This window comes from Bos taurus, chromosome 5 (genome assembly GCF_002263795.3).
Source record: "Bos taurus isolate L1 Dominette 01449 registration number 42190680 breed Hereford chromosome 5, ARS-UCD2.0, whole genome shotgun sequence".
In the NCBI taxonomy this organism is placed as follows: domain Eukaryota; kingdom Metazoa; phylum Chordata; class Mammalia; order Artiodactyla; family Bovidae; genus Bos; species Bos taurus.
Genome location: NC_037332.1, coordinates 58,811,280 through 58,883,368, shown reverse-complemented (window position 1 = coordinate 58,883,368; position 72,089 = coordinate 58,811,280). Strand labels below are relative to the sequence as shown.

Here is a 72,089-nt window from a genome sequence, read left to right as displayed (position 1 = left end):
CACAGGAGATTCTGTACTATGTAAGGTGGGTTTGAAAGGATTACTATAAATTCCTACAAAACTCATACCATGAGTATTACATCTGTTCAGGAATAAGGAAGAAGGTGATTTGAAAATGATTCAAATATTCTATCCTCTATGCTAGTCATATATATATATTTTATTTAATACAAGCTTCACAGTCTTTCTCAGAAAGGTTACTAATATTAATGAGGAGCAGAGAAATAAAGTGGCTATTGGTAGCAATGTTGATGTCTTGGCAAATATCTAACATGCCTCAAATGTGGTGATCAAATCCTAGCTGAAGATGAGACAGTGGATTGTTTGTGGAAAGTAGGGGAGCAATGATGGGTAGAGAAGGCAGATACACTGTGTTGGGAGAAGTGATCATGTACTCAAAGTGGAAGAATGAGGATAAGATTCACTTTCCTAGAATGCCTGTTGGGTACTTTACAGTCACACGGTTCTACTATATTTTCATTGCTGTTATTGCTATTGTTCTTATGTGGCTCTCTTGGTGCTAAATCTATGCACTACTACTTATCTTAGATGTAAGTTTTTACATAACACAACATCTAAATTCCGAATGTTTTCAGCTCAGTGGTTAGGGAATGTTTTCTCTATTGAACAAAGCCTTATAGGGGTTTTATTAAATGATAAGCATTTTTCAAAATGCTTCACATGTATTTGCTCATTTAATGATCAAAATAGTGTGTATTTATAGATGGGCATGAAGGGTCTGAGTGGCTTTCAGACCTAGTAAGTGAATTGGATTAAAACCTACATATCCTCACTCTTCTGTAATATTATTTAAATTTTACCCCCCAAAAAAGAAAAATTAAAACTCAATATTTCCAAAACATATACAAGTAAACATATTATTAACATTTACTTTCTTGAAGGGCAATTGTCTTACTTATTAATCATCATCATAATAATAACATAAAAGTAATATTTCAAATATAAAGGGAAATAGGTTGTATGAGAATAAAGTCCATAATGATGACACATAGTTATGCTGTAATATTATAAATTGTTGCGAGGGATTAAGATGATATCGACCTTAAGCTTACATGATTGACTATCTCATTTTCCCCTCTATCTCTAAAACCTGCAGTTGCCAGTGGCAGTGACTTTAGCATTTCTGACTTCCAGTGAGATAGTAAGAGTTGAAAAACCTGAAAGACTTCTTTGGTGGTCCAGTGGTTAAGACTTTGCCTTCCAATGAAGAGGGTGCTGTTTGGATTCCTGATGAGGAATCTCGGATCCCACATGCATCATGGCCAAAAAAAACCTCAACAGAAAAAAAAATACTCTAACAAATTCAAAGATTTTAAAATCTTTTAAAACAAATATTTTTAAAATGATTCACATATAAAAATCTTAAAAAAACGAAAAAACTCAGTGTTAACAAAACTTGATCTGCTGTTCTGTTGTTGTTTAGTCACTAAGTTGTGTTAAACCCCTTTGCAACCCTGTGGACTGAGCATTCCAGGCTCCTCTGTTCATTCCCAGGCAAGAATCCTGGAGTGGATTGCCATTTTCTTCTCCAGGGATCCTTCCAACCCAGGGATCAAACCTGCAGGTTTGATCATCACAGGCAGATACTTTACCTCTGAGCCACCAGAGAAGCCAAGGACAAAACAGTCATTTGTTATTTAAAAATTGCAACATCTTTTCCATTTTATTTCATTTTAATTTTTTATTTAATATTATTTTCACTTTACAATATTGTATTGGTTTTGCCATACATCAACATGCCTCTGCCATGGGTGTACATGTGTTCCCCATCCTGAACCCCCCTCCCACCTCCCTCCCCATACCATCCCTCTGCGTCATCCCAGTGCACCAGCCCCAAGCTTCCTGTATCCTACATCAAACCTGGACTGGCGATTCATTTCTTATATAATATTATACATGTTTTAATGCCATTCTCCCAAATCATCCCCCCTCCTTCTCCCACAGAGTTCAAAAGACTGTTCTATACATCTGTATTTCTTTTGCTGTCTTGCATATCGGGTTGTCATTACCATCTTTCTAAATTCCATATATATGCGTTGCTGCTGCTACTGCTGCTAAGTTGCTTCAGTCATGTCTGACTCAGTGCAACCCCACAGACAGCAGCCCACTAGGCTCCTCTGTCCCTGGAATTCTCCAGGCAAGGATACTGAAGTGTGTTGCCATTTCCTTCTCCAGTGCATGAAAGTGAAAAGTGAAAGTGAAGTCGCTCAGTTGTGCCTGATTCTTAGTGACCCTATGGACAGGAGCCTACCAGGCTCCTCCGTCCATGGGCTTTTCCAGGCAAGAGTACTGGAGTGGGGTGCCATTGCCTTCTTCGTATATATGCGTTAGTATACTGTATTGGTGTTTTTCTTTCTGGCTTACTTCACTCTGTATAATAGGCTCCAGTTTCATCCACCTCATTAGAACTGATTCAAATGTATTCTTTTTAATGGCTAAGTAATACTCCGTTGAGTATATGTACCACAGCTTTCTTATCCATTCATCTGCCAATGGACATCTAAATTGCTTCCATGTCCTGGCTATTATAAACAGTGTTGTGATGAACATTGGGGTACATGTGTCGCTTTCCCTTCTGGTTTCCTCAGTGTGTATGCCCAGCAGTGGGATTGCTGGGTCATAAGGCAGTTCTATTTACAGTTTTTTAAGGAATCTCCACACTGTTTTCCATAGTGGCTGTACTAGTTTGCATTCCCACCAACAGTGTAAGAGGGTTCCCTTTTCTCCACACCCTCTCCAGCATTTATTGCTTGTAGACTTTTGGATCACAGCCATTCTGACTGGTGTGAAATGTACCTCACTGTGGTTTTGATTTGCATTTCTCTGATAATGAGTGATGTTGAACATCTTTTCATGTATTTGTTAGCCATCTGTATATCTTCTTTGGAGAAATGTCTATTTAGTTCTTTGGCCCATTTTTTGATTGGGTCATTTATTTTTCTGGAATTGAGCTGTTGAAATTTCTTGTATATTTTTGAGATTAGTTGTTTGTCAGTTGCTTCATTGGCTGTTATTTTCTCCCATTCTGAAGGCTGTCTTTTCACCTTGCTTATAGTTTCCTTTGTTGTGCAGAAGATTTTAATTTTAATTAGATCCTATTTATCTTTTCCATTTTAAAGATTCTTAATATAATTAAGCTTTTAAGTTACACAGGAGGAAAACTGTGTAGGCATTGGAATATTAGCACAAAGATAATTCTCATGAAACCTGATGGGTATATTTCTGAAAGTCCATAGGTAGTATTTGGTGTCAGAAAAGTGTAGGAACAAATTCTTATAACAAATGCCCTATAAGCTTTGTGATATTTACAGTTTTAAACTTCCTTTAATCAAAGAGTGTTTTACTTATTAAACAGAGGAAACTTAAGGATCAATGTCATTATCAATTTGCCTTAAATTTCCCCTGAAGGTGAAATGACATACTAATTTCATCAAATCCGATGTCTACACTAAGATATTTGGTAATCCTCTCTTCTAGTGTTTTCCTTGTGCTTTCTCTTATAGGTCTCCTGGAAGGAGAAAAACAAACAAGCAACTGAAGAATGAGAAACCATACAGAAACAATAGAGTTTATCCTCCTAGGACTGTCAGATGACCCACAACTTCAGGTTGTGAGCATTGTCTTTCTGGTCATCACCTACATGTTCAGCATCACTGGGAACCTGACCATTATCACCCTGACCCTGCTGGATGCCCACCTCCAAACCCCCATGTATTTCTTCCTCAGAAATTTCTCCATCTTAGAAGTGTCATTATACCCAAGTCTCAGTATACCCAAGTTCCTGGCCATCATTGTTACAGGAGATAAAACCATTTCTTTTAATGATTGCATTGCTCAGTTATTTTTTCTCATTCTCTTGGGAGTCACTGAGTTTTACCTTCTGTCTGCCATGTCCTACGACCATTACATTGCCATCTGCAAACCCCTGCATTACATGACCATCATGAATCACAGAGTCTGCACACTGCTTGTCTTCTCTTCCTGGCTAGTTTCATTCTTAATCATATCCCCTGCACTCATGTTGCTCTTAAACCTTGATTCCTGTAGGTCTAATATTATTGACCATTTTACCTGTGATTATTTTCCTTTGCTTCAACTGTCTTGTTCAGAGACAAACTTTCTTGAAAAGATGGGGTTTTCCTGTGCTGTGTTTACTCTAATGTTCACTTTGGCATTGATAATTCTGTCCTATACATACATCATCAGAACAATTTTAAGAATTTCTTCTACTAGTCAGAGGACAAAGGCCTTTTTCCACATGTCCTTCCCACATGATTGTCATCTCCATCTCTATGGCAGCTGCTTTTTTATGTACATTAAACCCTCAGCACAGGACAGGGTGTCTTTGAGCAAGGGAGTGGCTCTGCTAAACACCTCAGTAGCCCCCATGCTGAACCCCTTCATTTACAGTCTACGGAATCAGCAAGTCAAACAAGCCTTCAAGGACATGGCAAGAAAGACTATTTTTCAGAAGCAAATGAAATGATGTGCTATAATAAATTAGAGACATTTTGCAGAGCAACATTAAAAAATATATAATCAATAATTTTAATAACTTATTCAAAACACAATGGCTTTCCTGTCAACCGTGTTTATTCTTTTTATTCCTAGAAGTTTAAAATCATGTGAAATGTCATGTATGAAACGAGATGCCAGTCCAGGTTCAGTGCAAGATGCTGGATGCTTGGGGCTGGTGTGCTGGGATGGCCCAGGGGAATGGTATAGGGAGGGGGGAGGGAGGAGGGTTCAGGATGGGGAGCACATGTATACCTGAAATTTTTTTAATTTTAAAAATAAAAAATAAATAAATAAATAAATGTTGATAACTAAAAAAAAATCATATTTGTTTATATATTTTTCATTCAATTTAAACAACTTTTCTTATATCTTTCTGACTCCCATTCTTATGAACATTTTGTTAGTTGCAACTTCTTAAATTAAAAATTGTTTAATATAAATTACTGTTTTGAGTTTGGATGTAATATTTAGTTTATTAAACACAGGAAATATAATCTTATGAATTTCATTTACAGTATATTTGACAGAAACTCTTTTTACCATTTTATAGTTTTTAAAGAATTTATCTGTTTATTATTTATTTTTTGACTGCACTGAATCTTCATTGCTACTCGTGGGCTTTCTCTTGTTGAGGCAAGATGGAGCTACTCTTTATTGCAGTGCAGGGTTTCTTATTGCAGTAGCTTCATTGTTGTGGAGCAAGGGCTCTGGGCATGCAGACTTCCATAACTGTGGTGCATGGCATCAGTAGTTGTAGCTGGTAGGCTCTAGAGTAATGGCTCATTAGTTGTGGCAGAGGGATGTAGCTGCTCCATGGTATGTGGGATCTTCCTGTCCCAGGGATTGTACTTGTGTCTCCTGATTGGCGGATGGATTCTTAGCCACTAGAGCCTCAGGGAAGTCCCTTCACTATTTATCTTGGGAAATGTTTTTAAATGCTGTATAGTTTATTGAAAAACGTGAATATTTTCATTTAAAGACAGATTATTTATGGCACACGTTAATAAGGTATGTCCTAATGATATCTTTACCACCCTTACGGTAGAAAGTGAAGAAGAACTAAAGAGCCTCTTGATAAAAGTGAAAGAGAAGAGTGAAAAAGTTGGCTTAAATCTCAACATTCAGAAAACAAAGATCATGGCATCTGGTCCTATCACTTCATGGGAAATAGATGGAGAAACAGTGGAAACAGTGCCTGACTTTATTTTTGGGGGCTCCAAAATCACTGCAGATAATGACTGCAGCCATGAAATTAAAAGACGCTTACTCCTTGGAAGGAAAGTTATGACCAACCTAGATGGCATATGAAAAAGCAGAGACATTACTTTGCCAAAAAAGGTCCGTCTAGTCAAAGTTATGGTTTTTCCAGTAGTCATGTATGGATGTGAGAGTTGGACTAAAAAGAAAGCTAAGGCCTGAAGAATTGATGCTTTTGAACTGTGGTGTTGGAGAAGACTCTTGAGAGTTCCTTGGACTGCAAAGAGATCCAGCTAGTCCATCCTAAAAGAAATCAGTCTTGAATGTTCATTGAAAGGACTGATGCTGAAACTGAAACTCCAATACTTTGGCCACCTGATGCGAAGAGCTGACTCATTTGAAAATCCCTGATGCTGGGAAAGATTGAAGGTGAAAGGAGAAGGGGATGACAGGATGAAATGGTTGGATGGCATCACCGACTCAATGGACATGAGTTTGAGTAATCTCCGGGAGTTGGTGGTGGACCAGGCCTGGCATGCTGCAGTCCATGGGGTCACAAATAGTCCGACACAACTGAGTGACTGAACTGAACTGAAGAGAATAATTTCTTCATTAATTAAAACCATAGACTTTTAACATTATTTACTTTTGTAACTATAGTGCTAGATAACTATTTATTCCAAATCCCATAGTAACCCAACAGACATCAGTAGACACATATATATGTAGTAGAATATGGTGAAGAAATAACCATTTTAGATATGTAGGATTAACTTCACTTTCTCCAATTTCACAGAAAGTAAGCTCCATTTTCTGATCTAGCTGAAATATATACAGAGCTCCTTCCCAAGTTCAGGACTAGTTTGAAACAGGGCATATACCTAAATTATTTAATCCCTAAAATATCTATTTGTTTATTTATACCTTAAACTATTTTTATAACAAAATCACTTGTTTTGTAGAAGCTAAAATCTTGATAACAAAGCAAAGTATCCCCTTTTTATAGAAAATTAGGATTTCATGTACTAAAATACTCTCCACTTATTGAGGCTTTAATAGGTGCCTAAAGTCTTTGGAAAGGTGGGTGTATGTGTGTAGGTGAAGTGATTACAGATACCAAAAAAAAGCTCCTCATTTACATAAACCACATTTTAGTAATCATATCAGATCAAATCAGTCACTCAGTCCTGTCTGACTCTTTGCGACCCTTTGCCATGAATCGCAGCACAGCCAGGCCTCCCTGTCCATCACCAACTCCCGGAGTTCACTCAGACTCATGTCCATCGAGTCAGTGATGCCATCAAGCCATCTCATCCTCTGTCGTCCCCTTCTCCGCCTGCCCCCAATCCCTCCCAGCATCAGAGTCTTTCCAATGAGTCAACTCTTTGCATGAGGTGGCCAAAGCACTGGAGTTTCAGCTTTAGCATCATTCCTTCCAAAGAAATCCCAGGGCTGATTTCCTTCAGAATGGACTGTTTGGATCTCCTTGCAGTCCAAGGGACTCTCAAGAGTCTTCTCCAACGCCACAGTTCAAAAGCATCAATTCTTCGGCGCTCAGCCTTCTTCACAGTCCAACTCTCATATCCATACATGACCACAGGAAAAACCACAGCCTTGACTAAACAAACCTTTGTTGGCAAAGTAATGTCTCTGCTTTTCAATATGCTATCTAGGTTGGTCATAACTTTCCTTCCAAGGAGTAAGAGTCTTTTAATTTCATGGCTGCAGCCACCATCTGCAGTGATTTTGGAGCCCCAAAAAATAAAGTCTGACACTGTTTCCACTGTTTCCCCATCTATTTCCCATGAACTGATGGGACCAGATGCCATGATCTTCGTTTTCTGAATGCTGAGCTTTAAGCCAACTTTTTCACTCTCCACTTTCACCTTCATCAAGAGGCTTTTTAGTTCCTCTTCACTTTCTGCCATAAGGGTGGTGTCATCTGCGTATCTGAGATTACTGATATTTCTCCTGGCAATCTTGATTCTAGCTTGTGTTTCTCCCAGCCCAGCATTTCTCATGATCTACTCTGCATATAAGTTAAATTAGCAGGGTGACAATATACAGCCTTGACGTAATCCTTTTCCTATTTGGAACCAGTCTGTTGTCCGATGTCCAGTTCTAACTGTTGCTTCCTGACCTGTATACAAATTTCTCAAGAGGCAGATCAGGTGGTCCAGTATTCCCATCTCTTTCAGAATTTTCCACAGTTTATTGTGATCCACACAGTCAAAGGCTTTGGCATAGTCAAGAAAGCAGAAATAGATGTTTTTCTGGAACTCTCTTGCTTTTTCCATGGTCCAGAGGATGTTGGCAATTTGATCTCTGGTTCCTCTGCCTTTTCTAAAACCAGCTTGAACATCAGGAAGTTCACGGTTCACATATTGCTGAAGCCTAGCTTGGAGAATTTTGAGCATCACTTTACTAGCGTGTGAGATGAGTGCAATTGTGTGGTATTTTGAGCATTCTTTGGCATTTCCTTTCTTTGGGATTGGAATGAAAACTGACTTTTTCCAGTTTTCATGGAATAAGGTTTGTGACATTGTACAGGAGACAGGGATCAAGACCATCTCCATGGAAAAGAAATGCAAAAAAAAAAAAAAACCAAAATAGCAGTCTGGGGAGGCCTTACAAATAGTTGTGAAAAGAAGAGAAGCAAAAAGCAAAGGAGAAACGGAAAGATATAAACATCTGAATGCAGAGTTCCAAAGAATAGCAAGAAGAAATAAGAAAGCCTTCCTCAGCGATCAACGCAAAGAAATAGAGGAAAACAACGGAATGGAAAGACTGGAGATCTCTTCAAGAAAATCAGAGATACCAAAGGAACATTTCATGCAAAGATGGGCTCGATAAAGGTCAGAAATGGTATGGACCTAATAGAAGCAGAAGATATTAAGAAAAGATGGCAAGAATACACAGGAAAACTGTACAAAAAAGATTTTCACGACCCAGATAATCATGATGGTGTATCACTGACCTAGAGCCAGACATCCTGGAATGTGAAATCAAGTGGGCCTTAGAAAGCACCACTACGAACAAAGCTAGTGGAGGTGATGGATTCCAGTTGAGCTATTCCAAATCCTGAAAGATGATGCTGTGAAAGTGCTGCACTCGGTATGCCAGCAAATTTGGAAAACTCAGCATTTTAGTAATAGAAAATACAAACCTAATTAGTGGTGCAACATTCTTAATAATCATTAGAGATACTCACACTTGAGAGATATACCACAAGTTCTCTTTTTTTAAAAAAGGGAGGGGTGAGGATGGGAGTGATGGAAAATTGAAGGGGATTCAAATATTAAAGGGAATTTAAGAGTGGGTTCTCCATTTCTTTCTATCCTATCTCCAATACAATTTGTATATTAAATAAGGTGAATATATGACAAACTTAAGGTTTCTATAACCTCTAAGCATATATTTCCCCATCAGTAAGTCAGGTGTAAGTTCAGGGGAGCCAGATATATATAACTTACTATAGAAATGCAGCCATGAAATTAAAAGACCTTACTCCTTGGTAGAAAAGTTATGACCAACCTAGATAGCATATTCAAAAGCAGAGGCATTACTTTGACAACAAAGGTCCATCTAGTGAAGACTATGGTTTTTCCAGTGGTCATGTATGGATGTGAGAGTTGGACTGTGAAGAAAGCTGAGTGCCAAAGAATTGATGCTTTTGAAATGTGGTGCTGGAGAATTCTTGAGAGTCCATTGGACTGCAAGGAGATCCAACTAGTCCACTCTGAACGAAATCAGCCCTGGGATTTCTTTGGAAGGAATGATGCTAAAGCTGAAACTCCGGTACTTTGGCCACCTCATGCGAAGAGTTGACTCATTGGAAAAGACTCTGATGCGGTGAGGGATTGGGGGCAGAAGGAGAAGGGGACGACAGAGGATGAGATGGCTGAATGCCATCACTGACTCGATGGATGTGAGTCTGAGTGAACTCCAGGAGTTGGTGATGGACAGGGAGGCCTGCCGTGCTGCTATTCATGGGGTCCCAAAGAGTCGGACACGACTGAGCGAGTTAACTGAACTTAACTGATAGGAATGAAAATGAATTTGTAAAGCATATAACATAATTAGCTGTCAATAAATTATTATAATGTTTATTAACATTATCCTGCATATCTAACCACTACAGATATATACAGATTATACTTTTGAGGTGATAAGAACTCTTAATATGAGATTTATCCACTTAAAAATTTAAGGACACAATACAGTGTTGTTAACTCTAACAAACTTTATGTCAATTGATTAGCAATATCCACATTTCCCTCTCCCTCTACCCACTAGTAACCACCATTCCACTATCTGAATCTATGAGTTTGAGAATTTTAGGTTTATCACCTAAGTGAATTCGTTTAGTTTTTAACATTTATGACTGGCTTATTATACTTAGCGTAAGGCCCTCACACTTCATCCATGCTGTTCTATATATTGAGATATTGTTACCTTTTTAAGATTGAATAATAGTCCAATACTATCCCACTAAATGCATCACTGTATTTTCTGTATCCATTCATCCTTCCCTAGACCTTTGGGTTTGTTTCCATATCTTAACAATTGTGAATACTGCAGCAGGGAACATGACAATGCTATCACTTAGATACCCTGATTTCAATTATTTCAGATGCATATCTGGAAATGGGGTTGCTAGATAACATAGTTCTATTTTTAATTTTTGAAGGAAATCTCTACTGTTTCTCATAGAGTTTCTCATAGAGGCTGCACAACGTGCATTCCCACAGACAATCTATCAGGATTCTACATTTTTCACACGGTCATCAACACTTGTCTTTTATCAACTTGATAACAGCCATCCTGACAGGTGTGAGGTGAGTTAACATTGTCCTTTTGATCTTCCTTTCTCTTAACATTAGTGACATGAAACATCTAGCATATATCTGTTGGCCATTTATCTCCTTATACCTGTATATCTTCTTTGGGAAAATGTATACTTGAGTCTTCAGTCCTTTTATTAATTAAGTTATTAGGTTTTGGGGGTTTGTCCTGGTTTTGTTCTACTGAGTTGTAAGACTTTCGTACATATTTTAAACATTAATCCCTTGTCGGATACAGTGTTTGTAATATTCCCTTCTATCCTATAGGTTGTCTCTTCACTCTGCTGTTTGTCAACTCTTTCTTTGGTGGTGAAAGTGCTTTTTATTTTGATGTAATCCGACTGTTCCATCTACTTTTGTTGCTTATGCTCCTGGGATCATATCCATTAAATCATTGCCCAGTCCAATATCATGCAGCTTTTCCATTACAATTTCTTCTAAAGAGTTTTAAAACTTTATGTCTGATGTTTAAGCTGTAATCTGTTTTGAGTTGATTTTATGTACAGTGTAAAGTAAGAGTAGAATTTCCTTCTTTTGCATGTAGATGCCCAGTTTTTCCATAATTATTCTTTGAAAAGACTATCTTTTCCCCTCTATGGGCTTTTGGTGCCCTTTTCAAAGATCATTTGACTGTATGTACCTGAGTATTTTCTGGGATCCCCATGCTGTGTGATGATTAAGATGGCTATTGTTATGCTAGTACTCCATCAATTTAATTATCATAGCTTTCAATATATTTTGAAATTTGGAAGCCAGCTTTAGCTTTTATTCTCAAGATTTATTTGGCTATTCATGGTCTTTTGTGATTCCTTATAAATTTTAGAATTTTTTTTTCTGTTTCTGTAAAAAAATGTTGCCATTGGTATTTGACAGGACTGCACTGAATCTGTCGATTTTGTTGGGGAGCAGGACATATACATAAGTTTCCTCATCCATGAGTACTGAATGTTTTCCCATGTGTTTATGTCTTTAGTTTCATTAAAGTTTTGCATTTTTCAGTGTATATATTTCCAACCTATTTAGTTAAGTTTATTCCTAAGTGTCTTATTCCTTTCAGTACTACTGCAATTTTCATTTTTTACTTAATTTCTTTTTCAGAAAGCTTATTAACAGTATAAAAATGCAACTTACATTCTTTTTTTTTTTTTTTTGCAATCCCATGGACCGAAGCCCATAAGGCTCCTTTGTCCACGGGATTTCCCAGGCAAGAATACTGGAGTGGGTTGCCTTAATGTTGATTCTATGTTCTGCAACTTTAAAACTTTTTTACAAAGTGTGTAGAGTTTCCTAATATAAATCATGTCACCTGCAAATAGAGATGACTGGTTTATTGATTGATCAATTTTGTCCAATTATTCTGACTAGTACTTTCTGTACTATATTGAGTATAAGGCCCCCCTTGCTTGTTTCTAATTTTAGAAAAAAAAAACTTTTCATTTTTTTTAATTTGAGTATAATGTTTCATCTTTTTGATGAGGGTGAAAAAGGAGAGTGAAAAGGCTGGTATAAAACTCAACATTCCAAAAGCTAACAGCATGGCATCCAGTACCATCACTTCATGGCAAATAGATGGGAAAAAAAGTAGAAACAGTGACAGATTTTATTTTCTTGGGCTCCAAATTATTTTTGGAAAAAAAAATATTTTTGGCTGTGTATGGTGACTGCAGCCATGAAAATAAAAGACACCTGTTCCTTGGAAGAAAAGCTATGACAAACTCAGTGTATTAAAAAGCAGAGACATCATTTTGCCAACTAAGGTCTGTATAGTCAAAGCTATGGTCTTCCCAGTAGTCACGTATGGATGTGAGAGTTAGACCATAAAGACTGATCACCAGAAAACTGGTGCTTTTGAAATGTGATGCTGGAGAAGATTCTTAAGAGTCCCTTGTACTACAGGGAGATCAAACCAGTCAATCCTAAAGAAAATGAACCCTCAATATTCACTGGAAGTACTGATGCTGAAGCTGAAGCTCCAATACTTTGGCCACCTAATACTAAGAGATGACTCATTGGAAAAGACCCTGATGCTGGGAAAGCTTGAAGTCCAAAGTAGAAGGAGGCAGCAAAGGAATGAGATAGTCAGATAGCATCACCAGCTCAATGGACATAAATTAGAGTGAACTCTGGAAGATGGTGAAGGACAGGATCCTGGAATGCTACATTCCATGGGGTCACATAGAGTTGGACACAACTTAGCAACTGAATAACAACAACAAATAATATTAGCTGTGGGCTTTTCATATATGCTCTTTATTGTGTAAACATAACTTCTATTACTAATTTGTTGAGAGCTTTTATCTTGAAAGGTTTTTTAATTTTGTGAAATGCTTTTTCTACGTATATTGAGATACTCGTGTGATTTTTATCCTTTGTTCTGTTAAAGTAGTGTCTCACATTGATTGATTTTCATATATTGAGCAATTCTTCATTCCAGGGATAAATTGACATACCTAGTTGAGCATATGAACTAAAACTATAAATGCTCTCTACAAAAAATATATATTATTTATAGTATTCCTATAAAACTCCAGGTAGTATGAGTAATGGTGATTGTCTAAATATTTGTTTTCACAAATTTAAAAAAATAATTATTTAAACTTCAAAACTAATTAGCAGATGAGACACTATTTTCTTATTTTTACAAGTATGTAAATTGATGCTCAGAAAAGCTGTGTAACTTGCATGAGGTTGTGAGCTATAATAGCCAATATAAGAGACTGATTTGAAAAAGACACAACAAACCAAAAACTTGTGTTTGCTTAATTTTATAGTGTTAAAATTAATCAATAAAGACAGATGACTTCAAACTATCATCACTGACTGCCAAGAAACAGAAAGAATGTATAAAGTATTAGCAATATTATGGCACAAAATTCTTATTGGAATGCAGATTAAAAATAATAGAGCCATTTTGTACCACAAAAAATAAGGACTCCAGCCACTGATCAACAATGGATACTAAGGATGGAAAAAAAAAAAAATCAATTCAGCATATTGCTGGAGTATCACTGCAAAAGAAAAAAAAAAAAAAATCCCCAGATCTAAACCTAGATTAAGCCTTTATCATGAGGATGAGGGTTTAATCTAGTGAAACACTACCGTGCATGTGTCCTTCATGAATAATATAGAGTTCCTTGTTGCTTGTTAATAGGGCTCTTAGGGTAAACACATTCATCATATTGTTATCGCCACAAAGCTGATATCAGAATACTGTTATACAACTGAAAATTCCTGAGAGTAATCTTAAATGCTGTCACCACCAAAAAAGTAAATAAGAACTATGTGAGTGATAGATATGTTTACTAACATACTGTGATAATCATTTCACAATATATACATGTATAAAATCAACATGTGCATTTTAAACTTACACAATGTTATATGTCAATAGTGTTGAAAAAAAGATGAAGTGGACAAAGGTATCAATCCTTGTGATATAGAGAGACATCTGCCAAAATGCTCCTTTACTGAGTTAAATAAAAAGAGTACATGTCCTGGCACAGATACGAGTTATGCTGCCATTTTCTTCTATTTTTCTTTGTTCTCTTTCCTAATGCCTCTCTTCCAGTAAATAATTCTCATGCAGACTTCCCCCTAGCAGTGATCTAGTTCTGCATTAGTGACTCTATTATTATATTATTATATGAATTCATTATTGTATTCTTTATGTTAAATAAAATTATTTCATTGAAATATATAAATGTATTTAATATAAAGTAGCTATTATATGATATGTGTTATTTATATATTAATAATTATATAACAATGCATGGCATATTATTAGCTGATTACATATAATTTTCACTATCAAAGTATTGGGGAAAAATAAAAACAACAACAAAGTGCCAGAGTCCAGCTCCGGCAGCCAGGGAATCAGCCTGAATGGGTGAGCGGTGCCTGTGAACGATGATGTAGTCTCTTACTCATAGTATGGAACTACATGTTTATTTCAAGATTCAGGTTCTTTTTTATACTTTGACAAAAGCATTAGGTCAGAGGTTTGACATTTTCAGTTTCCCCCACCCAGATTTACTGTCTCCAGAAATCATTGTTGTCCTTCAAACAGAGTTCCTGCTTCAGGGATTCTCTCAGAATCCCCTCCACTATCTATTATCTACTTTCTCTTATGTGTCCTATATTTAATTTGTGATTACATTGTAACTCATGCACATTTCTCAGTTTATTTCTTATCTTTCTAAATCCTGTTTGCCCCTAGCATCTTAAGATCACTATCTTCTAAAAAGTCTTCTCAGTTCAGTTGCTCAGTCGCTCTTTGCGACCCCATGAATTGCAGGACACCAGGCCTCCCTGTCCATAACCAACTCCTAGAGTTCACTCAGACTCACGTCCATAGAGTCAGTGATGCCATCCAGCCATCTCATCCTCTGTCGTCCCCTTCTCCTCCTGCCCCCAATCCCTCACAGCATCAGAGTCTTCCAATGACTCAATGCTTCGCATGAGGTGGCCAAAGTACCTGAGTTTCAGCTTCAGCATCATTCCTTCCAAAGAAATCCCAGGGCTGATCTCTTTCAGAATGGACTGATTCGATCTCCTTGCAGTGCAAGGGACTCTCAAGAGTCTTCTCCAACACCACAATTCAAAAGCATCAATTCTTCGGTGCTCAGCTTTCTTCACAGTCCAACTCTCACATCCATCCATGACTACTGGAAAAACCATAGCCCTGACTAGACAGACCTTGTTGGCAAAGTAATGTCTCTGCTTTTGAATATGCTATCTAGGTTGGTCATAACTTTTCTTCCAAGGAATAAGCATCTTTTAATTTATGGCTGCAGTCACCATCTGCAGTGATTTTGGAGCACCAAAAAATAAAGTCTGACACTGTTTCCACTGTTTCCCCATCTATTTCCCATGAAGTGATGGGACCAGATGCCATGATCTTTGTTTTCTGTAGAAAAAGAATAAAAGGCTTCTAGCTATTCTTAATTATTCCTAAAGCCTAAACTCAGCAAACTTCTTTTGCCATAAATATTTCCCTCACAAACAGGTCTCAGAAAACAATCCTTTCCATGACCTCAAGGTGCGGCCTACGTGCTCATCCTGGGACATTCTTTGTAAAGATCCTTGAACAAATGTCAATGGTTATTTTATAGATTATTTTCTGGGCACAACTGCAGAAGGCTTTGTGCTTTCTCATGCTTCTCTCAAGCACCTTAACATTCTTTCCAGCCAAGTCAACCGAAGAAAGTAAAGAACAAGTCAGAATCACAAGGCCTAACTCCTTCATCCCACGTCTGTGCCTGCCGGACAAGGAGAGGGATTGGGAGCCGTGCCTCCCTTTTGTCAGTAATACCTAATGCAGCTCCCGACAACAAAGGAAATAAGGAACAATAATTCACTGACTAGAACCTGAAAGAAACAAAAGATTGTATTTTGTGATATTTCTCATTAGTATGTCATAGACATGATAAAGACATGCAAAGGCCAAGATGAACAATAATATGGAAAAAGTTGACACTGCAATTAAATATTGCTATCAATAGTGAGGACTCAGTTAATCCATGTAACAGCAATTTTAAAAACTGTGAAGGCATTATGTGCATTGTAATAGTTATTATACAACCTAGAAATGTGAAATAATCTTGTTTTGTGAAGTTCCAAAAATAATAAAGTCAAAGGATAAGCAAAAAAATGTATATGTAGAACATTTTCTTATATCAAGATTAAAAATAAAGTAGATTAAGAGTGTTATTTTGTAAGATTTTACATCTATTTTATTACTCATGAAATTAATAATTGTGATTAATGAAAGTGATTGTGTTGTAGACGTTATCATTGAGGTCTTCTGTGGGATGAACCTAACCATTCTCAAGGGAGATTGCTATAGAGGAGAGTCAGGAGGTTACTGAGAACACCAAGGGTGCCTTCCAAAAATCCCCTATGGTCCACAGCATAACACAGATGTAGCCTGGACTTTGCTTTGTTCCTAGGAGATCAACACATGTCTTTCTTCATAGGTCAAAACAACTAGATTTGAGTATTTGGCTTTCAGTGCAACCAGAGGGACCCCAGATCCTAGTCCTAGAGACATCAGAATCTATACTTGTAAAACTAAATGTTGCCATATCCCTTGCAATTCTTTCTGTAAATATTTCTCCCTTAAACTACTAGACCTATGTTACTGAAGAGGATAGTATATTTCTACATCTTCTTAAGGTTTCTGAACATTTTTATTCTCATAAATCATCATAAAACAGAGAAAAAATCCAATTTGATTAGTGTGACATTTGACAGTGTCTAGCAGAGAAGCAATGATTTGGCATTCTATTATTCATAGCAGAAGTATGAATATATGAAATAAGGAGAAGGGAGTTTTCACAATTTTTAGCAAACCAAATACAGAGAAAGATATATGCAGCAGAGCTGGGAAGTAACTGAAGACGTGTGAATGCATGGGAGAGGCTTTGCTATACATATCTGGAATATCCCTTTGAATCAGTCATCTCATGCACATGAAAAATGCGGAGCAGAACTACAAGGGAGTAAAATCTTTTTTCATAAAGCTTAATAGCTAAGAGACAATGATATTCAAGCAGAAAATGCACTGGGCTGCAGTATGGGTAACAGAGCTGCTAAGATCTGAGGCAGGGAGTTACTTTTCAATTTGTGCTTCACTGCAAAATGAAAAGTATGTAAATACTGCATATCATTTTGAGCTAAAACATAAAACTGTTTCCATATGTACATTCCTAGCAAATCATAGTAGATGCCAAATATTAATGACTTCAATGGAATTATAAGACAAATCATTGAATAAGTGAATATGTCCTCTATTAATAAAATAATTAGGGTTTTTATTCTATTTATTGTAAATACATAAGTAACATATATACAATGTTCTCATATTATCTTGATAATTACATTCATAAATACTAATAAAATAAAATTAGTAGTTAAGTTATTTCATCATAAAACATTTATTTTATTTGCTAAGTAAATCATTAATTTCTTATATCATAAAAGTATTGGGTTGTTGCTTTAGCTTTTTATGTTTCATTTTGATCTTGTGAAGGAAGTGAGATCATCCATTTCTGTTTTAGGTGGTAGTATCTTCTAATGAATACATGACAGAAAAAAAGAAAAACTTATATTTTATAGGATTATTCCAACAAAACTACAATGATTTAATTGGACAAAGCAAAAAAGCATTGATTTATTTCACTTATCGTCTCTCTATAATGCAACTTATTGCATGAAGATTTCCTATCATCTGCCAGATTTAAAATCAGAGAATTAGTATGTAAAGCAGATTCACAAATATATCTTAAGTAATAATGCAAATAAGATAATCAAAATAAAATACCATTGAGATGAACTATAGAGAAAGTTTTAGAACTGCATTAATGATGATGATTTTGGTCACAATGAATTATACCTTTCATCTATTCACTTTAATGTACTTTCCACCTAAGTATATTAAAAAAAAAAAAAAAAACAGAAAAAAAGAGAGAAAAATGAACCATACACAGAGTTTGTCTTCCTAGGCCTTTCTGATGATCCTGACTTTCAGATTGTGATTTTCTTTTTTTATTTATCACATATGTATTAAGTGTCACTGGAAACCTGACTACACCACCCTAACCTGGGTGGACTCCCATCTCCAGATGCCCATGTATTTCTTCCTCCGAAATTTCTTTCTCAGAAATCTCCTTTACTACTGTGTACAACCCTAGATTTCCGGGGGCAAGACTATTTCTTACAATTGTGCAACCCAACTATTTTTCTTTATTTTCATGGCGGGGGCAGGGGGTGACTGAATTTTACATTCTAACTGCCATTGTCATATGTTGCAAGCCCCTGCATTATAGAACCATCATGAGCAAGAAACTCTGCCACCTGCTGGTGTTCTGTGCATGGCTGGGCGGGTTTCCGACCATTTTCTCGCCCCTTATGCTTCTCCTCCAGCTAGATTAATGTGCTTCCAATGACATTGATCACTTTTTGTGTGACTATTTCCCCCTTTTACAATTGTCTTGTTCAGATACATGGCTTCTAGAAGTAATGGGTTTTTACTTTGCTTTGGTTAGTTTGCTATTCACCTTGGCATTAGTGATTTTGTCCTATACATACATTATCAGGATGATAATATACATATATTATCAGAGAATTCCATCTGCCAGTCATAGAAAAAAGGCCTTCTCTACTTGTTCTTCTCACCTGATTGTCATCTCCATCTCTGATAGAAGCTGCATATTCATGTATGCTAGTCCCTCCCCAAAGAAAAGACATCATTGACTAAAGGGGTAGCTATTCTCAATACCTCTGTGGCCTCCTTGCTGAACCCCTTCATCTACACCCTGAGAAACCAGCAAGTGAAACAAGCCTTCAGAGACATGGTCTATAAAGCAGTGTTTTCTGCCAATACAATTGTTTTTGGTCAAAAATAAAGGACACTTTAAAGAACAATGAGGTTAAATCCTGAAATTCCTAACCATCTATTCATTAATAACTACCTTTGCTCTTTATAGCCTGTTAATCTGCCACATGACAGTTAATATATTTCCCAATCTGTTACTTTCACTTCCAAGCTAAGTTTTTCCAGTGCATCGCTTATCAACATTTCAAAATATATAAAGTTATTCCTCCTACAGAATTTTTGTAGGTTGAAATGCATTTCTTTAAGACAAAGCACACTGTGAAAAGATCATTTTAATTCTGTTATCAGTCCCTGAAAGGATCCTATGAAGTATCAGACCGTAAGTTTCACAATGAGTATGTAATTTCCTATGTATTTTCAAGGTGAACACTGATAGACTACTATGGTGTAAAGAAGCTATATATTCTGTGTAATAATACATGAAATCCAGTCCAAAGAAATAATATGGAAAAAAAAAACAAACAAAGAGATAATATGTACTCGTGAATTGCACTTTTAAAGTAGAGGTTTTATTTCGTGAAATTCAATATATATATATAGAAGGTAAATATTGATTATGATATTATGTATTTTTATAGCATTTATATGTGAATTCCATAAAAATACATAGTAAATTATATTTATAATCAAATAATTAAAAATAAATGTAATATAACTAAAACACTGCCACTTTCCAGAACTTAATACTCATATCTATGACAATTACTTTGAATTCTTTGTCAAGCGTTCATAAACCTACATTTATTTAGGGTCTACTTTTTGAGATTCATTTTATTTGCATCATTTTCTTTTCTTTATGTCCCTTGTAAATTGATGTTGTTATGTACACATTTGCTAAAACAGCCACTTCTCCCAGTCTTTTAAAGCTGGATTTGTTCAGGGAAAACCATCACTACCTAGTCCACCTAGAGACTCTGGGGGCCTCTCCAAACTTTTCTGAGGATGTCTATCCTCAGATTTGTGTTTTGAGATTCCTCAGAAAGCTGAGAAAAGGTGGGTTCATATCTATTTTGATTCTATTGTATCTACAGTGTCATATAGTATCTAAGACAGCAAATTCTCAATGTTTGTTGAATGAATAACAACGATTGAGTCAACAGATGTGGAGTTTTTTTTGTCATTTCTAAAATTAGATTAAAGGAATCTGAATTGCAAATTTTTGCAGATTTCCTAGGTTTTATGCTACAGTCTATCGGGTCACAAAGAGTCGGACACGACTGAGTGACTTCACTTCACTTCATGCTTTCATTAATTACCAGAACCCAGCCCACCAATCAAATGAAAAGAGGCCTCTGGATAGTAGATACTTCTCAACAATTAGCACCATTATTAAGGGAAAATGACCTGTGAAAATTCTTGGAATATATTTAAGAGTTTAAAATTTATTTAATCTAACTTCTCTCATGCCTTCTATGGGAATTTCATGGGCATGATATTGTATCTCATTCTTTTTTTCATTGTTCTCTATTAAACTTTTGAATAATTTATTTTATACTTAATAGCTTAGTGAGCCACTTTATGGGGAGATTTTATTACACAAGAAAGGAAATGTAGTGTTTAAACATAAGATTCATTCATCCCAAAATTTCAGTCAGCAAGGTCAAGAAATGTTTATACTTTAGGGAAATCCTGATGTACCAAATTCAGAAAACCTCTTCCAAAAATTTTGCACATCTTCCATATGTTTCTGCCCTACTTTTCATGCTTATCTATCTTTTTGGACATTGTCCACCAAGTTTTCTAATTCAATAGTGGTACAAATATTAATAACATATGTATAATCCTTAGAGTATTTTCCTCTTGGCTCTGCTGGCACATTTGATTCACGGGAGTACTTCCCATGAGCCATGGGCATATGTTGTTATAAAACTGCATGTAGTTCATGCAGGTTAAAAATCCATATAAAAATCATGTCCATAAAGAACCACAGTAATGATATCTTACTACCCTTCACCATTTTTTTCTCCCGTGCATGGCTACAAAGCATAATGCACCAAAGAAAAGTAGCTACAGAAAGAAGATAATTGCAAGTGTGTTGAGATAGAGTATTTTTACAAATGCTAAATATCTTAACCTAAACTTGAAGTAGTTACCAATATTTTTTAATAGTTTCTGCCACTTAATGTGATGCATTTGTAGAAATAGAGGTAAGATTGTAAAGTAAAAGCCAATGCAAACTTTCCTTTCCTTAGCACTGATTTATTAATCCTTAGCTAAGCATTTCATCAGGTGAAATAAATAATGAATAATTTAGGGTTGCCATGCCTTCCTGTATATATCAAGGATTCTGAAAAATGAGTCTGTTTATGTTTCCTGTTTGTCATACTAATTTATTAATTTTCAGAAAATTACTCTGAGTTTGGTCCTCCTCATTGAATATATGTCAGATAAGTATCACATGCTTCAGTTTCAGGAGGAAATAGTACAGAATTCCAATTTGACCTTTAACTAGCTGTATGCTTTTGTTTACAATAATTAATCTCTCATTGTCAGTTTCTTCAAAGGTAACATAAGGTTATTGCAATGAATCAGTGAGATCTATGAGATAAGTACATAAACAGCACTGGCTCTCAAGTAAGTTTCCTCCAAAATGGTTGCTATTGTTTTATAGTGGGACCATCTTCCTCAAATGTAATAATTGATTTTATTTGTAGGAATAATAAAGAGAACAGGATTTACTGTGTGGGAATACATGCTTTAAAATTTTATATAATTTAATTTTACTTTTAATCATTAGCCATCACAATAATTCTATGCAATATTATCCTCATTTTCACTGTGGGGAAGAAAAAAACATATAACTCAGAGAGAGTTGTTTTTTTTAATCCAGATCTCTTGGGATGCAAATCCCGAATAATTCCACACAAAATAATTTAAATTAAGACCTAATGCTATATTTTATAAGAATTTCTTTTCCTTTTTAGGTTAAAGATTATCTTCAAATACAGATACTAGTTAACAAACAGATATTTAGGGAGAAATAGAATATCTCTACAGAGAAGGCAATGGCACCCCACTCCAGTACTCTTGCCTGGAAAATCCCATGGATGGAGGAGCCTGGTAGGCTACCGTCTATGGGGTCGTGTGGGGAGCCGGCAGGAGGCACTCTGCCCGTGGCAAAGGTCATGAGGAAGGAGGCTCGACATATGCAAAGGCGGGATCGAGCCTCAGGAGTCCCCCTGGAAATCCTCAAGCATCTACCCCCATAACCAGAGCCTGCCTACTTTACTACTTTGTGCTCTCACCTACACCTCTGACTTTACGGGCAGCTGTCCCCCACCACCTCTTTCGGAGAAGGAGTTAACTTAGAGCTCCAGTTAATAATAATTCCTGGGCATGATAGGAGTGTTTTAACCTACAAACTCATCTGAAGGTTCTCTAGCCTGCCTGACAGGCTTGTCCGGCCACATGTGATTACTCACAGCCTCCCAACCATGAGAGGCACGAGATGCTTTAAACCTTCTAAAAACAGGTTCCTTAGAAAAGTTAGAAAACCATTAGTATAAGTATAGTGGGCTGATTAGAAATTGTATTGGTGAAGGGTTTTTCATTTGTTGAGCCAATGTTTGTTGCTAAGTCTCCACATCCCCTGCCCTTACACACATTAATGAATATATAGAAGAAATAAGTATTAACCTTTGATATAAATCACGTTAGACCTTAGGTGAAGTAAATTATTTCCTTAACTAAAACCCACTATACCCTCACCCTATAGGAATATAACTTTATTTGAGCGGCGTCTGTTTTAAGAATAATCACCCCTGGAGAAATAAGTGTCCTGGTTGACTGACTGCTGTCACAAGGAGAGGCTCATAAATTGTCATAAATTGTCAGCAGGCCAGAAGATGATGTAACACCCCTAAGACCTCTGTATACATTTGTATGAAACACCTGACTTTAATAAAAGTCAGGACTGCTGACCCCACATGACTTTTGGATAACATCTCAGTGTATAAAAGTAGACCATGGAAAATAAAGAATTGGGATCAGTTTCTCGAAAGACTGGTCTCCCCATGTCTCTCTCTCTCTCAAACTCTGGCTGAGTCTCCATCTGGAGCGCAGAGCCCACCATGCTTACTAATTATGCCTGGGCTTCTAAGATCCGACTGGGGAGGCCTCAGTGTCTCCTCTCCTTCGGGAGAACGGAAGGATGCCTGGAGCCTACGTAAGTGGTGCAAGCTTCTTGTCTTGACATTTTATTGGCTTCCCGCGTAAACCAAGCTACTCAGCCTCTTTTCTCCACTGAATTTTCCTGCTGAGCTATCCTCATTCTATCACTCTTTATATCTATAATTAATATCTAATTGAAGCTATTGTATCCTGATCCTCGCCGACGCCATCCCCGCTTCGAACTCCCTGGATCAGCCGGGGCTGGAACCCAGCAGGGTCGCACAGAGTTGGACATGACTGAAGCGACTTAGCAGCAGCAGCAGAATATCTCTATGGAAACCCACAGATCCTAAAAGTGATATAGGTGATTACATTTTTTTCCTTCATTATTCCTAATCACATGGGTTTGTGTGTTGATCTGACTAATTTGATTTGACTCCCCTTTTCCATTAAGAAAAAGTAACTTGCCTTTTTTCAGAGGAGTCAGAGAAACAGAATTCTGAACTAACTGTAGGACTATTCAAAAATAGTTTTAAGGTAATAATCTGAAAATAATCTAAATTGACTCATGAATTTTTTAATACAGTCATAATGAAGTCATTACATGGTTAGATGTCAGCAAGCACAGTCAGCAGTGAAACAAATCATTCTAGAAAAAAAAATTAGGGTTGTTATAAATCCAAACTATTACCCAAGATATAAAATTTAACCAATATTCTGCTGTTCTATGACAAATTATCCTAACTTATAAACCTAACACCAATAAAAAGATCCTTAATTAATAGGGAAAGACAGATAATTGGAATTCTGCATAATAATGCCAGAGCTTCCCACGTAGCTCAGTGATAAAGAATCAACCTGCCAGTGCAGAAGATTCAAGAGACCCAGGTTATTGATCCTGGGGTTGGAAAGATCCCCTGGAGGAGGAAACGGCAACTCACTCCAGTATTCTTGCCTGGGAAATCCCATGGACAGAGGGGCCTGGAGGGCTACAGTTCATAGGGTTGCAAAGAGTTGGACACGACTGAGCACATATGCACCTTTATTAATACTGATGGTGCAAACCCTCTTGAGTTTATATTTGTTCATAGCATTACTTATGACTTCTTAGGAGTCTTAAATAGTAAAATCAGTACATATAGAGAATGTGAGAAGCTAATTTATGTTTCCAATTATATTGTAGAATTTATGGAGCTTCCCACCCATGTCTCACAATTTAGATAAAATAAGGAAAACAATCATTCAATCCTTAATAGACATTTACATATTGTTGCTTTTTCAAATTGTAGCATTTAGGGAATGCTGGTGATCTTTTCTCAAAGAAGCCATTGTTACAATTTACTGTGAAATAGCAGATATGTCCTAAAAATCATTTCCAGTTATTTTATTTAACCCCAAATTTTATTTAACTCGATGGCAAGTATTTGCTTTATATAGGTTGATTTTCATTTTCAAAGATCCACAAGCCTAATTTGACACTGAGCTATCCAAGACACTAGAATTCATTAAAAAGAAAGAGACATAAAGGAACATGAAGCTTGCTATCCTAAGATCCTTGGGACTAGAAGAAACGTGAATGAGCCATTAGTAAGGAAAGTATGAAATGATGACTTAGAGACTTGGATATATTTTTTATTACATTACCAAAAACATCCCAGGAATGGTTGACACTTCACATCCCAGAAATGATTTACAGATTAGAGTCATAAATAGCTGTTAGTTGCAGAGGATTGTTCACTGAGAACAATGACTTTCAAATTTTAAATATCTATCAAATACTTGAGTTGCCATAAATTTGCCTACAGGAATTATGCTTGTAAGGCTTGCTTTTCTTATAAGTGCTCTTAAACGTTTTTCTCTAGTCATTGAGGATTAGCAAAAGGATAGGTTCATTTTAATGTGAACATCACATTTTTTCCCAGTGCGCTGGCCACCATTGACCTCAGTTGGAATTTTCCCTAAATCAGCAGCAGCTCCACTTTCTGCTATACAGAGGAGTAAATGAAAAGAAAGATCAGGTTTGTAGAGAAAACAAACAAACAAAAAAAAAGTGAAAATTTTCACAACGTTACAATAAATTACATGCTACAAATCAACAAACCCACAACTTGAAATTAAGTATTCCATTGCAAAAACTTCTCTCCTGACACTAGAATGTAAAAGCTACAAGTCAATAAGAATTCAAAAATGAATGATATTGAAATTTGTTATTGTTGTTATTCAGTCACTAAGTCATGTCCAGCTTTTTGCCACCCCATTGACTGCAGCATGTTAGGCTTCCCTGTCCTTCACTATTTCCTAGAGATTGCTCAGATTCATGTGCATTGAGTCAGTGATTGTATCTAACTAACCATTTCACCCTCTGCCACCCCATTCTCCTTTTGCTTTCAATCTTTTCCAGCATCAGAGTATTTTCCAATGAGTTGGCTCTTCACATTAGGTGGCCAAAGTATTGCTGCTTCAGTCACCAACAGTCCCTCCATTGAATATTCATGGTTGATTTCCTTTAGGATTGACTGGTTTGATCTCTTTGCAGTCCGAGGGTCTCTCAGAAGTCTTCTCCAGCACCATCATTTGAAAGCATCAGTTTCTGGGCATTCAGCCTTCGTTATGGTCCAACCCTCACAATCATACATGACTACTGAAAAACCTATAGTTTGACGATATGGACCTTTTTGGTAAAATTATATCTCTGCTTTTAAATATGTTTTCTAAGATTGTCATAGTCTTCCGAGGAGCAAGCATCTTTTTTATTTCATGGCTGCAGTCATTGTCCTTAGTGATTTTGGAGCCCAAGAAAGAAAAATCTGTCACTGCTTCCACTTTTTCCATTTCTATTTGCCATGAACTGATGGGACTGGATGCCATAATCTTAGTTTCTTAAATGTTGAATTTTAAACTAGTTTTTTCACTCTCTTCTTTCATCCTCACCCAGAGGCTCTTTAGTTACTCTTCACTTTCTGCCATTAGAGTGGTATCATATTTGAGGCTGTTGATATTTTTCCGGGCAATCTTGATTCCAGTTTGTACATCATCCAGCCTGGCATTTCACATGATGTACTCTGGGGCTTCCCTGGTGGCTCAGAGGTTAAAGCGTCTGCCTGCAACGTGGGAGACCTGGGTTCGATCCCTGGGTCTGAAAGATCCCATGGAGAAGGAAATGCCAACCCACTCCAGTATTCTTGCCTGGAGAATCCCATGGAGGGAGGAGCCTGGTGGGCTACAGACCATGGGGTCTCAAAGAGTTGGGCACAACTGAGCTACTTCACTTCACTTCACTCTGCATAAAATTGAAATAAGCAGGGTGACAAAATACAGCCTTTCCCAATTTGGAACCAGTCCATTGTTCCATGTCTGGTTCTAACTGTTGCCTCTTGACCTGCATACAGGTCTCTCAGCAGACAGGTAAGGTGGTCTGGTATTCCCATCTCTTTAAGAATTTTCCACAGTAAAAGACTTTACTGTAGTTAATGAGGCAGATATTGAAATTAACTGTTTAAATGATTTCTGCTACTGTTAGTTATGATGACAAAATAAAGACTTCATTGCTCTTTCATGGACTATACTAGTAGCCTGACAAAATAGAACTTCTATTAAGGGAATATTAATGTAGATAAAATAAAAATATAATGTAAAAATCAGAATATACACATATAGATAGAGAGAGAATGCTAATAGTATGTAGATAGAGAGGTTTGGATGAAAAAGAAAATGTTCTCCAGAAGGTAATGTTTTATTTTAGATATTGACATACTTTTGTTTCCTTAGCTCATGCCACAGATCCAATATACTTAATGGCCACTCTGCCTCCTTTCTACTCTTGAGTATCTAATATCTGAGAAGACCACCAAAACAGATACATGACCTGGATTCCTTTATTCCATTATCTGGGGCTTCAGATGAGTAGGAGGTTGAGAAGGTGAGTGTGAGTCTAACTCAAAACTTAAGAAATATGGCATGTAGCTCAAGATTCATCTTCCATGATTTTCCTTTTGGAAACATATGCACTGAATGGCCTTTTTCCTGACACATTTGGCTTTTCTATATTACACTAGGAAACAATCATTATACGAGAAACTAGGTGACATATATTAGGACAGGACGATTTACTGAGGTTGAAGAAAAGACAGTACCCCAATAGGAGGGGATCCTGTGGAGACACTTTTAAAGGGTCAAGAGGTAGCTTCTCTCCTCCTGTATTTCCTAGGTTTGAGAAAAACATAGATTATAATCCTTGCTTTTCATGTGAAGGATATATTGTTTTTATAAGATTTTTAAAAGTATTTTTAGCCTGATGCCAATTTGTAAACTAGGGATTTTATAAAGTAACATTCTTTGTGAATCACAAATCTGACATGTAGTAGAAACTTACTTCAAAACAAGTTATCTATTTCATTAACTTTTAAACAATCTCCTGAATTATGTTAGCAGGGCATAGTAGGCTTCCTTTCAGAGCCAAATCCCAGTGCTACACTTGGATAATCCCCTTTTCTGTGTCTTCTGTTTGTGTTTTCTCCTGAAGGTTACTCAAAAGAAGGAGAAAAAATGAGAAACTACACAGAAATAACAGAGTTTATCCTCCTGGGACTGTCAGATGACCCACAACTTCAGGTTGTGAGCTTTATCTTTCTGCTCATCACCTACATGCTCAGCATCACTGGGAACCTGACCATTATCATCCTGACCCTGCTGGATGCCCACCTCCAAACCCCCATGTATTTCTTCCTCAGGAATTTCTCCTTATTAGAAGTTTCATTCACAACTGTCAGTATACCCAGGTTCTTGGCCACCATTATTACAGGAGATAAAACCATCCCTTTTAATGATTGTATGGCTCAGTTATTTTTTTTCATTTTCTTGGGAGTCACTGAGTTTTATCTTCTGGCTGCCATGTCCTATGACCGTTACATTGCCATCTGCAAACCGCTGCATTACTTGACCATCATGAATCACAAAGTCTGCACACTGCTTGTCTTGGCCTCTTGGCTGGCTTCATTCTTAATCATATTCCCATTAGTAATGCTCTTCCTACAGCTTGATTACTGTAAGTCCAATGTTATTGACCATTTTAGTTGTGATTATTTCCCCTTATTATACCTTTCTTGTTCAGACACCAAATTTCTAGAGATAGTAGGGTTTTCCTGTGCTGTGTTTATTCTCTTGTTCACTTTAGCATTAATAATTCTGTCCTACACGTATATCATCAGAACAATTTTGAGGATCCCTTCTACCACTCAGAGGACAAAGGCCTTTTCCACCTGTTCTTCCCACATGATTGTCATCTCCATCTCTTATGGCAGCTGCATTTTCATGTATATGAATCCATCAGCAAAGGACAGGGTGTCTTCAAGCAAGGGAGTGGCTGTGCTAAACACCTCCATAGCTCCCATGCTGAACCCCTTTATCTATACCCTAAGGAATCAGCAAGTCAAGCGAGCCTTCATGGACACAGCAAGGAAGACTATATTTTTCTCAAGTAAATGAAAAATAAAAGTCCTGTTTTATGAATTAGACCCATATGAATGAAAAGCAATTAAATGAAAATCTAGGAATCTCAAAATCTCTTAATATCCACACAGCCTCCCTAGATTCATTTTTTTTTTTTTCACCGCTAGAGGGACTTTATTTATTTATTTTTATTTTATTTTATTTTTAAACTTTACAGATTCATTTTTAATCATTCATATTTTTATTGCCAGCAGTTTATCAAGGATATTTGCATATGTATATTTTCTTTTTGCCATTCAAACTTGAATTCTTCATATATATATATATATATATACACACACATCATATACACAAATATATGCTTATACAGTATACAGTTTTTTTCCCATTAAATTTGCAATCCTTCTCTTATGTACTTTTCTTCCTTTAGGGCTGGTTTTTCTAGTTGGTAACTATGGGAGTGATTTTATTTTCTTCTTTGAAACATTGTTTTTATGGTAATAGAGAAATTAGGTCTTTTTTTAATATAAATTAATTTCATTATTTCACACTAATTTTTAGAAAATTAAAATCAGAAAGAGGCAGAACAGGTGCTCACAAGAGAGAAAAGTGTTTTACAATCTCACCAGAAATCAGGTTTTCTAGAAATTAAATGCATATTAAATCATATTTAATCTTATTTTTAATTTACTACACAGAGACTATAAACATAATCCAACAGTCTTATTAGAATCTTGCACACACCCTCCTTTTCATACTGTGGCCTACTTTGTAACTATGTGAAAAACAATACAACTAAAAGAAAAATGTAATTTCATTTTCTTGAGAAATCAAAAAATGTTTCCCATTATGGAATTTAACATTTTCTGTGCTGTTGTTCAGTCACTCTGTCATGTCCAACTCTTTGTGACCCCATGGACTGCAGACTCCCCGGGTGCAGAAGACTGCACCCAGGTTTCCCTGTTCCTTACTCTCTCCTGGAATTTGTTCAAACTCATATCCATTGAGTCGATGATGCCATTCAAACATCACTGTATTATTCTTCAATTCAAAAAACTATTATAATAAATAGTTGCTTAGGGAAAATTATGATGCAGACCCTGCTTTGGGGAAATGCCAATATTAACATATATACAATAACTATTCTTTTAAGAAACCTGAAGAAACTGGCAACTTAAAAACGAGAGCTGTGTGTTAAGTTTTTAGGTGGGCAATATGAGCAACCCAGGAGACAGTGCCTCAAATAGCTCTGAGAAACTGTTCCAAAGAGGTACGGGGGAAAGATAGTGTATATGTGATTTTGATATACAATTAAGCACACATTTATTTTAGAATTTCTGCTGGTCTTATGAAGCTTCTGCCAGTCATGAGAAACAATTTGCACCATCAAGAATTTTAGTGCTTTTCTAGATATGAGGAGATACAAGAATTGGGCTCATAAAATCAGCTCCTGAGTGTATCTAACTATCTGAAGACTTGTCTTGGCAGTTTTCCTGGAGCAGAGGGTGCCTCATTTCTTCTCTCTACCCTTACTCCTTCAGAGAGTGTTGAAGGTCAGCAGTTGCAGCAGCACATGATTTAATCCTTTTAGAGGTTATATGGCAAGTACCCATGCCAATTGCCAATTTGTAGTTGCTGGATACCAAATATGACTACATTTGCCATGGTCAGTTGTATATTTAAGTAAATGCTTGATGTTAAGCTGGTCTTTTGATAATCAATAACTAAGTTTTTTTTTAATAACTTTCTCATGTCTGTGGCTATTTTGAGATAATAGCTTATACATACAATTCTTTTAATTGTCTCTTTAAGTGATATGCCTAATCAGTATTAGAGAAACTAACAGTACCAAAGTTTTACTATACACAAAACTGAGATTTTCTTGTTAAAAATGCTTATTTTAAGCAGTAGAATATGATATCATATGGAAAATGTACTGATTAGAATTTATATGAACAATTGTACAAGATCATACAATTTTAGCCCTGAACATTTTTTTCTGTTTTCCATGAAGTCAAAAACTGAAATAATAATGGAGAGTGCTCAAACTCATCCTACACTTTTAAACCATTATTATAGAAAGACTGTAATCATAATTCATTGAACTAAGTTTTGATATTCTTGTACAATACTCAGTTGAGAGTCTTAGATACATCATTTGCTGAAACACACAGAAAATAACATAAACCATACTGAGGCGATTTCCACACTGTAGGGAAGTCATGCAGTTACTTTTTCCTCCCCTCATGCTGGACATTTATAATTTCTAAGCTTAATTGGAAACATGTGAAAATACTGAAGTTAGACTTGATTGATAACTGTGACTTCTTAATAACTCAAAAAAAATATATACCATAGACTGTAGATAGGTGTAGTTCTGGTAATTAAAAGAACTGTAAAATTATTGCAAAAGATATGAGAGAGTTTATGTTGATATTATCAGATAATACAGCTCTCTACATAACACTATGCAAATTCCTTAGTGGTTAGTATAAATGTTTGCAAACTGTATGAGCATTTTGATTATCAATATCACCAGTCAAGATATACTTTTTCTATAAAAGGGTCATATATTAATAATTTAGAATTTGTAGACCATAAGTCCTTGAGGTAACTAACTGTCCCTCTCTGTAGTGTGGATGCAGCTATGAACAACATGTAAATGAAAGGGCTAAAGCATGTCTAATAAAGCTTTTAATAAAAATAGTTCATGAGCCAAATTTGCCCAATAGGCTATAGATAGTCTATCCACTTGCTGTCTTAAAATTTCCCATAAACTTTGACCAATTGGGCAACAATCTTATAAAATATTTTCAGAGAAAAAGATAAGACACATGTTTCGGCAAGAGAATAACATTTAAGGGTACCTCATAAAGTTGTTGGCAGGATTCGAAGAGGCAATATGAAGAAAACAATTAAAATAGGTCTGCTGCTGCTGAGGCTGCTGCTAAGTCACTTCAGTCGTGTCTGACTCTGTGCAACCCCATAGACGGCAGCCTGCCAGGCTCCCCTGTCCCTGGGATTTAGGTCTGGACTATAGTTTTTTTTTTTTTTTTTAATTTTAATTAGTGGCTAGTTACTTTACAATATTGTATTGGTTTTGCCATACGTCAACATGAATCCGCCATGGGTGTACACTTGTTCCCAATCCTGAACCCCCCTCCCACCTCCCTCCCCATACCATCCCTCTGGGTCATCCCAGACTATAGTCATTGCTGAAAAAAAATTATCTCTACCCTCCTCTTTCTTTTTCTCCTCCTCATTATTATTAGAAGTACTATTAATAATGTAAAGAATTTATATATATATATATATATGAGTTTCTAATTTTTTTTTTAAGCTCAGTAAACATTGTTATGGTCTGTGACGTGTTATTGATTATTTACATAGTCTTTTATATGCTTAAAAGACTTTATAGTGTAGAATACTTTTCTATAGTGACCTTAAAATACTTTGCAGAATCTCATCCTTGAGTACCATAAAGCTCCATTTCTTTTTTAAAATTTCTTAGCATATATACTTTATTGAAGTATAGTTGACTTACAGTGTTTCAGGTACATAGCCAGGTAATTCAGTTACACATATACACATATATTATTTTTCAAATTATTTTCCATTATGGGTTATTACACGATATTGTTTATAGTTCCCTATGTGATATAATAAAACTTTGTTGCTTGTTGTATATCTATTTTTATAATTAGAAATATAGCATTTTATTAATATGAAGTCAAGTTGAGTCAAAATGTCAAATTTTTTATTTAGGAAAAAATTCATATATCTTAGAAAATTTATGAATTTCTAAATTTATTAATTTATATGTATATGTATATATATATACCCTACAAATACTATTTATATATATATATATGTATATGAAAACTGTTCTACTATGCTTGATAAAAGCTTGAGAAAAGGACATAAAAAAAAAGTAGAAGAGATGGAGAAATCTGAAAACAAAAGCTAAATGAGATGGGAACACTGAATATGAAATAGAAAAAGTGAAACCAACTAAATAAAAGTAAAAGATCATCCTGTGGTCCAGTTCTTCTTAAACATGGCTGCTCCTTAGAATCGTATCTGGAGCTTTGGAGGAAAAAAGCAATACCTGGGCATTTGTATTTTTCAAAAAATTCCAAGATATTTCAGATATGCATCTTTATTTTAAAAGGTGATTATAGGTTTTCCTATTAAATGTTAGTGTTGATGATATAGAATTCTATTGTTGACCAATCATGATACAATGATATTAAGGAGTAATAGTTACATAATCACAATAGTAAAAGATGTTTTTCAATTTTCACAATCATTAGCCAGAGAGCATTTAAAGATCAGTGCAATTGCAAGCTGTAATGGGAACATGATTAACCTAATAATATAAAATAATTCCATATTGTTTGGGAGGTTAAGCAGAGAGATATAGTATTTGGAAGTACATATATGCACAGGTTTTCATCCACCCAGTCAGTCTACGTCTTTTGGTTGATGCATTTGACTCATTTACATTTAAGGTGATTATCAATATGTATCATCCTATTATTATTTTCTTAATTGTTTTGGGTTTATTTTTTTAGGTCTTTTCCTTGTCTTGTTTCCTGCTTAGAGAAGTTCCTTTAGCATTTGTTGTAAAACTGGTTTGGTGGTGCTGAATTCTTTCAATTTTTGCTTATCTGGAAAGCTTTTTATTTCTCCATCAAGTCTGAATGAGGCTTGCTGGGTAGAGTATTCTTGATTGTAGGTTCTTCTCTTTTCATCACTTTAAATATATCATGCCATTCCCTTCTGGCTTGTAGAGTTTCTGTTAAAAAGTCAGTGGATAACCTGATGGAAGTTCCCTTGTATGTTATTTTTCCCTTGTTACTCTTAATATTTAATAAAATTCTTATATAACTTAGAATTATGAAAGAACCTTGAAGCTCCAACAATAATGAAGTCTAAGGATAAGTAATGAAGTGTATATGTAGAAAACTTTCATGTGCCAAGAATATGACTAAAACTAAAGTCGACTGAGTGCTATTTTTGTAAGATTTCACATCTATTTTATTAGTCAAAAATAGTAAATAATTGTGATAAATGAAAAAAGTATTATTTTGTAGAAGTCCCCATTGAACTCTTCTGTGGGATGAACATAAACATTCCCAAGAGAGATTCACTATAGAAGAGAGTCAGGAGGCTCTGAGAACACCAATGGTAGCTTCCAGAAACCCCTGACGTTCCATGTCATAGCACAGCTGTTGCCTGGTCTTTGTTCCCAGGAGATCAACACAGGTCTCTCTTCATAAGTCACAACAGCTAAACTTGAATATTTGAGCATTTAGTGCAACTAAATGCCAGATCCTAGTTTAAGACTCTACACTCATAATACCCCACGTTGCCATGTCACTTGCAGTTCTCACTTTAAATATTGCTCCCTTAAACTTCTAGACCAACGTTATTGAAGAGGATGATAGAAGTTCCATATCTTCTTAAAGTTTTGATATTCCATTTTTATTTTTCATGAATCATCATAAAATAGATAAAAAATAATCAAATTTGATTCGTGTGATGTTTACTAGTGTCTGGCAGAGTAGCGATGATTTATCTTCTATTATTCACAGCAGAAATGTGAATGTCTAAAATAAGATAAGGAAGCTATTATGATTTTAGCAAACCAGATACGCAGAATGATAGAAACATCCAGTGGAGCTGGGAATCAGCTGAATGGCTTTGGATTAATAGGAGAGGTTTTCCTCTACATTTCTGGAATATCCTTTTGGATTAGTCACCTCATGTAAAAGATAAATGTGGGGTCGAACTCCAAGGGAATAAAACAGTTGTTCATAAAGTTTAATAGCTGAGAAGCAATGATGTTCAAATGGAAAATGTACTGGGCTGAAGTCTGGGTAATAGAGCTGCTACTATCTGAGGCAAGTAGTTATTTTTCAGTTCGTGCTTCAGTGCAAAATAAAAAATTGATAAATACTGCATATTCTTTTAAGCTCAAAAATATACACAGTCTTGTATATATATAAAGTTTCTATACATATATGCATAGAAAATCTTAGAGAATGTCAAACATTAATGATTTCAAAGGAATTATCAGATAAACCATTAAGTGAATGATATTTAATATATAAAATAATTATATTTTCTTGTAAATAATATCTAATACCTATAGCCTATTCATGTTGATAATTACATTCCAAAACCCCAATATAAAAATAAAGCTGGTAATTAAATTATTAATCATTAAATATTTTAAAGTTTATTTTATTTGCTAAGAAAATCGTGAATTGATTTCTTGTTTCATAAAAGGTGTTGTTACTTTATTCTTTTAAGTTTCATCTATATCTTATGATGGAATTAAGATCATCCACTTCTCTTTTAGATGGCAGTGTTTTCTGATACCTGACAAAAAATGATGTATGTTTTATAGGATTATCCCAACAAAACTGCAAGGACTTGCATAAACTAGACAAAGCAAAAAGTATCAAATTCATTTATCATCTCTGAGTAATATGACTCATATAAAGATTTCCTAACTTCTCCTGTTAGATTTAGAATAAGAGAACTATTATATAAAACATGACCCACAAATACATTTTAAGAAAAATTGTAAATAAGGTATTAAACGAAAACAATATTGGCATGAATTAGATAGAATGCTTTAGAAATGATGATGATATTGTTCATCATGAATTATATTTTTCATCTATTCCTTTAATACACTTTCTATCTAAATATATTTAAAAGAAGAAAAAGGAAGGGAAAAAGAGAAAGAAATGAACCACACAGTGATCACAGAGTTTGTCCTTCTAGGCCTTTCTGATGATCCTGAGCTTCAGATTGTGATTTTCCTCTTTTTATTAATCACATATGTATTAAGTGTCACTTGGAAACCTGACCATCATCACCCTAACCTGGGTGGACTCCCATCTCCAGACACCAATGTATTTCTTCCTCTGAAACTTCTCTTCCTTAGAAATCTCCTTTACTACTGTGTGCATCCCTAGATTTCTGGGGGCAATTATTACCAAAGACAAGACTATTTCTTACAACAATTGTGCAGCCCAACTATTTTTCTTTATTTTCATGGGGGTGACTGAATTTTACATTCTGACCGCCATGTCCTATGACCGCTATGTTGCCATCTGCAAGCCCCTGTTTTACACAACCATCATGAGCAGGAAACTCTGCAGCCTGCTTGTGCTCTGTGCTTGGCTCGGTGGGTTTCTGACCATTTTCCCCCCCTTATGCTTCTCCTCCAGCTGGATTACTGTGCTTCCAATGTCATTGATCACTTTGCATGTGACTATTTCCCCCTTTTACAATTGTCTGGTTCAGATACATGGTTCCTAGAAATAATTGGTTTTTACTTTGCTTTGGTTACCTTGCTATTCACTTTGGCCTTAGTGATTTTGTCATATATGTACATTATCAGGACTATTCTGAGAATCCCATCTGCCAGTCAGAGAAAAAAGGCCTTCTCCACTTGTTCCTCTCACATGATTGTCATCTCCATCTCCTATGGAAGCTGTATATTCATGTATGCTAATCCCTCAGCCAAAGAAATGGCGTCATTGACAAAAGGAGTAGCTATTCTCAATACCTCTGTGGCCCCCATGCTGAACCCCTTCATCTACACCCTGAGAAACCAGCAAGTGAAACAAGCCTTCAAAGACATGGTCTATAAAGCAGTCCTTTCTGCCAATAAATGATTTTTTTGGTCAACTTTAAAGGGCAGTTTGGCTAATTCCTGAAGTCCCTTAAAGTCTGTATAACTATGGTTGGTCTTTATAGTCTCTTAACATGCCACCTGACAGTTAATATATTATTTTTCCAGTCTGCTGCTTCTACTTCCATTCCTGTTTCTCCAGTGTATTATTTTTTGACATTTAAAAATATAATAAGGTTATTTCTAATGCAGAACTTTTGTAAAAATGAAATGCATTTCTTTAAGACATAGCACAATGTGAAAGATGGTTTTAATTCTCTTCATCAGTCCCTGAAAAGATCCTATTATACCACCTTGTACTTCAAATACAGAGTTTCAAAATGAGTGTGTAATTTCCTGTGTATTTTCAAGATGAACATTAATATTTCCTATGGTTTAAAGAACCTATATATTCTGTGTGATATTATGTGTGAAGTGAAAATATCTCCTGTCATATCAACAAACAAGAAACGTCACAGCCATCAGCAATTTCTGGTCTCCAAATGTGAATGAGAGCTCCCAAAACTGAGAATCAGTAGAGTCTCATTCCCTCATGGTGATTGCTGAGTACCTGGGGGTGATGCAAGAAGTAGCCACTTGCAACTCTTTAAGATGAACAAGGGAACCGGATATGGCCCCAGATAGCTGAGAAGGAAATGGCAACCCACTCCAGTGTTCCTGCCTGGAGAATCCCAGGGATGGGGGAGCCTGGTGGGCTGCCATCTATGGGGTCGCACAGAGTCGGACACGACTGAATCAACTTAGCAGTAGCAGTAGCAGCTGAGGTGTTTATGAAAAGAATTAATTCAGTGGACCTAGAGGCTTGCATCTTCCCATACCTAGAACGTTAAATTCCTTAATTTGATACCTGATCTTTGGTGTTCAGACTGCCTGCTCTCTTTGTTGCGAACTTGTATATAGTCTGACTCCCTCTCCTGTCTTCTTGAAGCAGTTTTCTCAGAGCTACTGAGGTGCTGTTTACTGGGCTCAGAGTCCTAAACATTCCCATCAAATAAAATAGCTCTCTTCTTTCAGGTTGTGACTATATTTTTTTAGTCGTCATATGCTAAATTCAGTCCAAAGAGATACGTACTCGTGCATCAGACTTTTAATGTCAAGATATTTATTTTGTGAAATTCAATACATTTTTTGAAGGTAAATATTGATCATGATATCGTGTAATTTGTGTATAATTCACATGTTCTCTATTATTTTGGAAAAAAATTCATTCAAATAATTCAGAATAATTTCAATAAAACTAAAACACTGCCACTTTCCTGATTTAGTGATAATATTTATGACGGTTATTTTGAGGTCTTTGTCAAATGTTTAAAAACCTCCATTTGTTTAGGGTTAAATTTTTGAGGTTTATTTTATTTGATTGGGTTATTTTCGGTTTCTTCTTTTCCCTTGTAACTTGGTGTTTTTACCTACATCAAGTGGCGGTTCAACCGTCATTCCAGTATTTTGGAGTTGGATTTATTCAGGACTTCATCATGATCAAGTCCACCAAGAGATTTGGGGGCATCTCACATATTTTATGAGCATGACTTTGGGATGCTTCAGAGGGCCCCTGAGACAATCCAAAGAGCTATTAAACCACCTGGGTTCATTAGACATGTTAGGTTATATGGGAAATATTGTTGAAGGGATTGTAAATCTTCCCAGGTCATACTATATGGTTGATTTACTAATATATATATTAGTAAATATATATATTTAGGATATATATATATCCTAAAATTATGTAGAATTCGTATAGATCTGATATGCCCTGATAAAAATGTGCTCAATTATAATTCTAGTTATCATATTAGTGTTACATATCACAGCAATGGCCAGGCTACTTTGTCAATTGCAATTTAATCAGATTTTAACATGCCTTCTATGGTTTCACTGTGATGCCTTTGCAAGAATACAGCTATTTCAAGATTTATGGAAAAGACTTTTCTAAGAGTAACCAATAAAAACTTTTGTTTGTTTGTTATCTGGTAAACTGGTAACAGGCTGGAATTTAGCCAATTCTCTATGTTAAGAGAGCAAAGTTTTCTTAGATTGAAGCTTTCAATAACAGATTATGAATTTCTTTGCCTTTAAGTATTTTATTTGTTTTTTAAATCTTTTGTTACTTTGGTAAGAATTATTAAAGATTATGATACATGTAAAAGCTCATTCTGCTTCTATAAGAAATAACCCTTCACTGTTAGACTTTTGCTATTTGATGTCCTTAAAACATGGCAATAGTCTACTCCTAAATCAGAGAATTAAAAATGGGTTAACAATAGCTGTATATCAAAGAGTCATGGCTATGGGAAATCCAAGAAGGCAGCTTGGATTTTTCACGCTCCCTGACAAAACTCATTTTTATTTGATGGGTTAAAGCCTTCCCTGGCTACAGGGTTAATGCCCTCACAATGAGAAAAAAAAAAATGCATTTCACTTAATATTAAGTTCTAGTTTTGTTAATTAAGGTGTGTGTTTACTACGACTCACTTCTGAGAGTTCCTTACTGTTATGTTATATTGATAAAGGTTTAATTAAGTTATTAAAAAGGACACTCTAAGTTTGTTTCTTAAGCTTATCTCAATAGCCAACCTTTCAATGTACAACAAGGAGAGTCACACCTGTCTATACTCATTTAACCAAGTCAGATGACCCAAGGTATGCTGGGCTATACCTAATGAAAGTTCTTGACTTAAATTCTTGTTTGTGACTTTATTAACAGCTGTTAACTGTACTATTTTCTATGTCTCTTGTATCAGAAGATTGTTTCTTATGTTAATAAATGTGTGACTCAGCCTGTGATAAAATGCTGATAAGCAGTTCCATGAGATCAATGATTGTAATAGTGTAACTCTAGATATGGGAAGAAGCAACAAGAGGGACTATATTCCTGGACCAAGAGGCTAGTAAGACAGGTATGGTCCAGAGACTTTTGCTGGTCACAAGACCTGGTCCAATAACAGCACCCTGAGTGGCCAATCAATGAAATCTTCCCCGGACCTGGAATGAGCCTTCCCAGCACTGCGGGGCACAATGGGCATGAAATGCACCCAAAGCATGGTCAAATATGTGGACCCTGCTGACTGGGAGTTGGCACTTGCCAGCTGCCTCTACAAAGATTACATCATGACCACTGCAAGCTGCTGACCTTCAACACCCCTTAAAAGGAGCTCAGGATGGAGATCAGAAATAAGGCACTCTGTGCTCTGGGAAAAGCCCAGAAGAACTGGCCTTCAGATAGTCAGATGTTTTCAGGTAAAGATTTTATGAGCCCAAATTCTTGCATCTTCTTGTACCTAGAGAAACACTAATGTCACGAAACAATGTCTGGCCCTGGTTCTCCTGGCTAGCCCCTGAGGAGCTTTCCTACTTCTTCTAATGTTTGGGCCATGTACCTTTAACTTTTTTGTTAAGTTTGTTTCTTCTAGAATACAAGAAATCTCCAAGTGGTAGTACAACAAGAATATCCTCTGACCAACCCAAAGACAATGCTGAAACAAATCACCTTATCATTCCATGGACTCTCATCTCCCTCCATAAATGCACCCTGACAAGGAAGCAGGCAAAGGGAACCCAGAGCCCCATGACACCCCTGTACAGCCTGAAGAAGCCAGAGTGGCCATCGTTCCTCTTCTCCTGAGACTCAGTTCCCAAATGCTTAAGAAAGGCAATAGGTAGATAGTTAGACATGAACAGGGTATGAACAGGGTCAAAGAATTGGCCCTAAAAATAAAGGAAGGGAGGAATGTGGTGGCCCAGGGACTAAAAAGCAGATAAATCCAAGGAGGGTCTTGGAATGCAGGAACGAAAAAGCAGACACATATGGTCCTTCCCTCCCCCATGTCATAACTATTAACGGATTTCAGGTCCTCCTGAGCAGTATAACCTGTCTCCCTCCTACCCCACACAAGGAAGGTATTTGCCTTACTCTTCCCTACCCAGTATGCATGGCTCATTCAATCAGCAAGTGACCCTCAAGATACCTATCCCATTCCTTGTACTTTTATCCCGGATATAAAAGTGGACTAAGGACTGTTCAACGTTGGTTCTCCCTTGAGCTGGCTCACTGTTGTAACAGCGTCTCTCATTCTTTTTTCTTTCTTTTTTTAAAAAAATTTATTTATTCTTTTATTGAAGGGTAATTAATTGCTTTACAGAATTTTGCTGTTTTCTGTCAAAGCTCAACATGAATCAGCCATAGCTATACATATATCCCCTCCCTTTTGAACCTCCCTCCCAACCCCTCCCAATCCCACCCTTGTTGATGCAGAGCCCCTGTTTGAATTTCCTGAGCCATACAGCAAATTCCCCTTGACTATCTATTTTACATATGGTAATGTAAGTTTCCATGTTACTCTTTCCATACTTATCACCTTCTCCTCCCCTCTTCCCATGTCCCTAAGTCTATTGCTTCTCAGGCTTTTGGCTAAGATCAAGTGTAGTATCTCTTCTAATCAGCATCTCCCACTCTAATAAACTTTATTTCCCTCTTATTCTATATGTCTGGAAATTCTTTTCCAACCTGTGCACAGACCACGACAGTATCTTCTATATTTGTGTTTGGAGATTCCTTGGTAAGCTGATTAAAGTTTGGGTCATATCTGTTTTGATCCTGTATTGTCCCTAGCGCTCCTATAGTACCTAAAGCTAGAAGAATCTCAATAAATGTTTGTTGAATGAATAATAGTGATTGAGTCAATAGATGAGGTTTATTTCATTTTCTGTCCTTTCTAAAATTAGATTAAAAGGAATCTGAGTTGTAAATTCTTATAAAATAGATTTTATGCTTTCAGTAATTACTGGAACACTGACAATCAATCAGATGAAAACAGGACCTCTGGTAGATCTTTCTCAACGATTAGTATCAGTATTATGGAAAAATAACCCGAAAAGTGTTTTTGAATAGTTCGAACAGTTTAAAGTGTATTTAATCCAAAATTTCTCATAAATTTCATTGGAATTCACTGAGTATGATATTTTTTCTCATTCTTGTTTTTATTGTGCTCTATTTGATTTTTAATTTTTTTTTTTATTTAGTAGCACAGAGAGCCAACTTTATAGAGACATTTTATCACATAAGAAAGGAAAATGTGATATTTACTCATAAGATTCATTCATCACAGTATTTTAGTCAGCAAGGGGGAAAAGGTCTATTCTTCAGAGAAATGGTGATTTAGGATATTCAGGAAATCCCTTCCAAAATCCTGTACATTTAGATATCTTCACATAGCTAGTAAGCAAAATAATCCATATGCTTCTGCCTTAGTTCTCATGCTTTTCTGTTTGGATATTATCTGCAAAGTTTTCTGTTTCACTAGTGATATAAATGTTGATAATATGTTTATAATCCTTAGTGTATTTCCTCTTGGCCCTGTTGTCACATTTGATTCGCTGGAGCATTTCCCATGAGCCTTAGCCATATGGTGGATAAAGCAACATTTGCCTCATGCAGGTTAAAATTCATATAGAAATCACATCCAGAAAGGACCACAGTAACTCCATATCTTGCTTCCCTTCACTGTGTTTGCTCCCATGGCTTCCATGTAACATGTATCAAGGAAATTTATCTATAGAAATAAGGTAATTCCAAATGTGTTGAGATAGAGCATTCTTAGAAATGTTTGATATCTTATCCTAAAATTGAAATAGTGACCAGGTTTTTAAAATAGCTTCAGTCACCTGAAGTGATGCATTTCTACAAAAAGAGGTAAGACTGTAAAGTAAAAGCCAATGATAACTTTTTCTTAGCATTGGATATATACATTCTTAGCTTAACTTTTCATTACATGGAGATGAATAATTTGGAGTTGCCTTTCCCTTTCTGTAAATATCAAGGGTTATGAAGAATGAGCACATTAATACTTTCTGTTTCTCTTATTAATTATTTACTCATTGTTAGAAAATTACTCTTTGAGTTTGGTCCTCCTCATTGAATATATGTTTGATAAATAACACATGCTTCGGTTCAAGCAGAAAAAATTTAGAATACCAGTTTGACCACTTACTAGCTATATGATTTTGTTTAATATTTAGCCTCTCATTGTTAGGTTATTCAAACATTACACAAAGCTATTGCAATGAGTCTATTCAGATCAGATCAGATTAGATCAGTCTCTCAGTCGTGTCCAACTCTGTGACCCCATGAATCGCAGCACGCCAGGCCTCCCTGTCCATCACCAACTCCTGGAGTTCACTCAGACTCACGTCCATCGAGTCAGTGATGCCATCCAGCCATCTCATCTTCTGTCGTCTCCTTCTCCTCTTGCCCCCAATCCCTCCCAGCATCAGAGTCTTTTCCAGTGAGTCAACTCTTTGCATGAGGTGGCCAAAGTACTGGAGTTTCAGCTTTAGCATCATTCCTTCCAAAGAAATCCCAGGGCTGATCTCCTTCAGAATGGACTGGTTGGATCTCCTTGCAGTCCAAGGGACTCTCAAGAGTCTTCTCCAACACCACAGTTCAAAAGCATCAATTCTTCGGTGCTCAGCCTTCTTCACAGTCCAACTCTCACATCCATACATGACCACAGGAAAAACCATAGACTTTGTTGGCAAAGTAATGTCTCTGCTTTTGAATATGCTATCTACGTTGGTCATAACTTTCATTCCAAGGAGTAATCATCTTTTAATTTCATGACTGCAGTCACCATCTGCAGTGATTTTGGAGCCCAGAAAAATAAAGTCTGACACTGTTTCCACTGTTTCCCCATCTATTTCCCATGACGTGATGGGACCGGATTCCATGATCTTTGTTTTCTGAATGTTGAGCTTTAAGCCAAGTTTTTCACTCTCCATTTTCACTTTCATTAAGAGGCTTTTGAGTTCCTCTTCACTTTCTGCCATAAGGGTGGTGTCATCTGCATATCTGAGGTGTTCGATAACTGCATAAATCTTAGCATTGTCTCTCAAACGAGTTTCCTCAAAAATGGTTATTAATTTTTATATTGGGATCATCTTCCTCCAAAGGTAATAATTGATTTTACTTTTAGGAATAATAATAAAAATAGTATTTACTCTGGGAATGCATGCTTTAAAATTTTATATAATTTCACTTTTCTTTTAATTAAATTAGCCCTCATAATAATTCCTTGAAATATTATAGTCATGTTCAAGTTGGAAAAGAAACCTATAACTCAGAGAGTTGTATTTTTAATAATTTCTCTTGGAATACAAATCCCTAATAGTCTCATATGTTTTTAACTAAAGTTAAGTCCTGATGCCATATTTTTATAAGAATGTATTTCCTTTTTAATTTAAAAATTATCTTCAGACATAGATAATAGTTAAAACTGAGACAATTAGGGGAGAAGCAACATTTCTAGGAAATTATACAGATTTTGAGAGTGACTTAGGTCTTTACAGTTTTCCCTTCATTATTCCTATTCATACTTATTGGTGCTTTGATTTGATTTCCCTTTTCCATTCAGAAAGAAACAAGGACTTTTTTTTTTTTTTTAATTAGAGGACTGAGAGAAACAGGACTCTGAACTAATTGTCGGACTAGCAAAGGCAGTCATAAAGTAATATTCTGAAAATAATCTAAATTGACTCTTATGAGTAGTTTTTATTTTTTTCCCCTTACAGTCATGATGTTGTTTTTCCATGGTATTAGATGTCAGCAAACACAATCAGGAGTGGAATGAATCATTCTAGAAAAAATTACCCAAGATATCAAATTTAATAAATATTCTGTTTTCCTTCTGTGACAAGTTATTCTAGCTTATAAACCTAACACCAAGAAAAAGATCCTCAAGCGAAAGGAAAAGATAAAGAAGTGGAATACTATGTCGTATGCATAAGAGTGCAAACTGCCTTGAGGATATATGTGTTCATAGAATTACTTACGATTTCCTTAGGAGTCTTAAACTTATGAAGAGAAAATTCAGTACACATAGAGAATGTGAGAAGCTAATTTGTTTCCAATTATATTGTGGAATTTAGAGAGCTTCCCACTCGTGTCTCACAATTTATATAAAATAAGGAATGTAATCTTTAATAAACATTTAAATATCGTCACTTTTTTAAATTGGTGAATTTGGGGAATGCTAGTGATGTTTTCTCAAAGAAGCCATGCTTATACTTTACTATAGAATAGCACGTGTGTCCTGAAAATCACTTCCAATTATCTTATTTAACACAATGGCCAGCATTTGTTTATCATATAGGTTAATTTTCACTTTCAATGAGCCACATGCCTGTTTCGACAATGAGATCAAAGACACTGTTGCTAAGTCACTTCAGTCGTGTCTGACTCTTTGAGACTCTATGGACTATAGCCTGCCAGGCTCCTTTGTACATGGGGATTCTCCAGGCTGAATACTGGAGTGGATTGCCATGCCCTCCTCCAGGGCATCTTCCCAACCTAAAGATGGAACCCACATCTCTTATGTCTCCTGAATTGGCAGGCGTGTACTTTACCACCAGTGCCACCTGGGAAGCCCTTATCCAAGACACTAGAATTCATTACAAAGGAAGGGACAGAAAGGAATATGTAACTTGTTATCCTAAGTTCCATGGGACTAAGGGAAAAAAAGTTTGAATGAGTTGTAAGGAAAAAAAAAAAAAAAAACTCGGAAATGATGTCTTAGAAATTTGCATATATTCTTCATTACTTTACCAAAACCATCCCAGGAATAATTAACACCTCACATTCCAGAAGTGGTTTACACATCAGAGTCATCAGTTCAGTTCAGTTCAGTTCAGTCGCTCAGTCATGTATGACTCTTAGACACAGTTGTTAATTACAGATGGTTTTTGTTAACTGAGAACAATGACTTTTATATTTGTAAATATGTATCAAATTCTGGGTTGCCTGAATTTATTGAGAGAACTCAGCTTCCTTTTAACATAAATTCATTATTATTACTGTTAATTCGAATGACAAAAGTTTTCATTGCTATTTCATGTTTATACTAATACACTGACAAAATAGAGATTCTATTAAGGGAAGATTAATGTAGATACTTCCCAGGTAGCACAGTTGGTAAATAATCTGTTTGCCAATGCAAGATTTGCAAGAGACTTGGGTTCAATACTTGGATGGGGAAGATCCCCTGAAGTAGAAGATGGCACCCGCACTCCAGTATTCTTGCCTGGAAAGTTCTATCAGCACAGGAGCCTGGTGGGGTACAGTCAATGGGGCTGCAAAGTGTTGGACACTTCTGAGAAACAGAAACGGACAGAAAATACTAGTAACATTTAGATGGCATAAATTTTGAAGAAAAAATATTCTCTGGAAGGTAATGTTTGTTTTCAGATATTCATATACTTTGGTTGAGAGCTTAGCTGAAGAGCCAATGGAGCGAAGCAACCATCTGTGGGATTATGACTGAACACCTCTAAGTGAGAGTCCTGCCCATGCAGAATGATATGTTAGCATCACAGGAGCCTTGATTGGCGTTGGATAGCTGGTCCCTTAACATCCCTCCTGGCAGGACTCCCCGGGGTCCCTAAGGGAGCGCCACCCTGTTCTTTGGGACCAGGGTCAGGTGCAGAGAGCCCTTCATCCTGGGACTGGGTGCAGCCAGAAAGGTAGTCATTCCTTCACCCATCACGGTGCCCCAATTTGTAGGGAACCTGGTGCTAAACCATTCATAGATGACCTAATTCTCGTTTGGGATTTCCTATGTAACAGAGCTGCATAGGAATCAACAAAGTTGATTGACACTAGTTCCGTCTAGTCAAGGCTGTGGTTTTCTGATGCTGGGAGGGAATGGGGGCAGGAGAAGAAGGGGACAACAAAGGATGAGATGGCTGGATGGCATCACCGACTCGATGGACTTGAGTTTGGGTGAACTCCAGGAGTTGGTGATGGACAGGGAGGCCTGGCATGCTGCGATTCATGGGGTTGCAAAGAGTCGGACAGGCCTGAGCAACTGAACTGAACTGAGCTGACTGATGTACCAGAGCAGCTCCATTGCTGCTATCTACTGAAAGCTTCAATAATTTGGCCAGTTGATGCCAAGAGCTGAGTCATTGGAAAAGACTATGATGCTGGGAAAGATTGAGGACAGAAGGAGAAGAGGACGTCAGAGGAATGGCATCACCATGGCATGATGGCATGGATGACATCACCAATGCAATAGACATGAACTTGAGCAAACTCTGGGAGATAGTGAGGGACAGGGAAGTCTGGCGTGCTGCAGTCCATGGGGTCACAACGAGTCGGACACGATTTGGAGACTGAACAACACATTTTGGTTTCCTTAACTCATAACACAGATGCAATCTACCAAATGTCCACTCTGCCTCCTCTCTTGACTGTCTAATATCTGAGAAGACTGCTGAAGCAAATCCATTATCTGCATTCCTTTATTCCATTATCTGGGGCCTCAGAAGAGGAGTATGAGGTTGGGAAGTTAATATGAGTCTGAGTGGAAACTTAGAAATCTGTCATGTTATTAAAGATTTCATTCCAATGACTTTTATTTTGGAGACATATCCACTGGGTGACTTTTTCCTGACACATTTAGGTTTTCTATATTACAGTAGAGAATAACAATACAAGGAACCAGCTGACACAAACTAGGATAGGATGATTTTATGGGGCTTGAAAAAAGACGAAGTCTTTCCCAACAGGAGGGAATCCTCCAAGAGTGGGGGGTGGGGCATTTTACAAGTCAACAGGTAGCATTTATTTTACTGTATTTCCTAGGTTTTAGAAAGATCTAGGTGATAATCCCTCCTTTTTCAATTCAGGTATGTGATTTGGATGAGATTTTTTAAAATTATTTCTACTCTGACTGAAACCTGTAAAACAGGGATTTGATAAAGAAATATTCTATGTGAAACACACATACTGGCATATGGTAAAAACTTACTTTAAAGTAAGTTACCTATTTTTTTTTACCTTGTTTTTAAAAATCTCCTGAATTATGTTAGCATGGCATAGTAAGTTTACTTTCAGAGACAAATCCCATTGTTATACATGGATAATCCCCTTTTCTGTGTCTTCCCTTTGTGTTTTCTCCTGAAGGTTACTTAAAAGGAGAAGTAAAATGAGAAACAACACAGAAATAAGAGAATTTATCCTCCTGGGACTGTCGGACGACCCACAACTTCAGGTTGTGAACTTTGTCTTTCTGCTCATCACCTACATGCTCAGCATCACTGGGAACTTGACCATTATCACCCTGACCCTGCTGGATATCCACCTCCAGACCCCCATGTATTTCTTCCTCAGGAGTTTCTCCATATTGGAAGTTTCATTCACAACTGTCACTATTTGCAAGTTCTTGGCCACCATTATTACGGGAGATAAAACTATCTCTTTTAATGATTGTATGACTCAGTTATTTTTTTTTCATTTTCTTGGGAGTCACTGAGTTTTACCTTCTGGTTGCCATGTCCTATGACTGCTACATTGCCATCTGCAAACTGCTGCATTACTTGACCATCATGAATCACAGAGTCTGCACGCTGCTTGTCTTGGCCTCTTGGCTGACTTCATTCTTAATTATATTCCCATTACTCATGTTCTTCATACAGCTTGATTACTGTAAGTCCAATGTTATCAACCATTTTACTTGTGATTATTTGCCTTTATTATACCTTTCTTGTTCAGACACCAAATTCCTAGAGATACTGGGGTTTTCCTGTGCTGTGTTTATTCTATTGTTCACTTTAGCATTAATAATTCTGTCCTACACATATGTCATCAGAACAATTTTGAGGATCCCTTCTACCACTCAGAGGACAAAGACCTTTTCCACGTGTTCGTCCCACATGATTGTCGTCTCCATCTCTATGGCAGCTGCATTTTCATGTGTGTGAATCCATCTGCAAAAGACAGGGTCTCTTTGAGCAAGGGAATAGCTGTGCTAAATACCTCAGTAGCACCCATGCTGAACTCTTTTATCTACACTCTTAGGAATCAGCAAGTCAAGAGAGCCTTCATGGACATGGCAAGGAAGACTATGTTTTCTCAAGGAAATGAAAATATAAAAGTCCCTGTTTCATAAATTAGATGCATATGAGTGAAGAGCAATTAAATTAAAATCCAGGTTTTTCAAAATTTATTAATATCCACACAGCCTCCCTAGATTCATTTTCATCATTTATATTTTTATTGTCAGCAGTTTACTAAGGATATTTGCATATGTGTATTTTATTTTTGCCATTTAAATTTGAACTCTTCATATGTGTACATATATACGTACACATTTTTTTCCATTCAGATTGCAAACCTTCTCTCATGCACTTTTCTTCTGGTGAAATTTCAAAATGCAAGAGAGAATAGCATTTTGTGATTTCACCAGAATTACTCTTTTCAGTAATTGAGTAAATATTGTATCATGTTTAACCTTATTTTTTATTACCACACAAGGACAATAAACATAATCTGACAGTCTCATTAGAACATTGCATATACTCTCCTTTTCATATTGTGGCCAATTTAGTAACTACATGAAAAACAGTACAACTTAAAAGAATGATGTAATTACACTTTCTTGAGAAATCAAATAACTTTTCTCATTAGTGAGTTTAACATTTTCTGTGCTGTATAATTTATCAACTCAAAGACTATTATAATGAAGCAAACTATGAAAGCTATTAGGGAAAACTATGAAATAGCCTCCACTTTTTGGGGAACTCTAAAATTAACATATGTATCATAATAATTCTTTTAAAATGCCTGAAGAAATTATCAATTAAAAACAATACACAACATGAGAGTTGCAAGTTAAATTTTATTGGGGCAATATGAGGATTGCAATCCAGGAGACAGACCTCAGATATCTGTGAGAAACAGATCTAAAGAGGTATAGGGGAAGGACAATATATATGTGATTTGGCAAAAAGGGAGTATATGTATTCAAGCACATTTCTTTTTGTAGAAAGTTTCTGCTCGTCTCATGAAAAGTCTGCTAGTTATGAGAAACAATCGTCACCATGAAGAATTTTAGTGTTTTTGTTGATATGAGGAGATACAAGAATTGGGCTCATAAAATCAGCTCCTGAGGCTGTTTAACTATCTGAAGACCTGTCCTGCCAGTTTTCCCAGAGCACAAAGTGCCTCACTCCTGCTTTCCACACGGAACTCCTTCAGGCGGTGTTGAACATCAGTAGCTGCACAGCACATGATTTAACCCTTGTAGAGGCAGATGGCAAGCACTCATGGCAAGTGCCAATTTGTAGCTGACAAAATAAATATTACTGGATACCAAAGATGACCGCATTTACTGTGGTCAGTTGTATATTTAAATAAAAGCTTGATATTAAGCTGATATTTTGATAATCAGTAGCTAAGGTGTGTTATAACTTTCTCATATTTGTGACTATTCTGAGATAATAGCTTGTACATACAATTCTTTTAATTGCCTCTTTAAGTGATATGCCTAATCAATAGGAGTAAAGAAGGTAACAAGAGCAAAGTTTTACCATATATAACCTTGAGGGTTTTTGTTAAAAATGCTTATTTAAGCATTATCATATTGGAAAATGTACTGATTAGAATATATATGAATAATCATACAAGATCATGCAATTCTGACCCTGAACACTTTTTCGTTTCTGTTTTCCCTGAAGTCAAAAATTTATATAATCATGAAAGGTACTCAAACTCATTCCTCATTTTTTGTTTTTTTTTTTTTTTATTTTTTAACTTTACAATATTGTATTGATTTTGCCATATATCAACATGAATCTGCCACAGGTATACATGTGTTCAGGATAGGGAACACATCCCTCACTTTTAAACCATTATTATACAAAGACTGTAACCATAACTCAGAGGCAAGTTTTTCCTGATATTCACATACCATATTCAATTGAGAGTCTTAGATCTATCATTTGATGAAACACAAGAAAAACAACTTACAAAAATAATACTGATATTTCCACGTTGTAGGGAAGTCATGCCATTACTTTCTCCTTCCCTCATGCTGAAACATTTATAATTTCTAAGCTTGATTGGAAGCATGTGAAAATACTGAAGTTTAGACTTGATTGAGGGTTGGGAGTTCTTATTCACTCAATAAAAATATACCATAAATAGTAGATAGGTTACTTCTGGGAATTAAAAGATCTGTAAAAATTTTACAAAATTTATGAAGGAGCCTACGCTGATATTTTCAGATAATGCAGCTCTCTACATCATTCTATACAAACTTTTCAGTGTTTAGTTTAAATGTTTGCTATCAGTATAATCATTTTGATTATCAATAGCAGGGATCAACACAGACTTTTTCTGTAAAAGGGTAATACATTAATAATTTAGGATTTGTAGGCATAGTGTCCCTGATTCAATTACTCGGTTCTTCCTGTCTTTATTCTTGATGCAGCTATGAACAACATGTAACTGAAAGGGCTCAGGTGTGTTCAATAAAACTTTTAACAAAAATAGGTGGTGGGTCAAATTTCCCAGTGAGCAATGGATTGTCCACCAACCTCCTGTCTTAGAATTTTCCTAAACATTGACCCATATATTATTTCTTATTTAAAATAAGGTAGTATGACTAATAGGTCCATCTAGTCAAAGCTATGGTTTTTCCAGTAGTCATGTATGGATGTGAGAGTTGGACTATAAAGAAAGCTGAGTGCTGAAGAATTGATGCTTTGAAATGTTGTGTTGGAGAAGACTCTTGAGAATTCCTTGGACAGCAAAGTGATCCAAATAGTCCATCCTAAAGGAAATCATTCCTGAATCTTCATTGGAAGGACTGATGTTGAAGCTGAAACTCCAATACTTTGGCCAACTAATGTGAAGAACTGACTCATTTGAAGAAACCCTGATGCTGGGAAGGAAGGAAGGTGAGAGGAGAAGGGGACGACAGAGGATGAGATGGCTGGATGGCATTATCGACTCAATGGACATGAGTTTGAGTGAACTCTGGGAGTTGGTGATGAACAGGGAAACCTGGCGTGCTGCAGTTCATGGTGTCGCAAAGAGTCGTACACGACTGAGTTACTGAACTGAACTGAAGAGTGAAGTTTTCAGAAATCCACATTATTCCTGAGATTCTTTTTCTCAAACAAAATGGCTTATGTTGTAACATTTTATACTTCGTCAAATACATACGAATAAAAAAATTTACAGAAAATTCTGAAGCAATATTCAGCTTTATTCAATTTATTTGGTTCAACGTGTGGGGAAGTTCAGAATAGAAATAAATAAAAAGGAATCATATAACTGTAGTGAAAGAGTTTTGAGAGAATATGAATGAAGAAATAATTGACCAGAACTTCATTTTTTAATGCTACAGTTAGTTGCATTTACTGGAGAAAAAGATAAACTTTTGGATGGTATCCTTAAAGGCTTGCTTCACTTGCTGGTTCCTCAGTGTATATATAAACGGATTCATCATAGGAGCAACAGAAGTATCCAGAATTGCTACTCCTTTCATCAAGGATGTCTTTTCTTTTGCTGAAGGGTTGATATACACAAATATACAGCTTCCGTAAGAGATGGAAATGACAATCATGTGAGACGAGCATGTAGAAAAAGCCTTTTTTCTCTGACTGGCAGAAGGCAGTCTTAGAATTGTCTTGATGATAAACATGTAGGATAGAATTATTAATGCCAAAGTAAAAAGCAGAATCACTATTGCAGAGTAAAATCCAAACACTTCAAGGAGCCATGTGTCTGAGCATGATAGTTGCAAGAGAGGGAAATAGTCACAAGTAAAGTGATCAATGATATTAGAACCACAGTAATCTAACTGGAGAAAAAGAATAACTGGTGGGAAGATGTTTAAGAACCCTGCCAGCCAAGCACAAAAGACAAGCAATACACAGACTCTGTTGTTCATGATGGTTGTGTAATGCAGGGGTTTGCAGATAGCTACATAGCGATCATAGGACATGGCAGTTAGAAGATAAAATTCAGTGATACCCAAGAAAATGAAGAAAAACAGCTGAGTTGTACAATTGTTGTATGAAATTGCTTTGTCCCTGGTGATAATTTTGCCCAGAAATCTAGGAATACAGACAGTTGTAAATATAGATAAGTTCCTGAGGAAAAAATACATAGGGTGTCTGTAGATGGGAGTCCACCAAGGTGAGAATGATGATGGTCATATTTCCAGTGACACTTAATATATATGTGATGATTAAAAAGAGAAAAATCACAGTCTGAAGCTCTGGGTCATCTGATAGCTCCAGAAGAATGAATTCTGTGGCATCTTGCGTGGGTTTTCATTTCTGATTATTTTCTCCCTCATTAGAACAGAAAACGTATGCTCTCCCTGAATTTGCTCAGTCATGTCTGACACTTTGCAACCCAGTGGACTATAGCCTACCAGGCTCCTCTGTCCAATCAAATTTTCCAAGCAAGAGTACTCGAGTGGGTTGCCATTTCCTTCTCCAAGATGCTCTCCCTATAGGACATAAAAAACGTTAAAAGATATTTGCGGATAGAATACAAAAGTTTTAAAGCTTCCATCATGAAGTAGTGTTTGACATTGAAAACCTCTCTTCCCATACAGTAACTTCTCCAGTTTCCTTTCAACCTTTCATTCAAGTAATGAATATTATCTGAAGTTAAATATTGAGCTCTCATCTTCAAAAATACACTCTCACAGGCCATGGATGAAATAAAAGTTATGTGTTAACATTTAAACTGGGACATTTCTTCTACTATTTTCTTTATTAAGACTTCAAATTATTCTTTAAAATATTTAGCTTCTTTGGTGATAATATGATAAAAATTTAATTTATTCTTCTCCTTTCCTCAGTATTATAAAAACCAGTATGCTTTGTAGATAATCTAAATACAGAGTTTATAATCTTACAGAGGCTATGTAGCCCTCTTCCACATTTATATTTTGAAAAACTGAGGCCCACTTGTTTAGGAAACTTTCACAAGTTTAAATGACTCGTGTACATAGTAAATATCTCACTTTAGAATATGTGTTTTCCATGGGAATATTTTTTTGGTGTTCTCTGCTTTCTTATGGGTTTGGTTGATGCAACCCTTTCCCACATCATTGTTTTCTATTTCTGATAAAAGGCCGGAAGGACAAGAGAGTGTAACTTCTGCTACTGAAATAAATATTGTGTAAAAATAGTTTAGTTCATGCAATGAGCACATCAGTTTTCTTTTGTTTTACAATATTGCTTTAGAAAGTGACCAAGTAGATGGTCAAAACTTTTACTGGGAAACAGATATTCCTTTACATGCTGTGCTATGCTAAGTCACTTCAGTCATGTCTGACTCTGTGGGACCCCATAGACGGCAGCCCACCAGGCTCCCCCATCCCTGGGATTCTCCAGGCAAGAACAACGGAGTGGGTTGCCATTTCCTTCTCCAATGCACGAAAGTGAAAAGTGAAAGTGAAGTGCTCAGTCGTGTCCGACTCTTAGCGACCCCTTGGATTGCAGCCTAACAGCCTCTCTGTCCATGGGATTTTCCAATCAAGAGTACTGGAGTAGGGTGCCATTACCTTCTCTGATTCCTTTACATAGAGAATGTCATTTCATTTCTGTAACAGAAAACCATTTAACTTAAGAAAAGTTAATGAAAAGCCCTAGACTTATTGCTGTGCTGGTTCTTTAGGACTCTATAAATAGTCTTCTTGTTAGTAAATAATCACATTTTCATATCAAAAAGGTTTTGAATTCACAAACCCATAAACAAATACTATTTTAAAACATTTTAATGAGAAGGAATCATATTATTATACTGGAAAATAACAAAGATACTTACTCCCTGGTTCTTCTTGATGATTTAGTCTCAAATTTTAAAGTCTGATTACTTCCATATTTAGATAAATTCAGAGGTGGTGAATTGAGTTGGCAACTTATTTGGTTTCTTTTGTACTCTCAAATCAAGTATGGTGATTTAACTTTGTCATGGCTCTCAAGGTTTATAGTTCTCATTATGTTTAGACTGGTAATATTTGACCCACAATATCCTTCATTCCTGCTGCTACAAATTTGAGGAATATTTTCATTATAATGCAATGCATAGTTGCTCTTTGTCTGTTACCCAAGCTCTGTGTAAAAACTTAATTACACCTGGGCAGACTCATAAAGTACTTCTTACACTTGCTCCTTTTCATATAATATGAAATACTACTTACTAAGACATTTTCTTTGTACTAATGCAAAGATTTTAAATGAATATTTTGTAATTCTATGATAATCTATCTATACAATTTAAGTAACATTTTCCTTAGGCTTCAGAGCCTAACATATTCTACAAATTCTTCTTTGAAAAACAGAAAATAGGAATGTTCTTCTCTATGTATGTCATACACATGGAACTGGATTTATTTTATCTGTCTCATGTTAGCCCAGAGGAATCTAAGTAAAGAGAGCGCCAATGAGGCATCATTAAAAGATACATGTGAGTCAGTTTTGTAAATATGGATACAAAAATGTAAAAAGGCAAAATGACTGAGATACATGAGGCAACTTCAGAAACAGCATGTGATATTGAGTGCATGAAAGTTTAATTTAGATTTGACTCTTGTATGATTGGGGCTTCCCTGGTGGCTCAGAGGTTAAAGCATCTGCCTGGAATGCAGGAGACCTGGGTTCTATCCCTGGGTCAGGAAGATCCCCTGGAGAAGGAAATGCCAACCCACTCCAGTATTCTTGCTTGGAGAATCCCATGGAGGGAGGAGCCTGGTAGGCTACAGGCCATGGGGTAGCAAAGAGTTGGACACGTCTAAGAGACTTCACTTCACTCACTTCACTTGTATGATTATGTTTAAGGAATATACTTTTTCTCCCAGAAATTCTGGATTTACCCTTAAGAGAGTTAGTGTGCTTATTTCCCTTGAATTTTGAGTTTGGATCATAGAAACAATGAGTCTCTACAAATAGATTTGTATTTGTACAACTCCAGAGAGGCAGTTTTTAAACATTTACCAGAAATCGATAGTCCTTCTCATTTAGAACATCTGTCAGCCATGCAGTGGATATTCAATAAATGTAAAATAAATAAACATATTTAAATAATTTATGTGCAGAGTCAATCCCTGTTAGTCAACAGAACCTTAACAACTGATTGCAACATGTATTATTGGTAAAGAATTTGAGAAAGAAAATATGAAAAGAATCACTAGTTGGATACACAAAGGTGAAGTCTCTCACCATGGCAGATTTCAAGCTATCAGTGTACCCTTACTGAGCTCAGAGGTGAGAACAGACTGGCAACCATTGGCTCCCAGGACGTGGTCCAGGCAAGCTCCAGCACACCACTGCTGGGAGTGCATCAGTTCATCTACAAAGTAGATAAAGGTCCCCGCTTTCATGGAGTGAAGGATGTAAGGGAATACAGACAATAAACCTGAACATAATTGACTAGTAAACTATATATATGGTATATCATATGTTAACGAGTAGTTTGTAAAAGAAGAGAAAACTGAAAAATCTTGGAAGTAGGGAGATACTGTAATATTAAAAAATGTCATTGGGGTGGATGTTTGTCATTGAGGTGACATTTGAACAGAGACCTAAAGGAGTGGAGGGTGCTAACCATGCAAATATCTGGGAAAGGAGACTTTCCAGTAAAAGAAATATTTAGTGTAAGACACTAAGGCCCTAGGAGGAAAATTGTGTTATTTGCAATGAATGGCACATTTGTTTCTTCCTTTCCAATACTTTTATATATATTTAGTTTTCTTATGATAGTTCCCTGGATAGACCTTCCAACAGAGTACTAAATGAAAGGAGTTATGGTGATAGTTCTCCTTTTATAACCGATTTTATCAAGACTTGGCTACTGTTTAAAACATTAAAATTGTTAGCTATCATTCTTAACTTATGAATATTATCAAATATACACTAAGATAGAGAACTGGAGAAATAAGTTTCATTTACAGATCAAGCAGACTCAATAAATGTGAGAGCTTTTAAAATATTTGCATTAACTCTCTTTTTAAAACTTTAAATAATTTTATTAATATATATTAAACCAGAACTGAAATAGAGTACTTTTTCATCCCTGTATATTTTCAGTATGAATTCCTAAAATACATGTTTGATTTTTGCTTAACCATGATGCAATTTTCAAGCTAGTAAAATTAACCAAAGGTCTTTGGTATTATTTATCATCTTGCAATACTCAGAGGTACCCAGTTGTCCCAAAATATTATTTTGCCTTAACTTGTTCAAATTGAGTTAAACAAGGAACATATAGCGTATCTAGTTGTGATGATCTCATCAGGTTATTTATGCTACCGAGAAAAAAATATTCTGTTGTATTTTACTAAGAGACTGTTAAGAATCATGACTGGTCATTTCATTTTGTTCAAGGATATGTGATTTTCTTTTTTCAACCTTTGATTTTCATCTTTAATCCTTTAATGTAACGGATTCCACAAATAAGCTTTCTACAGATAAATTACCTTTGGGATAAAATCATATGTAATATGAAATGCTAGTTTTGATACTTTTAGTACTTTATCTTTTAGGGTTCAAATTGTTGATGATATTTAATTTCTTACAGTATGTTTTGATATCAAGAATAAAAATCTCCAAAACTGAGTTAGAAATGCTTGTCTCATCTTTTCCTCTGGAAATAATTTATAAGATTATGCTAATTTACCTTCATAATAAAAAGAGCTGGAGTTAAAATTAAAACTTACATCTATTATTGAATTTTCACATTTCAATCAAATTAGCCCATATTAAACAAAGAAAATAGCATATGGGTTAATGTTGATGGCAAAAGTCTAAAACAGGGGTGAGTGAACTAAGGTTTATGGGCCAAATTTGGCCCAGTTCCTATTTTTGTTAAAGAAAGCTGTGGTACATATACACAATGGAATATTAGCCATTAAAAAGAATGCATTTGAATCAGTTCTAATGAGGTGAATGAAACTGGAGCCTATTATACAGAGTGAAGTAAGCCAGAAAGAAAAACACCAATACAGTATACTAACTCATATATATGGAATTTAGAAAGATGGTAATAATAACCCTGTATGCGAGACAGCAAAAGAAACACAGATGTATAGAACAGTCTTTTGGACTCTGAGGGAGAGGGTGAGGCTGGGATGGTTTGGGAGAATGGCATTAAAACATGTATATTATCATATGTGAAACGAATTGCCAGTCCAGATTCAATGCATGATACAGGGTGCTTGGGGCTGGTGCACTGGGGTGATCCAGAGAGATGGTATGGGGAGGGAGGTGGGAGAGGGGTTTAGGATGGGGAACACGTGTACACCCATGGTGGATCCATGTCAATGTATGGCAAAACCAATAAAATATTGTAAAGTAAAAAAAAAAAAAAAGATAATGTAACATAGCATTACAAAGAAAAAACAAAAAGTTTTATTGGACATGAGCCCTTCCATTCACACAATGCTTATAGCAGCATTTGTATTACAAAAATGGAGAGTTGAATAGTTTCAACAGGGGCACTATGGTCTGCAAATTCTAAATTATTATTTTTTTTCTAAATTATTGATATATTGCCCTTTTACAGAAAATTTGTGTTTACCTCTGATATTGATAATCAATGTTTACATGCAGATTGCAAACATTTATATTAACCACTAAGGAGTTTGTAAGAGTTATGTGGAGAGCTCCATTATCTGATAATATCAGCATAAACTCCTCTTTTGCAATTCATTTATACTTCTTTTAATTCCCAGACTATAGTTTATGGTATCAAGAACTCACAATCATCAATCAAGTCTAAACTTCAGTATATTCAAATATTTCCTATTAAGCTAGGAAATCATAAATGTTTCAGTATGAGGGGAGGAAATAGTAATTCCACAACTTTCCTACTAAGTCAAAATCACCTCAGTATTTTTTAATAAGTTATCTTATTTGTTTTTCAGTAAATTTTGGACTTCTGTCTCTCAATTGATAATAGTACATGAATATCAGGAAGAATTTAGCTCTGTGAATTACAATTATACTCTTTCTGGATAAATGTTTTAAAAATGTAGGATGAGGTTGAGTATCCCTCATTATTATTCCAAGTTTTGACTTCAGGGAAAACATAAAAAAATAAAAATTCAGTGTCAGAATAGCATAATCTTGTATGAACGTTTTATAAATTTTAATCAATACATTTTCCAAAGTAATGCAGTTTTCTAGTGCTTAAAATACAGTGAACTTACAATTTTTCTTTAGCCTCAAATACCTTTGCCAATGTGAGTTTCATTATCCCTACTAATTAGGTTTGTCATTTAAGCCGATTATTGAATGAATTTTATCTGTAAGATATTACCTCAAAATAGCCACAAATATGAGAAAGTTACAGAAACTCTTAGCTATTGATTATTGAAAAGATCAGCATAACATCAATCATTTATTTAAATATACAACTGGCCACAAAAAATATAGTCATATATGGTATCTGGTAATATTCATTCTTGAACCTTTCTTTAAGAATTGTTACAGCATATATGTTAGTTAAATATTTCCAAAAAGGGGGTTATTTCACAGTTTTGCTAAATGTATATATTCATATTGATAAATTATATGGCACAGAAGATTTAAGCTGAGTAAAGAGGAAAGTTTTTGAGTTCTCAGAAAATATAATTACATTATGTTCTTAGTTGTATTGTTTTCATGTAACTACTAGGTAGGCCACAATATGCAGAGGAGAGTATATGTAATAGTCTAATGAGATGAACAGATTATTCATATGGTCATTGTAGAGTAAATTAAAAATAGTGTTTTACATGATTTAATATTTCCTGAAATTCTAGAAAGAGTGTTTTCTGGTGAAATCATAAAACACAGGTCTCTCTTGAGTGCTCTTGCTCTGCCTCTTCTATCTTTAATTTTTTAAGAAATACTGTCCAAAAACGTGGAATTAAAAACATTTCAAAGAAGAATTATGAGGTCAGTTCATGGTTATAGAGTGGAAGGACTAGCCTGAAGGAAGGGAAGTGTATGAGAGAAGGATGGGAATGGGGAAAAAAAAGTATCTAATATCCTTGGCAAGAGCTAGCAATAAAAGTATGAGAAATGAAAAACAACTCTAGAGATACTATGTGAAAATAATTAGATTTGTTAGTAATTTATAATAATTACTCAACAATAGTGTATGGCTTCCCCAATGGCCCAGTAGATAAAGAATCTGCCTGCAGTGCAGGAGACACAGGAGACACAGATTCAATCCATGGGTCAGGAAGATTGCCTGGAGGAGGAAATGGCAACCCAATCCGGTATTTCTTACCTGAAAAATCTCATGGACAGAGTTTAGCAGGCTACAGTCCAAAGGAACACAAAGAGTTGGATGCGACTGAAATGAACAATAAAGAATAATGATCAACAATGTATATATGCCAGTCCCAATTACACACCACCCCTCACCCCCGCTTCCTTTGGCAAGCAGTAGTTTATTGGATAGGTTAATTTTCACCCTAAATGAACCACAAGCCTGATTCACCATGAGATATATAAGACATTAGAAATCTTAAGGGAGAGAAAGGAATATGAAGCTTGTTATTCTAAATTTCATGGGAATAGCAGGAAAAGTGTGGATAAGTCCTAAGGAAGGTTAAGTCTGAAATGAGGTCTTAAAGACTTGGGTATATTCTTCATTGCTTTATCAAAAACATCCCAAGAATGGTTGACACTTCACATTCTGAAATGGTTTAAGGATCAGAGTTATGTACAGCAGTTAATTAGAGAAGAGTGTTGTTAATTGAGAACAATGACTTTTACACTTGCATTAATGAATATTTATCAAATATTGATTTGCCATGAATTTGTCTACAGACAATGTAAAGCCTGCTGTTTTTGTAAGTTTCAAGATATTGTTTTCCTCTGATCTTTGAGGATTAGCAAAAGGATATACTCATTTTCTCCTAAACATCACATGATTTCCCAGTAGAATTGGCCACCATTCATCTCAGTTGGAATTTTCCCTAAATCGAGAGTAGCTATAGTTTTCTTATACAGTAAAGTGAATGAAAAGCTCAGGCTTGTAGAAGAGAAAAAACACTGAGAATTTTCACAATATTATGATGCATTACATACTAAAAAAAAAAGGCTTCCCTGGTGGCTCAAATGGTAAAGAATCTGCTGGCAATGGAGGAGACCCAGTTAGATCCCTTGGTCAGCAAGATCCCCTGGAGAAGGGAATGGCTACTCACTTCAGTATTCTTGCCTGGAGAATCTCATGAATAGAGGAGCCTGATGGGATATAGTCCATAGGTTTGCAAAGAGCTGGACAGAACTGAGCAACTAAGCATGCACATATAACAAATCAATAAACCTATATCTTGAAATTAAATATTCTATTGCAGAAAGTTCTCTCCTAATACTGAAATGTAAATTTTACCATTCAAAGAGAATTCACAGAATGAGTGATCTTGAAAATAACTGGGTCAATTTATTGACCTTTTAAAATAAATGCATTATTATTTTTGTTACTGTTAAACAGCAAGACAAAGTAAAAGTCTTTCATTGCTATTTAAGAATTATACCAATATACTGACAAAATAGAGATTTTACTAAGTGAATATCAATGTAGAAAAAAGGAAAATATAAAAATAAAACATAGGATAGAAAGCAGAATATACATGAAACTGGAGCCGATTATACAGAGTGAAGTAAGCCAGAAAGAAAAACACCATAAAGTATACTAACGCATATATATGGGATTTAGAAAGATGGTAACAATAACCCTGTATGGGAGACAGCAAAAGAGACACAGGTGTATAGAACAGTCTTTTAGACTCTGTGGGAGGGGGGGGGGTGATGATTTGAGAGAATGGCATTGAAACATGTATAATATCATATAAGAAACGAATTGCCAGTCCTGGTTCAATACAGGATACAGGAAGCTTGGGGCTGGTGCACTGGGATGATCCAGAGGGATGGTATCAGGAGGGAGGTGGGAGGGGGGTTCAGGATTGGGAACATGTGTACAGCTGTGGCAGATGCATGTTGATGTATGGCAAAACCAGTACATCATTGTAAAGTAATTAGCCTCTAATTAAAATAAATAAATTTAATTTAAAAAGAAGAAAAAAAAGAATATACACACACATATAGAGAGAATAATAATATTTAGACGGCAGAGATTTTGAAGAAAAAAATATTCTCTGAAAGATAATGTTTTATGTTTGATTTTAGATATTCATACAACTTAGTTTCCTTAGCCAATGACACAGATGCAGTCTATGAAAAATCCACTCTGCCTCCTCTGTACTCTGGAGTCTGTACACAAGTTCCCCAACTTTTTGTACCAGGGATCAGTTTAGCAGATGACAACTTTTCCAAGGACCTGGGTAGAGGCTAGTTACAGGATGGTTCAAATTCATTTTGCATATTGTGCACTTTATTTCTATTATTATTACATCTTTGTCACATCAAATCATCAGGCATTAGATTTCAGAGTTCATAAACCCTGGCTCCAATACTCGAGATGGTCACAATAGTGAATCCATTAGGTATGATTCAGGTAAGGAGTCAGAAGTTAGGAAGGTGGGTGTGAGTCAGAGTGAGAACTTAGAAGTCTTTCATATTGTTGAAGATTTAAGTCCAATGACTTTCATTTGGGAGACGGACCCATTTGAGTGACCTTTTCCCTGACATATTTGGATTTTCTAAATTAACTAGCAAAATAATAATATAATAAATCAGGTAAAAGATTAGGAAATAATGCAATCTAACTGAATTTGAAGAAAAGACGAGGAGTTTCCCATTGGGAAAGACATATTTTAGGAAAGGATTTCAAAGATCAATAGATAGCATTTCTATTTCAGTATTTCATATACATAGAAAAGCCTAGGTTAGAATTCCTGCTCTTCGCATTTAAAGTATGTGATTTGAATAAAAATTTTAAGCATATTTTTAACCTATTTCAATCAGTGAAATAGTTATTTTAAAATAAATATTCTGTGTCTCTTTTGCTGTCTCGCGTACAAGGTTGTCATTATCATTTTTCTAAATACCATATATATACGTTAGTATACTGTATTGGTGTTTTTCTTTCTGGCTTACTTCACTCTGTATAATAGGCTCCAGTTTCATCCACCTCATTAGAACTGATTCAAATGTATTCTTTTTAATGGCTGAGTAATACTCCATTGTGTATATGTACCACAGCATTCTTATCCATTCATCTGCTGATGGACATCTAGGTTGCTTCCGTGTCCTGACTATTATAAGGAGTGCTGTGATGAACATTGGGGTACACGTGTCTCTTTCAATTCTGGTTTCCTCGGTGTGTATGCCCAGCAGTGGGATTGCTGGGTCATATGGCCAGTCCAGGTTCGATGCAGGATACAGGAAGCTTGGGGCTGGTGCACTGGGTGACCCAGAGGGATGGTATGGGGAGGAAGGTGGGAGGGGGGTTCAGGATGGGTAATACATGTACACCCATGGTGGATGCATGTTGATGTATGGCAAAACCAATACAATATTGTAGAGTAAAATAATAATAAAAATAAAATAAAATAAGAAAAAAATGAAACAAGAATAAAATAAATATTCTATGAAAAACACACACTGGCATATGTTAAAAAAAATCTTTAAAGATAAGTTGTTTCAAAGATCTCCCAAGTTAAATTAGTATGGCATAGCCCTTCCAGAAATAAATTCCAGTGCTATCTGTGAATAGTTTGCTTTTCTTTTAGTCTCTTTGTGTTTTACCCTGAAGGATACTCAAAAGAAGATGACAAGGAGAAACTACATAGAAATAAGAGAGTTTATCCTTCTGGAACTGTCAGATCACCCACAATTTCACGTTGTGAGCTGTATCTTTCTACTCACCACCTTCATGCTCAGTATCACTGGAAACCTGACCATTAATCACCCTAACCCTGATGGATGCTCACCTACAGACCCTGATGTATTTCTTCCTCAGAAATTTCTCCATATTAGAGGTGTCATCCACAACTGTCACTGTACCCAAATTCCTTATCACCATTACTACAGGAGAGAAAACCTTTTCTTTTACTGATTGTATGGCTCGCTCTCTCTCTCTCTCTTTTTTTTTTTTCCATTCTGAGTCATTGAGTTTTGCCTACTGGTTGCCAAGTCTTCTGACCATTACATTGCCATCTGCAAATAGCTGCAGTACATGAGCACCATGAATAGTAGACTCTGCACACTACTTGTCTTGGCTTCTTGGTTGACTTCATCCTTAATCATTTTCTCATCACTCATGCTGTTCAGACAACTTGATTATGCTATTGATCATTTTACTTGTGATTATTTCCCCTTTCACACATTTTTTGTCCAGACACCAAATTGCTAGAAATGATGGGCTTTCTTCCTACTGCTGTGTTTACCCTAATGTTCACTTTGGTATTAATAATTCTGTCCTATCCATATATCATCAGAACAATTTTGAGGATCTCTTCCACCACTCAGAGGACAAGGGCCTTTTCCACGTGTTATTCCCACAAATTGTCACCTCCATCTCTTATGGTAGCTACATTTTCATGTACATGAATCCATCAGCAAAAGACAGGGTGCCTTTGAGCAAGGGAGTGGCTGTGCTAAACACCTCAGTTATCCCCATGCTGAAGCCCTTTATTTATACCCTAAGGAATCTGAAAGTCAAGTTAGCCTTCATGGACTTGGCCAGGAAGACTACTCTTCTCAGGAAATGAAAAAATAAAAGCCTTGTTTTATAAATTAGAGGCATAACAATGAGCAATCAAATAAAAACCAGGGCTTTCAAAGTCTATTAATTTTTACATAGTCTCCCTGCAAGTATTTTTCAGTGCTCATACTTTTATTGCTAGCACCTTACCAAATATGAGTGCAGTTGTGCAGTAGTTTGAACATTCTTTGGAATTGTCTTTCTTTGGGATTGGATATGAAAACTGGCATATTGAGTGCAGCATTTTAACAACATCATCTTTTAGGAATTGAAAGAATTCCACAGGATTTCCATCACCTCCACTAGTTTTGTTCATAGTGATGCTTCCTAAGGCTAACCTGACTTCAGACTCCAGGATGTCTGGTTCTAGGTAAGAGATCACACCATCATGGTTATCTGGGTCTTAAGATCTTTTTTGTATAGTTCTTCTGTGTATTCTTGCCAGCTCTTCTTAATATCTTCTTCTTCTATTAGGTCCATACCATTTCTGCACTTTATTGTGACCATTTTTGCATGAAATATTCACTTGGCATCTCTAATTTTCTTGAAGAGATGTCTAGTCTTTCCCATTCTCTAGTTTTCCTCAATTTCCCTGTATTGTTCACTGAGGAAGGCTTTCTTACCTCTGCTTGTTATTCTTGGGAACTCTATATTCACATGGATATATCCTTCCTTTTCTCCTTTGCCTTTCGCTTCTCTACTTTTCTCAGCTATTCGTAAGATCTCCTCAGACAGCCATTCTGCCTTTTTGCATTTCTTTTCCTTGAGGATGTTCTTGGTCACTGTCTTCTGTAGAATGTCACGAACCTCCATCCATAGTTCTTCAGGCACTCTATCAGATCTATTCCCTTGAATCTATTTGTCACTTCCACTGCATAATCATAAAGGATTTGATTTAGGTCATATCTGAATGGTCTAGTGATTTCCCCTACTTTCTTCAATTGAAGTCTGAATTTGGCAGTAAGGAGCTCATGATCTGAGCCATAGTCAGCTCCCAGTCTTGTTTTTTCTGACTGCATAGAGCTTCCCCACCTTCAGCTGCAAAGAATATAATCAATCTGATTTTAGTATTGACCATCTGGAGATGTCTATGTGTAGAGTCTTCTTTTGCGTTGTTGGAAGAGGGTGTTTGCTATGACCAGTGTGTTCTCTTGGCAAAACTCGATTAGGCTTTGCCCTGCTTTATTCTGTATTCCAAATTTGCCTATTATTCCAGGTATTTCTTGACTTCCTACTTTTGCATTCCAGTCCCCTATGATGAAAAGGGCATCTTTTTTGGGTGTTAGTTCTAGAAGGTCCTGTAGGTCTTCATAGAGCCATTCAACTTCAGCTTCTTCAGCATTACTGGTCGGGGCATAGACTTAGATTACTGTGATATTGAATGGTTCGCCTTGCAAACAAACAGAGTTCATTCTGTCGTTTTTGAGATTGCACCCAAGTATTGTATTTCACACTAGCCCTTTGTTGACTATGAGGGCTACTCCATTTCTTCTACTTCTTACCCACAGTAGTAGATATAAAAGTCCTCTGAGTTAAATTCATCCATTCCAGTCCATTTTAGTCCTCTGATTCTTAAATGTTGATGTTCACTCTTGCCATCTCCTATTTGACCACTTTTGATTTACCTTTTCATGGGGTCGCAGAGTTGGACATGGTTGAGCGACTGAACTGAACTGAACTGAACTGATTTACCTTAATTCATGGACCTAACATTCCAGGTTCCTATGCTATATTGTTCTTTACAGCATCAGACTTTAGTTACATTACCAGTCACATCCAAACTGGGCCTTGTTTTCATTTTCACTCCATCTCTTCATTCTTTCTGGAGTTATTTCTCCACTCTTGTCCAGTAGCATATTGAGCACCTACCAACCAGGGGAGTTCATCTTTCAGTGTCATATCTTTTTGAATTTTCATACTGTTCCTGCGTTTCTCAAGGCAAGAATACTGAGGTGGTTTCCATTCCCTTCTCCAGAGCACCACGCTTTGTCAGAACTCTCCACCATGAAGAATGTTCAAACTACCACACAATTGCACTTATCTCACACTCTAGCAAAGTAATGGTCAAATTCTCTGAATGAGGCTTCAACAGCACATTAACTGAGAACTTCCTGATGTTAGAACTGGATTTAGAAAGGTCAAAGAACCAGAGATCAAATTGCCAACGTCCGTTGGACCATAGAAAATTCAACAAAGTTCCAGAAAAATATCTACTTCTTCTTTATTGACTATGCCAAAGCCTTTGACTGTGTGGATCACAACAAACTGTGGAAAATTCTTAAAGTGATGGGAATACCAGATCACCTTACCTACATCCTGAGAAATGTGTATGCCATTCCAGAAGCAGCAGTTAGAACTGGACATGGAACAATAGACTGGTACCAAATTGGGAAAGGAGTACGCTAAGGCTGTTTATTGTCACCCTGCTCATTTAACTTATATGCAGCGTACATCATGCGAAATGCCAGGCTGGATGAAGCACAAGATGGGATCAAGATTGATGAGAGAAATAACAATAACTTAGATAAGTAGATAACACAATCCTTTGGGCAGAAAGTGAAGAGAAACTAAAGAGCCTCTTCATGAAAGTAAAAGAAGAGAGTGAAAAAGCTGGCTTGAAACTCAGCGTTTAAAACACAAAGATCATGGCATCCGGTACCATCACTTCATGGCATATACACGGGGAAACAATGGAAACAATGACAAACTTTAAATTCTTGGGCCCCAAAATCATTGCAGATGATGACTGCAGACATGAAATTAAAAGACACTTGCATCTTGGAAGGAAAGCTATGACCAAACTAGACAGCATATTAAAAAGCAGACATTGTCAACAAAGATGCATCTAGTTAAAGCTATGGTTTTTTTCAGTAGTCATGTATGATGTGAGAGTTGGACCATAAAGAATACTGAGTGCCAAAGAATTGATGCTCTTGAACTGTGGTGTTGGAGAAGACTCTTGAGAGTCCCTTGGGCTGCAATGAGATCAAACCAGTCAATCCCAAGGAAAATCAATCCTGAATATTCATTGGAAGGGCTAATGCTGATGCTGAAGCTCCAATACTTTGGTCACTTGATGCAAAGAACTGACTAACTGGAAAAGACCCTGATGCTGGGAAAGAGTGAAGGCAGGAGGAGAAGGGGACGGCAGAGGATGAGATGGTTGGATGGCATCACTGACTCAATGCACTTGAGTTTGAGCAAGCTCCAAGAGTTGGGGATAGACCAGGAAGCCTGGCCTGTTGCAGTCCATGGGGTTGCAAAGAAATGAACATGAGTGAATGACTGAATTGAACTACCAAATATAGTATATACATTTTTTGCCATTCAAATTCTCATCATTCTCTCATGTATTACCCTTCCTTTGGGCTCATCATTCCATTCAACCTTGGAACTCACCTCATTTCCATCTTTGAAATGTTTTTTCATTCCATGTTTTCACAATATTTCTTACAAAGTTAGGACAGACAGTAAAAGGCAGAGCAGCAACACCTGAGAGAGATCTGTATTTTGATTTTGACAGGAAACACTCTTTATAGAAATTCAGGAAATATTCAATCATGCTGAATACTAGTTTTCAATGTTTTTTAATGTTGGATAATTGCTTTACAATGTTGTGTTGGTTTCTGCCATATGTTAGCATGAGTCTGTCATAAGTATACATATGTCTCCTCCTTTTTGACTTCACTCCCACCTCCTACCCCAGCCCACCTCTCTAGGTTGTCATAGAGGCTGGGGTTAAGCTCACTGTGCTGTACTGCAACTTCTCATTGGCTATCTGTTTTATATATTTTAATGTATGAGTTTCAATTATCGCCTTTCAATTTGCCCCACCCTCTCCCAACCATCACCGCTATGTACACAGGTCTGTTCTCTACGTCTGTGTCTCTAATTGCTGCCCTGAAAGTAGGTTCATAGGTACCATTTTTCTAGATTCCATATATACGTGTTAATATACAATATTTGTTTTTCTCTTTCTGATTTACTTCACTCTATAACAGGCTCTAGGTTTATCTACCTCACTATATTTGTTTCCAGTTTGTTCCCTTATGTGGGCGCTTGGCTTGTTATGAACCAGTTTATAACCCAGCTTATGGTTGTGCATTTGTGCTCAGTCATGGCCAACTCTTTGTGACGCTAGAGTCACAAAGGACTATAGCCTGACAGCCTCCTCTGTCCATGTGCTTACCACAATTTCTTTATCCATTCCATCTGCCAATGGGCATCAAGGTTGCTCTCATGTTCTGGCTATTGTGAATAGTGCTGCAGTGAACACTGGAGTATCTGTGTCTTAGAATTGTGATTTTCTGAATATATGCCCGGTAGTGAGACTACTGGGTCATATGGAAGTTTTATTCCTATTTTTCAAAGAAATCACCATACTCTTCTTCATAGTGGCTCTATAAATTCACATTCCCACCAACTGTGCAAGAGGATTCCCATTTCTTCACATCCTCTCCAGTATTTGTTTGATGACAGCCATATTGACCGACGTGAGGTTTTACCTCATTGTAGTTTTGACAAGTGAAGTTGAGTATTTTTTCATGTGTTTATTAGCCATCTGTATATCTTTTTTGGAGAAATAGCCATCCATTTAGGTCTTCTGCTCATTGTGTCAATGACTTGTTCTTTTGTTATTGAACTACATGAGTTGCTTTTTTAGAGATTGATCCTTTGTCCATTGCTTCATTTGCAACTATTTTCTCCCATTCTGAGGGTTGTTTTGTCATCTTGTTTATGATTTCCTTTGCTGTGCAAAAGCTTTTAAGTTTAATAAGGTCCTGCTCCTGCTGCTGCTGCTGCTAAGTCACTTCAGTCGTGTCCGACTCTGTGTGACCCCATAGACAGCAGCCCACCAGGCTCCCCCATCCCTGGGATTCTCCAAGCAAGAACACTAGAGTGGGTTGCCATTTCTTTCTCCAATGCATGAAAGTGAAAAGTGAAAGTGAAGTCGCTCAGTCGTGTCCGACTCCTAGCAACCCCATGGACTGCAGCCCACCAGGCCCCTCCATCCATGGGATTTTCCAGGCAAGATTACTGGAGTGGGTTGCCATTGCCTTCTCTGTAATAAGGTCCTACTTGATTTTACTACCGAAACGTAAAGAGGTGGAGGTCTGTAATCCGTTTGGAGTTTATCTTTGTGAATGGTGTAAGGAAGTGTTCTAATTTTATTCTTTTGCACATAGCTGTCCAGTTTTCCCTGCACCACTTATTGAAGAGGCTGTCTTTCCTCTGTTGCGTACTCTTGCCTCTTTTGTCGAAGATAAGGTGCCCAAAAGTGCTTGGGTTTATCTCTGGGCTTTCCATTTTGTTACATTGATTCTTGCAATTCAAGAATTGGTATGTCTCTCCATCTGTTTATGTCATCTTTGACTTCTTTCATCAATGTCTTATAGTTTTCTTTATACAGCTCTTTTGTGCACTTATTCTTAGATATTTTATTGTTATTGTTGCTTTGATGAATGGAGTTGATTCTTTATTTTCTCTTTCAGATTTTTGTTGCTAGTGTATTGGAATTAATGGATTTCTGCATATTGATTTTGTATCCTACAACCTTACTAAGTTAACTGATTAGTCTAGTCATTTTCTGATGGTATTTGTACAGTTTTCTTTGTATAGTATCATGCTGTCACCAATGAAAGTTTTACTTCTTTTCCAATCTGGATCCCTTTTCTTTCTTGTTCTTCTCTATTGCCAATTAAAATTAACACCAATTTTACCTTTTCATCATGGCTGTGAAATAAGAACAGTCATATGAAACATTTCCAGAGGAAAAGATAAGGTAAAAATATCTTCAATAGAAAATCAATAACAGTTACCTCAGAAAATTGTTTAAGAAAATCTTTGATGAACTTAGTGTATTAAAAAGCAGAAACATCACTTTGCCAACAATGATCTGTATATTCAAAGCTATGGGTTTTTCAGTAGTCATGTAAGGATGTGAGAGTTGGACAAGAAAGAAGGCTGAGCACACAAGAATTGATGCTTTTAGACTACGCTGCTAGAGAATATTCTGGAGAGTCCTTTGGACTGTGAGATCAAACCAGTTAGTCCTACAGGAAATCAACTCTGAATATTCATTGGAAGGACTGATGCTGAAGCTGAAGCGCCAATATTTTGGCCACCTTATGTGAAGAGCGCACTCACTGGAAAAGACCGTGATGCTGGGAAAAATTGAGAGCAGGAAGGGAAGGGGGCAACAGAGGATGAGATGCTTGGAAGGCATTACTAGATCATGGAAATGAGTTTGAGCAAACTCAGGGAGCTAGTGAAGGACAGCAGAGCCTCGTGTGCTGCAGTCCATGAGAGCACAAATGACTGAAAATGACGAATGAGTGACTGAAAATGAAATAAAGCTGTTCACAAGATTCAATGAGCCAATATGAAGAAAATAATTAGAATAGGCCTGGAATATAGTAATTGCTGAAAAAATATTAACTCTACCCTCCTCTTTCTTCTCTCTCCTCATTATTATAAAAGTATTATAATAGTATAAAGAGTTAAAATAACTTCAGTTTCTAAACTTTAAAAATATTTAAGTTGATATTTATATTTATTTTCAACCCTCTAGTGATTGTTGTTGTTTGATTTCATGAAAATTCCAGATAGAATAAAAATTCCTAATAATGTCATTTCTATTACCTGGTAGAAAATTTCAGAAATCCACATCAATTCTGACATTCTTTTCATCAAACTAAATGGCCTATAAAATTGTAACACCAACCTGTGTTCTTTACTTCATCCAAATATATTTGAATAAAAAATTATAGACAATTCTGAAGTAATATTCAACTTTATACAGTTAATTAGGTTCAGTGTGGGGAATTTTTTAACATGGGAATAGATGAAAAGGATTCATACAACTGTACTGAAAGAGTTTAGGCAGATTATGAGTAACAGAAAGCATTAACAAGAACTTTACTCTTTTATTGATATAATAACTTGCATTTCCAGGGGTAAAGATAACCTTTTGGATGGTCTCCTTGAAGGCTTGTTTCACTTGCTGGTTCCTCAGAGAATATATAAATGGTCATCATAGGAGGAACAGAAGCATTCAGAATAGATGCTCCTTTGTTCACGGATGCCTTTTCTTTTGCTAAAGGGTTGGCATACATGAATATACAGATTCCATAAGAGATGGAAATGACAATGACGTGAGAGGAGCATGAAGAAAATGCCTTTTTTCTCTGACTGGCAGAAGGCAGTCCCAGAATTGTCTTGATGATGAACATGTAGGATAGAATTATTAATGCCAAAGTAAAAAGCAGAATCACTATTGCAGAGTAAAAACCAATCACTTCAAGGAGCCACGTGTCTGAGCAGGATAGTTGCAAGAGGGGGAAATAGTCACAAGCAACGTGATCAATGATCACAGTAAGCTAACTAGAGAAACAGAATAACAGGTGGGAAGATGTTTAAGAACCCTGCCAGCCAAGCACAAAAGACAAGCAGTGCACAGACTCTGTTGTTCATGATGGTTGTGTAATGCAGGGGTTTGCAGATAGCTACATAGCGATCATAGGACATGGCAGTTAGAAGATAAAACTCAGTGATACCCAAGAAAATGAGGAAAAACAACTGAGCTGTACAATCATTGTATGAAATCATTGTGTCCCTGGTGATAATTGTGCTCAGAAATCTAGGAATACAGAGAGTTATAAAGAAAATTTTTAATATAGAGAATGAAAGGTTGTTGTTGAATCATGCAAATACACCGGGATTCTTGGCCCCCGGAGGAGAAGAATTCAATCCGGGGCCAGAGACAAGGCTTGATCGCTCAGAGCTTTTGTGTAATAAAGTTTTATTTTTATTAAAGTATAAAGGAGATAGAGAAAGCTTCTGACATAGGCATCAGAAGGGGGCATAAAGAGTACCCCCCTGCTAGTCTTCAGCTGGATGTTATATAGTCACTAGCAGTCTGTTAATGAAAGAAAGGAATGTCTTAAATTCAGAATGGCACCAGGCCCCTCACCCATAAGATGCATTTTGGGATAATCTTGGCGCCAAATGGTGTATCCTGGGCCATAAAATGATTAACTTGAATCTTGAAGAAGGGCAGACCACCATACAAATAGTTTCATTTACACAGATTAGGGGAACAATATCCATACTGGTTTGTCAAGTAGCTTCTGGGCCAAGAGGAGGAACCTACTTGGAGACAGAGTTTGGGGTAAAGGCATAGTACATTAGCATAGCTTAAGACAAACATTTCCGTAAGAAAAAGGCATTGATTATCTCTAGGCTCAAGAATACCTAACTTCAGGTGAAACCAGGTGTCATTATGGCAACACAGTATTTTAAGAGAAACCTCCCTTTAAATTTGTAAAGAGAAGGAAAAAAATATTGCTAGTTTGTTTCCTCCTGCCGCTTAAGAGAGAGAAAAAT

General features: G+C 36.3%; 2 protein-coding genes and 6 pseudogenes across 2 annotated transcripts; 6 read left to right on the top strand and 2 right to left on the bottom strand.

Annotated features, from left to right (window-relative positions):
• Positions 1 to 3,562: 3,562 nt before the first annotated feature.
• LOC787931 (olfactory receptor 6C1) lies at positions 3,563 to 4,507 on the top strand. The gene is given in 3 exon segments (XM_059887288.1): positions 3,563 to 4,270; positions 4,272 to 4,308; positions 4,311 to 4,507. Coding segments are annotated over 3 exon segments (942 nt in total).
• On the top strand, positions 18,070 to 18,940 carry OR6C302P (olfactory receptor family 6 subfamily C member 302, pseudogene; annotated as a pseudogene).
• Positions 27,631 to 28,569, top strand: OR6C1N (olfactory receptor family 6 subfamily C member 1N). The gene has a single exon (NM_001390716.1). The coding sequence runs from the start codon at positions 27,631 to 27,633 to the stop codon at positions 28,567 to 28,569; it is 939 nt and encodes a 312-aa protein (NP_001377645.1).
• Positions 35,295 to 36,227, top strand: OR6C3RP (olfactory receptor family 6 subfamily C member 3R, pseudogene; annotated as a pseudogene).
• OR6C274P (olfactory receptor family 6 subfamily C member 274, pseudogene) lies at positions 47,224 to 48,186 on the top strand (annotated as a pseudogene).
• Positions 51,436 to 52,360, bottom strand: OR6C7LP (olfactory receptor family 6 subfamily C member 7L, pseudogene; annotated as a pseudogene).
• On the top strand, positions 61,518 to 63,711 carry LOC112446813 (olfactory receptor 6C1-like; annotated as a pseudogene).
• OR6C7JP (olfactory receptor family 6 subfamily C member 7J, pseudogene) lies at positions 70,609 to 71,393 on the bottom strand (annotated as a pseudogene).

What these genes read in the sequence shown, in the direction of transcription:
- OR6C1N (NM_001390716.1), top strand. Translation starts at nt 27,631, where the DNA reads ATGAGAAACTACACAGAAATAACAGAGTTTATCCTCCTGGGACTGTCA.